The 71,540-nt window shown below is 33.2% G+C and overlaps 8 protein-coding genes and 3 long non-coding RNA genes across 12 annotated transcripts in view; 1 reads left to right on the forward strand and 10 right to left on the reverse strand.

The window, feature by feature from the left end:
- Positions 1–6,738: 6,738 nt before the first annotated feature.
- Positions 6,739–8,993, reverse strand: LOC112798046 (F-box protein CPR1-like). Its single transcript, XM_025841201.3, has 3 exons — positions 8,729–8,993; positions 7,288–8,587; positions 6,739–7,045 (listed from the first exon to the last, which is right to left on the reverse strand). Exon 2 carries the CDS (start codon positions 8,528–8,530, stop codon positions 7,538–7,540), a length of 993 nt encoding a protein of 330 aa, XP_025696986.1. The 5' UTR covers positions 8,531–8,587; positions 8,729–8,993; the 3' UTR covers positions 6,739–7,045; positions 7,288–7,537.
- Positions 8,994–18,455: 9,462 nt separating this feature from the next.
- On the reverse strand, positions 18,456–20,390 carry LOC112798047 (F-box/kelch-repeat protein At3g23880-like). Its single transcript, XM_025841203.3, has 2 exons — positions 19,075–20,390; positions 18,456–18,816 (listed from the first exon to the last, which is right to left on the reverse strand). The coding sequence occupies exons 1-2, from the start codon at positions 20,231–20,233 to the stop codon at positions 18,779–18,781; spliced, it is 1,197 nt and encodes a 398-aa protein (XP_025696988.1). The 5' UTR covers positions 20,234–20,390; the 3' UTR covers positions 18,456–18,778.
- Positions 20,391–22,766: 2,376 nt separating this feature from the next.
- On the reverse strand, positions 22,767–25,223 carry LOC112798051 (F-box protein CPR1-like). The gene is made up of 3 exons (XM_025841206.3): positions 24,996–25,223; positions 23,464–24,765; positions 22,767–23,192 (listed from the first exon to the last, which is right to left on the reverse strand). The coding sequence occupies exons 2-3, from the start codon at positions 24,410–24,412 to the stop codon at positions 23,140–23,142; spliced, it is 1,002 nt and encodes a 333-aa protein (XP_025696991.1). The 5' UTR covers positions 24,413–24,765; positions 24,996–25,223; the 3' UTR covers positions 22,767–23,139.
- Positions 25,224–26,090: 867 nt separating this feature from the next.
- LOC140178789 (probable disease resistance RPP8-like protein 2) lies at positions 26,091–26,924 on the forward strand. The gene has a single exon (XM_072216050.1). The coding sequence runs from the start codon at positions 26,091–26,093 to the stop codon at positions 26,922–26,924; it is 834 nt and encodes a 277-aa protein (XP_072072151.1).
- Positions 26,925–27,376: 452 nt separating this feature from the next.
- LOC112798050 (F-box/kelch-repeat protein At3g06240-like) lies at positions 27,377–29,244 on the reverse strand. Its single transcript, XM_025841205.3, has 2 exons — positions 27,936–29,244; positions 27,377–27,672 (listed from the first exon to the last, which is right to left on the reverse strand). The coding sequence occupies exons 1-2, from the start codon at positions 29,089–29,091 to the stop codon at positions 27,632–27,634; spliced, it is 1,197 nt and encodes a 398-aa protein (XP_025696990.1). The 5' UTR covers positions 29,092–29,244; the 3' UTR covers positions 27,377–27,631.
- Positions 29,245–31,830: 2,586 nt separating this feature from the next.
- Positions 31,831–33,523, reverse strand: LOC112795450 (F-box/kelch-repeat protein At3g06240-like). The gene is made up of 2 exons (XM_025837379.3): positions 32,374–33,523; positions 31,831–32,136 (listed from the first exon to the last, which is right to left on the reverse strand). The coding sequence occupies exons 1-2, from the start codon at positions 33,521–33,523 to the stop codon at positions 32,114–32,116; spliced, it is 1,173 nt and encodes a 390-aa protein (XP_025693164.1). The 3' UTR covers positions 31,831–32,113.
- Positions 33,524–34,986: 1,463 nt separating this feature from the next.
- Positions 34,987–37,072, reverse strand: LOC140178391 (uncharacterized). Its single transcript, XR_011871574.1, has 2 exons — positions 36,622–37,072; positions 34,987–35,147 (listed from the first exon to the last, which is right to left on the reverse strand). It is a non-coding gene; the product is annotated as an uncharacterized lncRNA (long non-coding RNA).
- Positions 37,073–40,115: 3,043 nt separating this feature from the next.
- Positions 40,116–41,998, reverse strand: LOC112798049 (F-box protein CPR1-like). The gene is made up of 2 exons (XM_025841204.3): positions 40,757–41,998; positions 40,116–40,514 (listed from the first exon to the last, which is right to left on the reverse strand). The coding sequence occupies exons 1-2, from the start codon at positions 41,955–41,957 to the stop codon at positions 40,492–40,494; spliced, it is 1,224 nt and encodes a 407-aa protein (XP_025696989.3). The 5' UTR covers positions 41,958–41,998; the 3' UTR covers positions 40,116–40,491.
- A 12,267-nt stretch (positions 41,999–54,265) lies between these two features.
- LOC112798054 (uncharacterized) lies at positions 54,266–58,564 on the reverse strand. The gene is made up of 4 exons (XR_003199915.2): positions 58,120–58,564; positions 57,934–58,017; positions 55,353–56,877; positions 54,266–55,275 (listed from the first exon to the last, which is right to left on the reverse strand). It is a non-coding gene; the product is annotated as an uncharacterized lncRNA (long non-coding RNA).
- A 4,486-nt stretch (positions 58,565–63,050) lies between these two features.
- The window catches only part of LOC112798052 (F-box protein CPR1-like), a 13,477-nt gene continuing 4,987 nt past the window's right edge, over positions 63,051–71,540 (reverse strand). Inside the window, exons 1-3 of one of the 2 annotated variants that reach the window (XM_029298067.2) lie at positions 66,380–66,621; positions 63,647–64,993; positions 63,051–63,438 (exon numbers count right to left, since the gene is read on the reverse strand). In XM_029298067.2, coding sequence (XP_029153900.1) covers positions 63,680–64,936 — 1,257 coding nt within the window. In that variant the 5' untranslated portion in view covers positions 64,937–64,993; positions 66,380–66,621 and the 3' untranslated portion in view covers positions 63,051–63,438; positions 63,647–63,679. Of the gene's footprint in view, positions 63,439–63,646; positions 64,994–66,379; positions 66,622–71,540 lie in introns of those variants that run through there. The other variant, XM_072215297.1, reaches the window with a different exon arrangement.
- LOC140172960 (uncharacterized) overlaps positions 69,891–71,540 on the reverse strand; it is a 2,279-nt gene continuing 629 nt past the window's right edge. The window contains exons 2-3 of the long non-coding RNA XR_011871575.1: positions 70,425–71,540; positions 69,891–70,183 (exon numbers count right to left, since the gene is read on the reverse strand). The exon at positions 70,425–71,540 is cut by the window's right edge and continues 186 nt beyond it. This is a non-coding gene — a long non-coding RNA (uncharacterized lncRNA). The remainder of the gene's footprint in view (positions 70,184–70,424) is intronic.

Here is a 71,540-nt window from a genome sequence, read left to right on the forward strand (position 1 = left end):
CAATATCATTCAACAATCAGACTTTAAAATCAATCCTCATTATTCTTCATTCCTTAATGTCGCACCTCCCATTACGTTCATCAATAATTCATATCAAAATATAATTCATTCTTTTTTAAATAAAACAAACTCAAAACATATTTATTTTCTTAATAACTCAAAATCAAATCATGTAATCCTTAAAATCCAAATTTTTCTAAATAACCACTTAAAACGAAACTTTCAATTTTTTTAAAAATTTCGGCAACATCTTTAAAATTCGGACTTTGCCACCCTTCAAGGATCCCATCCAAAACATTTCTCAAACTCTTTTCAAATCATTTCCAAAATTAGACCAATTCCATTATCTCAAGCCATTTCAATTCTAAAAAAATAATTTCCGATAAATCAACAAAACCAATTCAAATGCCGATTCATTTTCAATATCAAATTAACTCCAAAACCAAAAAAACCGCTTTTCATAATAATCAATCAAATCAACTTTCCAAATTCATTTTTATTAGCAACCACACACCACTCAAGCAATAAATAATTCAATCCAGTAAACAACCACATCCATAAGACTCACATAATTACATTAATATATTTTTCATATTAATATCTATTTATAACAATTCTGTAATATAAAATAAATTTAAAAAAAATCCCTACCTCGACCGGTCGAAACCCAACAGCTATACAGCGGGTCAAAAATCCTTTTCCTTGGCCCGCAACTGCAGCAGCTGCAACCACCACAACTTCATTCCACTCCCACGACAACCACAGCAACTCTAATCGTTACATGCAACTTCGAAAACTCAACCCTATCGAAAATATGCCGCAAATTTCTCAACCGCAAATTCCAATGACGGCGGAACCACCTGGCGACCCCTTATCTCTCCATGTGCATTCTGTTTCACTCCCGACGACGGCGTGCAGGCGACGGTGACAGATCTGGCGGTGACGAGAGTCACAGCGATGCGAAACAGAGGCACGAACAGCGGCGATGGTGGCTGGGCTTGACGGCGACACAGGGTAACGGCAACGATCCTTCGCGCAGCGGCTTTGGGCAGAACGCACGTCTTCTTCCTCTCTCACTGGCTTAGTTCACTGTTTTCATTTAATTGCAAATTTCATTTCGCCACATTGGGTTAATCAAAGCATTTTCTCTCATTTTATTGTTTAGGACAGACTTTGCTCTTTGTTTCAAAAGGTTACTTTATTTGTATCTATTATCTAATTACTAGAGAAAATATTATCAGTGCCCTATATCAACAAGAATCTTGATTTTGATTTTGATTTAACAAGAAAAGCCTCCCTATATTGCTGTTTCTAAAACAAGTAAATTCACCCAAGTTATGATTAATGTCATGTCCTATACCACCAAATAAGAAACTACCGTTAACTTGCTTCATCCATCGTATAAAAAATAAGAATAAAGTATCGTTTTTGTCCTTAACGTTTGGGGTAAGTCTCAAAGTTGTTCATAATATTTGAATCGTCCTATTTAAATCCCTAACGTTTCAAAATTGACTCAATGTTGTCCTGCCGTTAAGAATCTGTTAACGGAATTGACGGCGGGACAAAATTGAGACGATTTTGAAACGTTAGGGACTTAAATAGGACGAAAACGTTGGGGACAAAAACGATACAAAGAAATAAATTTTAATTTATCCTTCATTAATATCAATATTTTACCGTACATAGTTATTCAATTATTTTTTAATCACATTTAAGTAAATTACACTTAATCACATTACTTTGATTCTAAATAAATTTATTTTTTTTATAATTTTACTTTTAAAGATTTTTACTCATCATGAAATATTTGTAAAATGACTAGAATCACATTACTTTATTGTATATGTATCATTTTTTTCCCAACAAGTTTATGTACTAGTCATTCTACAAATATTTTATAATGAGAAAAAAATTTTAAGAGTAAAATTATAAAAAAATAAATTTATTTGGAATAAAATTAATGTGATTAAGTGTAATTTACTTAGATGTGATTAAAAAATAATTGAATAACTATGTACCGTAAAAAATTGATATTATTGAAGGATAAAATTAAAATTTATTTCTATGTATCGTTTTTGTTCCCAACGTGTTCCTCCTATTTTAGTTCCTAACGTTTTAAAATCGTCTCAATTTTGTCCCGCCGTCAATTCCTGTTAAGAGATTCCTAACAGCAGGACAACATCGAGTCAATTTTGAAACGTTAGGGACTTAAATAGGACGATTCAAACGTTAGGGACAACTTTGAGATTTACTCAAACGTTAGGGACAAAAATGATACTTTACTCAAAAAATAATTAGCATACAGCATACCTACGGCTTCTTTATCACATTTTGATGTGATTTAGTAAACATAATTTGTTTTTTAATTTGGTAAAATGTTGCATTTTAGTATTTTTATTACAATCACCAATATAGTCATTAAGACCAAGTGAAATTTTTTAATTAGTTGTTGTATATCATTCTTTAGTAGCGATTTATTGTTGCTTTACTCCTATTCAGTTCTGTTTTGAGTTTGCATTATGCATATTCTGAAATATTGCTAGTTACTCTAGTCTGATCTATCTGTCTTGGATTGGTAGTTTCTTTTACATATTAGTTTAAGGCCCAGTTTGGGTAACCAACTTAATTAAGTTCCTTTTGATAAAATAACTTAAACAATAAATGACTCTGTTAAAAGTAACTTATAAATAAATTATTTTGTGTTTGGATTTTTAACTTTAAAAGTGTTTATTTTATAGAAATATGATGAAAAGTAGAAGTATTATGAGAGAAGTCATTTTTTTTAACTTCTCTGTAAGCTCCTAAATAGCTTCTTAGAAAGTTGCAATTTGGTTTTGAAAATTGCACCCGACATTAATACTACTACTTTTCATAAGTCAAAAGTTAAAAAAAATTACTTCTAAAGTTTCCCAAACGGACCATAAGTGTAGCAGGTTGATGTAAGAATGTAAAATACAAATCCTTAGTAATTGACTTATAGCAATCTGATCAAGAACAACTTTTTGGTTTTAAAGATATTGTTATTATGATGATGAAGAAAATAGATAGAAAGCTCATAAAAAACAATTTTGTGGTTTCAAAGAAGCAGACAGGGCAAGTGCACATAGTGGATTCGCCACCAAAATAGTGTTGTCGCTTACAAGCCCAAGATGTTACAGATGTGAAGGATTGAAGAGAGATATTCTTAGATGGGATATTGCAGAGTAAACCGGAGAGCTGATCTATTTGGATGTTGTGAGGTTGGGTCTTGGATATAATGTTGTTTGTTTGGTTTTATGTGTGATGTATTTTTCAAAGCACTTACCCAAATGAAGATGTTAAAAATATCTTTTTATAAAGATATTTGTGTTAAGAGTGTGATTTGTTTGTTTAGTCACACTTTAAATAAAGATAACACTTTTATAACATATCAAAATCAAATTCTGCAATTCATCGTCTAATGTTAAAAAATAAGTATATTTACATGAAGAGAATTATAAAATTTTTATTGTAGTATTCACTATTTTTTTAATCGCCTTAGTTCATATAAAAGGAATATTCTTTTTTCTCTGTTTGTTTCTTAGAGGTTTTTTATCGAGGTTCCTCTTATATGTGTATTCTATTGGTGAGTGGCATGATAATTTAATATTGTTTTGAGATTTCGTTAATAGTTACCTGTTTAAGCTTGTATAGCTTCGTAGTTTTAGAGTAAAGCTTTACTAAACTATCAAATTTAAAAAAGAAAAAAAAAAAAGAAAAGAAAAGTGAAGGTAAAAATGCAATCTTTTTATCAACAAGCTAAATGCACTATAGGCTATAGCATTTACTCTGCCATTTGCTGAGAATTGATTTTTAACAATCTACTTTTGCTTGACTTATAATTAAAATGATTATATGCTTATATTTATGTACTTACATGCAGAAAAATGAAACTTAATGAGCCAATACAGTTCACTTTTAAAGCAAAAAAACTGAATTAGCAAATTGATAAATCTCAATGTGGAATTCACATGTTAAATCTCATAATAAAGTGTGATATTGTGTGAATACATTGCATGACCTATTACATTCTTTCTACCGACCACCAACGCATGAAGAAAAGGCAATTAGCAATATAAGCTTTCTAGAATCATTTAAACAGAGGAGTAAGTATTTAAAGAACCGAATCTAATGATAGATCAATGAAAGATAATGCAACAAAGAAAATATTGTACAGCTATAAAACATAAAGAAGTAAATGTAAAACTTCAACTGCATTCATAATCTAAGAAATATTATTTTACTATTATATATAATTAAAAGACATATTGAATTTAACAAGAGGAAACTCAATTGCATTTTCAAATGTTTGAGTTTTTCCCAAACATAGTTGGAAAGAAATCATACTTTAAAGCAAAAGAAAAATAGAACAGGAGTTTTGAGATGCTTCTTTCCAGCTCAACTTGCAAACCTACACTTCATTTACAACACAATCAAGTGTCCAAGTTGTTAGGGTTTTTGGCAAGGAAGAAGATTCATATGCCTACTCCATCAATTCGGTTAAAAAGACGAGCATTTTCCCGCGTTTTTTTGTTCTCTTTTCAGTTCCTAGAAATAATGCAACTTTGGAATCAGCTATTTGGAATCAATTTACAGCGACCATAAATTTTTTTTTTTTTTTGAATTACTGCTGATTTTGGTCAAAGGTTTCAACCAATGAACAACAAATCTTAATTCAAGATTAATGTGATTTTTTAATAAGCATTTGCTGAATTCAAGTTCACCATCAAAGCTCATTAGTAGTTATAAGATAGTAATTTTAATTCTCATTGGACGAAGATTCACGGATCTTTTCATCATGCATCACAATGCAAGTAAAAGTTAATAAAAAGAAAAGCTTAGCTTGTTTCTTTTGTCTTAAGACTTCAAGTGTTAACAATAGTAAAAACCAGTTTAGTCAAGGAAAAAAAATTTTGATTATATTTTTAGCGGTTCAACTAGGTTAGAATAATTTAAAAAAAATTAAAATAAACACGTCCAAATAAATTTGGTGTCTTTTTAAATTTAAATACACATCCAAAATACAAACTAAATAAAACTGAAATTTAAAATCTAAATTTTAAAATTTCCATTTTGATTTTAAGATTTTTAATTACTAACCGATTATAATTTAAATACACATCCAAAAATAAAATTTTAGATTTATGATTTTGGATGTATTTTAAAAATATTTTGTATATAACTTAATAATTTTAGATGTATTATAATTAAAAAAGACAATTATTTTAGATTTATGATTTTGGATGTGTTACAAATATATTTTGTATATAACTTAATAATGTGTTATAATTTAAAAAAAAAAAACAAATTTTTATGAACATTTCACCTACTTCTTCTTATGATGAGCACAATTATTTACAATTGACTTACGAATGTGTCAATTAATTATTTATTGTGCAATTTTATAAATTTGGATGGGTAAACAAATTATTTTAACATGAATTTTGGATGTGTTAATAAAATAATTAGTGTTCAATCTTATAATTTGAAAGTGTATTTTTGAATTTTAAATTTTACTTGTATAATTTTGAATGCACAAATATCTCCAAGTTGCTCTTTTTCTTCAAATCAAATTAAAGTAGTTGCAGCATTCCACTTAACAATGGAGGTAAACTGGTAATTCAACTCATTCGACTAACATTTTGCATGGATCATAATCAAAAGTAAGAGTAATGCAAGCTCAGATTGGTTCATAACTATAACATGTTAAGTTATTATGCGCTACCATAGATAGATGGAACCTTAAATACTAGGTAATAAATCCAAGATTGCTTAATCTTAACGCATAAAATCACTTAGAAAATGACATATTCACAAACTATTTCTGAATTAAGCCACCACATTTACAAATCAAACCTAAGATAATACATCAAGATTAAATGACATAATCAAATTGGACTCCTAGTAACTAGTGGAGTTCATCACAATGCTAAATCTCAACCCAAAAAAACGGAAGGTTCTTCATTCTTCTTCATGCTCACCTTCCCAACCCAGCATTTCAATCGCAATGGAAATCACGCGTCCCTTCTGAATCTCTTTCCTAGTTTGAAGCTTAGTTATGACAGCTAGCCTCATCGAGTAAAACCATGTTTTCTATACTTTGGGATGTATCCCGAAGACTATGCAATTCCTGTGAAACGATTGATAAAATTATGGGTTGCTAAAGGGTTAATACAACCACCAAATACAGGAATATTAAATGCACCGGAAGTAGAAGATATTGCTGAAGAGTACTTGAATGAGTTGGTCATGGTGGCAAAAAGGAGTGATGGAGGGGTCAAAAGCTGTGAGATTCATGACCTTCTCCTTGATATTTGCATATCAGAGAGTAAAGCTGACAAAAATTTAGAGTTTGAATTAAGCAAATTCTAAAATATTGCGACTTGCTCTAGTCTGATCTATCTGTTTTAATTTTTAAATTGGACATTTCTTTTGCATATTAGTTTAAGGAATTTAGATCCTCAAATTTTGAATTTTCACTTTAGAGGATAAAATGTGATCTCTCACCCTTGGATAGTTTATCTCTCATATTTTCTTTTGATCTCACCTATGAAATAAATGGTAAAAAAATCACACTTTATCCTCTAAAATGAAACATCATATGAATTAAGGAATCTCATTGCTCGATAAAACAGAGATAAACAGAAATTTTACAAGAGATTCATTTGACAAATTCACTAGACTCCACACCTAGCATCTCAAGTTTGCAGGAGAAACGTATTATCCCCAAAAGAATCTACAATTAAAACTTCTAGGATTGGATTCATAAGGTTTTGACATGATAAAAGAAAAGTACATTATGCAATCTTCAAAATAAAGCATCTAAAGTTTTACATAACCAACTAAGAAATAAAACATCTAAAGTTTTGCATAACCAACTAAACTTCATTTGCACTTTTCAAATGTTCTTCTTCCCCATGTGTCAAGCTATTCACTTGTATGTTGGCTCCTAATTCTCTTTCTTTCTTTGATGCTAACCTTTAGCAACATCAGGTTGTTCAAAAATATTTATGGTGAACTTGATGGCCTGCAACAAAAAAAGCTCAGGTAAAAGACAAAGTTTTAGACATGAAAATAATCTAAACTTCAAAACTGCACCACAAGCCCGGACTACAGGAAGGAAGACAGCGATCAATGATTTCTAAGCATTGATAAATTCAAATTTCAGCATCCAGAAACAAAAGTCACATTTGATTGGAACTTGATGCAAAATGCAATGAAAACTAACGGGAATAGCTTGGTACAAAGCATAGGAGAATGGTTACATACCGATTTCCTTCTTCATCTTCTTCTTGTTATCATTATCCTTAATGTCACTAGGGAGTGGCAAGAGACTCTCTGTATACACAGTAGCGGTTTCGCAGAAGGGAAAGGGACGTTGATAACACAGATTTAGATTTTTAAAATGCTTGAGCAGGTCTCCTCTGACATTATATATGAAGTACTCTTTTTCACCACACGAAGTATAACCTCTTCCAATAATATCCCTATTACTAGATAAGCACAGAGGCCGGAAGTCCTAGCAAGGAATCTGATAGAGAGTCCAAGATGAGTGCACTTTATATTCTTTCATCACCCATACGTCAGTATTTAGGCAATCATCACTGGGAGTAGACAAGGCTAGGCAGCCTCCAAGTAGGGCAAGACTTGGATAGGAACATAACAGTTGTTTCGGCGCAGATATAGTTGAAAAAGTCATTTCCTTGAGATCAAATATAACAATAGCATCGCTGGAATCATTAAAATGGTAAGGCACCCAATGAAAAGCGCCATTAAAGAACAACCCACAAAAATGATAGTAATCAAAACCCACAAGTTTGGGGACTGCAGCATCAAGATTAATCCATGAATTGGTTCTCAAGGAAAAGCAATCCAAACGAGATTGTCCTTCACAATCTCTCCAAGCTACAAGAAGTAAGTAATCATCCTGTGATGAATCATAACCAAATCCATGCAGATGCACGCCATAGGGAATCCTATAGCCATGGCGCTTACTATGATGAACAATATGAGAGTAGGATATTCTTTTGCTGGATCCAGTGAGTGGGTTCCATACCACAAGAAAATATGGGTCTCGATGGAAGAGAATAAAGCCTCTGCAGGATCCCACGACCAAAAACTTAGAAGGTGGTTTCTTCTTGAAAGGCGGACACACCTCTTTTTGTAATGCATCATTGCCGTCTAAGTAAATCAAGTCAGCTATAGTCTCGTTTTTCATGATGAAGTATGCGTTGGTGGCGGCTGGAGAGTGGTGAAAATGCAATTCTGCAAAGTCAGGATCAGAAATGAGAGAGCACCAGAGCTTGGAAACGCACCTAAGGCGAGCGAGATGTCTGATCGGCACCCGCAGTAGGATTCTGTGAATCAGCTCAAGAGGGAGGATCTCGAGAATGCTCTTGCTCCTTTGATTATTCTTCTTATCCATGCTCGCTTCCTCTTTTACTTTGTTCCCTGTTTGCTTCAGCTTCTTCTTCTTATCCATGCTTGGATTGCTGAGCTTTTCGCAATTCATATACCAATTCACTCAACTCCGGTTTCCGGGACTTGAAATTGCCTTGAAAACCTAAAACTAAAAGGGGAAGGGTTAATTTTGGATTGGCTTCTGAATTAAAAAATGTTACGTATTCTTTAAAAATTAGATTTTAGCTAATCCACATTACATTTATTTTTTAAAATCCCCAATTATACATAATTGTGCAAGCAGAATTACTTTAGACAAAGAAGGATTGTGACGACCCAGGACGAAAGAGGCGTGCGGGGGAGCTGCGGGTCGCCAATGGGTCGCCAATGGAGCTGCGCGTCGCGGATGGAGAAGATCTTCGCAGGGGGAGGGGGAGCTCGTTGCGGAGGGACGTGCACAGTGCGGGAGAAGACGATAGCGGCGAAGAGGGAAGGCGCTGCAGTTCTGGATTTTTAGTTTTTACGAAGGAAAGATTTTTTTTAATTACCACAAAAGAGGTAATTAATTGAAATATGTGTATAAAAGAATATTTAGGGTTTTATTTATGATGTATTAGTATTAAGAAGATTTAAAATTTAAAATTTTAATTTGTTTATTCTGTTTTTTTAGATTTGTTTTTACTTTTTAAATTAAAAAAAGACAATAAATATATTTAAATGTGGTTGTTTTAGTTTTCTAAATTAATATTAAAAAGAGTTAAATAAATAATAATATATAATTGAACTGTTTTGAATTTTATAAAAATAAAACATATAAATCTTATTTTTTAAGAATTTATTTTAAAAAGTGTATAAAATAATAAAGTTAGATTTATTTAGTATTTCTATTTAGTTCATTAACAAATTTCTCTAAATTAAACTTTTTTATTCAATATATTTTTCACTTTCACATTCTAATTATTTATTCAATATTTTCTACTTTTATCTTTTACAAAATTTTGTGTAATTAACATCAAAATATTTATACTATAATAAATTAATCAAATAAAAAAATTCGAATAAACAACTTTTTTTAATCAGTTCCTAAACAACAATAGTTTTATTTTCTCTCTCTTTTTTTTGTTTTTTTAAAAGTCTTTTATTTTGGTATACTTTGCATGCAAAAAAATTACCTTAAGAAACTATGTTACCTACTTCATTTTAAACTTTTGTGATTTGACATACAAAGTGATTAAGCATTAATTTATTTTTGTCTGGTCTGCCATAATTTGCTAGAGAATTACTTAAAACCAACCGTGTTAACAGCATGATAAAAAAAATGTATATTTTGTGTATGTAATTAATTGATAAAATAAAACATCTTTAAGTGTTTGTTTTGGTGCTATTAAATTGATAAAAAAATGATTTTTTTAATAAAAAAAGATCTTTTTTATTTTTTAGTGTGTTTGGTAAATTTCTAATAATAAAAGTAAAAGTATTAGAAAAATAAAAAATTATCTTTTTTGAGAATAAACAAAAAAATCTTTTTACATAAGATATCCAAATATAAAATCACTTTTACTTTTATAAAAAATTTTTTAAAAAATATCATTTAAAAATAGATATTTTTTTAGAATGACGTCCAAACAAACCTTAAGTTTTATATAACTAATTTTATTTGTACATTCATTATCTCATCTTTAATCATTAAACAGCTAAATAAAAAAAATATAAAAGCAAGTAAATTAAGTAGTCTTTTCTATTATGATATTTAGATAGAAGCCTCCTGAAAAAACATGGGAAACAATAAGAGACACAAGATTAGTATTAGAGCATCTCCAACGGGCAAATAAATGCCCTTTTACTGTGATGTCAGAGAGAAAAGAGAGATTGGGCGTTGGAGAGGAACTCATTTGAGTTTCTTTGCTAAATTCAAAGCAAAGGAGCTCCTCTGAATGGGGACTCCCATTAACCAATATAAATTTGCCAAATGACAAATAAAATAAAAAATAAAAAATTATATAAAATAATAATTAATTGAATAATTATATTAAATATTGATATTTTTATTTAATTAATAATTTATATTAATTAATTAACTAATAATTAAGTAAGTAATTAAATTATAATTAATTTATTAATAATTATAATAATTAAATAATTAAAATTTTATTTAATTAATAATTTATATTAATGATTTATATCATAATTAATATTAAATATTGTTTATATTTATATTGTTATATTAATTTAGCCGTTGCAAAAATAGACGTTGTAGAAATAGCTGTTAGAAACTAGCCGTTACTATGTTACCGTTATTATTAATAAATTAATATTTTTGTACTCTATATATACCACTTAGATACACTTCTATTCTCACACTCTCTACTACTCTTCTTCATCTTCTTCCAAGTTTACACAAAATCAAAATTCTGCTACTATTATTTTTTGTTCGAAAAATGGATCCAAACCAACTCAACTCTTTCTTCAATTACTTACAAAACTTTCCTCAAATTTCAAATACCCAACAATCTCAAACCTCAAACTCTCAAGTTCCAAATCAAAACTTCACACTACCAAATACATTTCAAAATCCAAATCCACAAAATCTTTCTAATTTCAATTTTCAAGCTCCTTATAATAATCAATTTCCTATAATCCAACCGCAAAATCAAAATTCACAAACACCCCATTTTTCATTTTCATCCATATTTAACCCCTCTATCGGAAATGTTACTCCAAATGACGTACAACGCCTACTACAAATGGCAGAGGGTCGTGGCTTCCCTGGCATGTTGGGTAGCATTGACTGCATGCATTGGCAATGGAAAAATTGTCCAAAGGCGTGGAAAGGTATGTACATGAGTGGTTATCGTGGGGTTGCAACCATAGTACTTGAGGTTGTAGCATCTTCAGACCTTTGGATATGGCATGCGTTCTTTGGAGTTTCTGGTTCAAATAACGATATCAACGTGTTAGATCGTTCTCCAGTGTTTGATGACATTCTAAATGATTGTGCTCCGGAGGTAAATTATACTATTAATGGTAATAATTATACAATGGGATACTACTTAGTAGATGGCATTTATCCTGAATGGGCCACATTTGTCAAATCAATCTCAAAGCCACAAGGGGAGAAACACAAGTTATTTGCACAATACCAAGAAGGGCAAAGAAAAGATGTGGAACGAGCATTCGGAGTGTTGCAAGCACGCTTTACAATTATACGTGGTCCAGCTCGTTTTTGGGAAAAGAAGAAGCTTGCCAACATAATGAGAGCTTGTATTATATTGCATAATATGATTGTTGAGGATGAAAGAGACACTTATGCAGGAAATTTTGCTCAAGGCTTAGAGTATGATGATGTTGAAAATGGCTTATCACAACCTCAGCTGAGAGAAGAAGATTTTGCACCATACCATCAATTTCTCCAAAGAAATGCCCAACTTCAAAATAGGCAGCAGCATAGACAATTGAAAGAGGACTTGATTGAACACATATGATAATTTCACAATGCTTGTCGTCAACTATAGAATTTAATTATATTTTCTTTTTGTATTAAGTAATTTTACAAATTATTGTAATCCCGAATTATATATTGTGTATTATTATTATATATAAATTTATTTAATATTAATATCTTTTAATAGTGAATTATTTTTAAATTTAAATATTTAAATTACATTATTAAAAAAATATAATTACATTAATTTTAAGTATTTTAATTAATTAATTAAGTGGGACTACAACAGGAACTAAAGTTAGTTCCTTCTAATGGAGAAGAGAGAGATGCTTTGAGTTCCTATTTACTGTTTATGACGCAAAAGCTGATGTAGAGTTACTTTTTATGACAGATGGGCCATAAACAGGAATTGGGATAAATTCCTTACTAAAGATGGTCTTCGTGTCCACAACATAGTTTACAATACAGAATTTATTACAATTCTAAAAGTTGTAAAAGCCTATATTAAGACAGTTAAATTTTTATAATTTATGTGCATATATTTGAACCCTAAATACACAATACTAAGTGTGTATTTGAACTCTCATTGCACACTCCTAACACATCAAAAAATCAATTAGAAAATTGAAATGAAAACCTCCATCATAAAGAAATTTATTACATTTAAAAATCAATATTGTAGAGAATATATAAAAATTGACAATTTCATTTAAATATTCTGTCATTATTGTAACGTCTTACTATTAGAATGTCACGCTTTTGGCTACCCCACTTAATGACGTCTTATTATAATGACGACTTCTGTATACATAATAATAAAATAGGAGTCTTTGACTTCCGTATACATAATAATCACGACTCCTATCCCTCTTACAAGAATTTAAAAGTAAAGTATCGTTTTTGTCTCTAACGTTTGGGGTAAATCATATTTGTGTCCCTAACGTTTAAATCGTCCTATTTGTATCCTTAACGTTTAAATTGTCCCTAATGACGGCAAGATAACATTGAATCACTTTTACAAACGTTAGGGATACAAATAGGACGATTTAAACGTTAGGGACACAAATAGGATTTATCCCAAACATTGGGACAAAAACAATACTTTACTCAGAATTTAATAATAAAGACGAGGAAAATCAATTACATATGAATAGAAACAGAAACAACACTTAACAAACACTCCGCAAACTTATTCGCCCGTCCTGAAATGATAAAGTTGTAGAGGGTGAGAACCTAACCACATGGTCTCACCACGGATTTTCAGAATTGTAATAAGAAGATATTTAGAAAGAAAACTGTTTTTAAGCACAGTGCTCATTGCTTGTCTTATGAAACTTTTGAAAACCAACTATTAACTTGCAAAAATCCAAAACCTTTTTAAAGAAATCAGTTAATTATCCAAAATCCAAAGCCTTTTTTTTCTTATAAGAAGATCTTAAAAGTTTCTTAGACTGTATGAATGACCAGCCTGTTCCAAGTATAGGTTCATTAAGTCTATGCTGAACCAGCTTGATTTTTCATACTTAACTAAACCTCAATCAGAAACCAATTACGCAATCAATCAACACTATCATCAATTCAGCACCAATCTCAATCTCAAAAGTACCACACCAGAACAAACACAGGTATAAATAGCAATTACAGCAAGTAGCTCAGATAGCAGTTAATAACAGCTAAACAGTTAGGCAAAACAAAACAAATTCAAACCCAAACAAAGCATGCAAATGCATATGATGCATATCTACCCTGTGACCGATGAGTCTCATCTGTCGGCTATACAACCAACCCGACATGTCCGGTAGCTAACCCGGACATCGTCCTGTTAAAAATGGGTGAGCGATACAAAACCACGATCCCCACCTGTTGAGCGGTACACCACCACGATCCCCACCATCTATGAGTGGTACACTAACATGATCCCCACAGACGTTTTCAATTGGAAAACAACAAACTCGTGGGCGGTAAACCACCGCGATCCCCACGCACATCAATCTTTACCTAGAGCAAGTGGACAATGCCACTGCTTTTTACCCTGTTACACATATCTCAATCAAATACAAATTCATTTTCAAATACATTCTCAATATCATTCAATTTATTCAACAATCAGACTTTAAAATCAACCCTCATTATCCTTCATTCCTTAATATCACATCTCCCATTACGTTCATTAATAATTCATACTCAAAACATAATTCATTCTTTTTTAAATAAAACAAACTTAAAACGTAATCCTTTTCTTAATAACTCAAAATCAAATCATATAATCCTTAAAATCCAAATCTTTCTAAATAACCACTTCAAACGAAACTTTCAATTTTTATAAAATTTGGATAGCATTTTCTCTAAAATTCAGACTTTGCCACCCTTCAAGGATCCCAACCAAATCATTTCTCAAACTCTTTTAAAATCATTTCCAAAATCAGACCAATTCCATTATCTCAAACCATTTTCTATTCTAAAAAAAATCATTTCTGATAAATCAACAAAACCAATTCTAAAGCCGATTCATTTTCAATATCAAATTAACTCCAAAACCAAGAAAACCACTTTTCATAATAATCAATCAAATCAAATTTTTAAATTCATTTTTATCAGCAACAACACACCACTCAAGCAATGAATAATTCAATCCAGTAAACAACTACATCTATAAGACTCACATAATCACAGAAATATATTTTTTACATCAATATCTATTTATAACAATTCTGTAATATAAAATAAATCTTAACAAAATCCCTACCTCAACTAATCAAAACCCAACAGCTATATAGCGTGTCAAAAATCCATTTTTCTCGGCCCACAATAGTGGCAGCCACAACCACCACAGCTCCATTCTACTTCTGCGACAACCGCAACAACTGTAATCGTTATATGCAACCTCGAAAACTCAACCCTATCGCAAAAACGCTGCAAATTTCTCAGTAACATATAACAGAAAAGCGACTAAACTACTTTTTGGAGCAAAACGACTTATTGTACCAAGAATGAACCAAGAATAGAGCAACCGCAACTCCAACAATCGACTCTAGCAGCGTTTTCCGGCGACAGAGGCATGGAGGCCATGACAGCAGTAGTAGCGGAGCTCCAACGGCTGCGGAACCACCCCGCGACCCCTTATCTCTCCACGCGCGTTCTGTTTCTTTCCCGGTGACGGAGTGCATGGCGACGGCGATGGTGGCTGGGCTTGACGGTGACACAGGATGACGGCTCCAGGGATGGCAACGACGACGATCCTTCCCACGACGGCTCTAGGCAGAACGACGCGTCTTCTTCCTCTCTCACTGGCTTGTGCGTCTCTCTCTCTCTCTCTCTCTCTCTCTCTCTCTCTCTCTCTCTCTCTCTCTCTCGCTCTCTCTCTCCAACGACGACGGCTCAGTAGCAGCTCCTCACGCACAACAATTTGGCGGCAGCTCCACGGGACGGCGGTGACGATTGGACAGCGGCAACAATATGGTCCCCCCTTCTCTTCTTCCTCATTCCCCTCTGCTCTCCCCGTTCTCTCTTCTCCCTTTCTTTCTTTCTTTCTTTCTTCCATCTGTTCCCCCTCCCCTATAACTGTGTATGTGTTGAGTTATGTGACAGTGTGAGTGGAAACAACTCCGCTACAGAGACAATGAGAAATCTTGACAATGTGAACAATGGACTCGTTATTTGGCCCAATAGGGGTAAAAAGTGAACACCACTTCACAAATTACCCTAAATCCAAAAACCCTCATTCAATTATTTTACAAAAACAACTATCCAAATCCTAATTACAAATAGTTTTCACCCCCAAATCCTTCTTTCTTCCCAAACGGCAGCCACCCCTGACGTTTGTCTTCGTCGTTGGCAGCCAACAGGTCAGACGGACGTCTCCTTCCCGTCTGTGTCATCCGCCGGCAACCCGCGTCGAGGCAGGCCTTGCTCGTTCCGGTTGCGCGTCCCTGGTGCCTGGCTCGCCGCTCTCTCCCGCGCTGGTGCGCAGCCTGTGGGTCACGTCCTGCCACCGTCGTCCTAGCTTCGCAGTCCGTCGCACTTGTGACAAATAACAACCATCTACGTAACTAATAATAATAACCATTCGGCTACGTATAGAGATGAACATCCGACTTTTACGAACAAAAAATAATTATCCAATTACTCACTAAAACAACCATCTGTCCTTGTATGTCGTGGATGAAGACACTGGGACGGTGAAACATGCCGGCTAGGGGGCTGCGTGAATGACGCAACATGCGCGAAGGGGGTGCTTGGACGTTCGCGGTGGGCAGGGCGGCGTCGGCTGGTGCTCTGGGTGGCGGCTGGTGCTCTGGACGGCGGCTGGTGTTCCTAGCGGCAACGGACCAGCGAGATGGGAAGAGAATGGGGGAGAGGAAGACTCCAAAACACTGACCTCACATGTGAGAAGAGGGAGATACGTAACTAGCCCTATTTGAAATCCTTATGTTTTTTGAATTCAAAATGGGAAATTATTAAAAATTAATTAAATTAATTATCATGTGATTTTAATTTTCTTTTTCACTCTATTATTCACATTGTTCACTAAACTCATTATCTCTCTATACTTTCTCGAGTGAAAATTGAGGGTTAAGGTTAGGGTTTAATTTGAAAAAAAAAAGTAAAAATTAGAGATTTTATGGCTAATGTAGGTATTTTTGTAAAATTGGAGAGTAGAGTAGTAAATTAAAACCTAATTTAATCAAACAATAATTATATATGAAAATACCGTTTATTCATCAACTTACAAATTATTTTTAAATAGGTATTCTAATTTAAAATATAAGATAATGTAATTAATTTTTTTTCATAAAAATAGAATTATTAAACTCCAAATCTTAATTATTTAAATCAATTCATATAAAATCTTCATTATTTTATAACCACTAAATTTTATAATTTAATTATAAAAAATTATTCAATAATTATAAAATTAGATAAAAATTTTAATTTATTTCAAAAATCAATTTATCACAACTTGGTTCAATCACCTCTAATAAAATAATTTTTGAAAATCGAACCTTGATCTATTAAAATATATCAAAACTAATTCTTAACCTAACTTCAAAAAATTTGGGCCTTAAAATTATCAAACAATAAGCATAAGCAAGGTTAAACAGATATGCATGAGGTGTGTTGATTTGGTTTGTGGAAACAAGAGAATTTTAAGAGAATTCAATATATCTGTAACACCTAGTTCAGGTAAGCACCTCTACCTCTACATCAATCCTTTGGTTACTGATTAGTTGCATGACATTAAGATAAATTTTGAGTCTTATTTCATTGTGATATACCTAACACATCAGCTAAAAATTATTTATTGTGTTACCAAAGCTAACATCTTAACTGAAAGTATACACAATGAAAAAATGTATATATATGTATAGCAAGCTCATCAAGAATAATTTTGTGGTTTCAAAGAAGCAGACTGGGCAAGTGCACATAGTGGATTTGCCACCAAAATAGTGTTGTCGTTTACAAGCCCAAGATGTTACGGATGTGAAGGATTGAAGAGAGATATTCTTTCTATATGCCTCTTATAAGCTGCATCCGGGTTCGAATCCCAGCTGAGACTGGTTGTTGTTGAAGAACCCATAATACCCATGTAGTGTGTTGTGTGGGTGTGTAAAGCATGGGTGTAATGCCTAGAATTGAGGGCTTTGTCCAATTCACTTAACCAAAAAAAAAAAAAAAAAGAGAGATATTCTTAGATGGGATATGCGAGGAGTAAACGGGGGAGAGCTGTTCTATTTTGGATGTTGTGAGGTTGGATCTTGGATATAATGGTGTTTGTTTGGTTTGATGTGTTATGTAATTTTTAAGACACTTATTCAGATGAAAATGTTAAAAATATCTTTCTATAAAGATACTTGTATTAAAAGTGTAATTTGTTTGTTTAACTATACTTTAAATAAAGGTAACACTTTTATAAAATATCAAAATCAAATCCTATCATTCATCGTTTGATGGTTAAAAAAAAAGTATATTAATTATAAAATTTTCATTGTAGTATTTACTATTTTTTATCACCTTAGTTCATATAAAAAGAATACTCTTTTTCCTCTGTTTGTTTCTTAGAGGTTTTTTAACGAGGTTCCTCTTATATGTGTGTTCTATTGGCGAGTGGCATAATAATGGTGAGTTGCATTTTGTTTTGAGATTTCGTTAATAGTTCCCTCTTTTAAGCTTGTATAGCTTCGTCAGAGTAAAGCTTTACTAAACTATCAAATTTAAAAAAGAAAAGAAAAGTGAAGGTAAAAATGCAATCTTTTCTCAACAAGCTAAGCGCACTCTAGGCTATAGCATTTACTCTACCATTTGCTGAGAATTGATTTTTAACAATCCACTTTTACTTGACTTGTTATCAAGATGATTATGTGCTTATATTCATGTACTTACATGCAGAAAATGGAACTTAATGAGCAAATTGATAAATCTCAAGGTGGAATTCACATGTTAAATCTCATAGTAGAGTGTGATAATTCTGTGTATACATTGCACGACCTATTACACTGTTTCTACCGACCACCAACGAATAGAAGAAAAGGCAATTAGCAATATAAGCTTTTTATAATTATTTTAACAGAGAAATTAGTATTGAAAGAAACAAATCTAATGATAGATCAATCATAGATAATGCAACAAAGGAAATATTGTACAATGATAAAACATAAAGAAGCAAATGTAAAACTTCAACTGCATACATAGGAGAAAAAAAATAAAGCATATAATCTACGAAATATTATTTTACTATTATATATAATTAAAAGACATATTGAATTTAACAAAAGGAAACTCAATTGCATTTTCAAATGTTCGAGTTTTCCCCAAACATAGTTGGAAGGAAATCATACTTTAAAGCAAAAGAAAAATAGAATAAGAGTTCTGAGAAGCTTCTTTCCAGCTCAACTTGAAAATCCCACGATAGCTCCTAATTCACTTCCCTTGTTTGACCTCTTTGTGATTCTGACAGCCTGCAGAAAAGATCAACCAGTAAAATTCACCGCAGAAAAGACCAACCAGTAAAATTCACAGCATAAAAGATAAAAAAAAGAAATAATCCTAATCCCAAAGAACATCAATGGGAGACGTGACAATGAGAAGCAAGACATGGGTTAATGGACTTCAAATTCACTATCAATGATGAAAACTCACATTTGGTTGCAACTTACTGCATAATCCATACAGCTTATTTGTTTTAAATGAATAATATGCAAGCAAAATTAACATACCCTTTTTTCTTTTCTTCTGCTTGATGTTGCTAGGGATTGCCATGAGACAGTCCACATGCACAACGGACCTTATGTGGTTGGAAGGCTCACCATAAAGATATTGAACATGTTTGAGCAGCTCTCCTCTGACATTATATATATAGAACCTTACTTCACCATATGAAGGATAACCTCTTCCAATAATATTCCCATTAGCAGATAAGCACAGAGGCTTAAAGAATTTAAGAGGAATCTCATAGACAGTCCAAGACGACTCCACTTTATATTCTTTCATCACCCATATCTCAGTTGTATCCTCTTCATACACATACAAGGCTAAGCACCCTCCTAGTAGGACGAGACGGGGTTTATATAGGTCTCTTTCTATTGGCACAGATATCTTGGAGAAACTTCTTTCTTTCAGATCAAAAAAAAGAATGTCAAAACAGTACTCATAAGTAGACCAATGAATAGCCCCGTTACAGAACAACCCCTTAGGTTTCCAATAATCCCAGTACAATGATTTGGGAAGTGCAGCATCAAGATTAATCCATGAGTTGCTTCTCAAACAACACAGATCAAAATGGTTTTCGCCGTCTTTATCCTTATATGCTACAACTACTATATAATCATCTTGTGACGCATCATAACCAAAGCCACATAGAAGCGCATCATGGAGAAAGCAGAAGACCTTAACAAGACGATCAAAAACACTACAGTTTGTTAGTGCATTAACAATATGAGAGTATGAGATTCTTTTGCTGGAATCAGTGAGTGGATTCCATAAGATAAGAAACTGTGGTTCGCGGTGTAAGAGTACGAACCCTCTGCAGGAACCAAGAAGATGGAAATCAGAAGGTGGCTTCTTCATGAAAGGGAGAGAGAGGGCTATTGCATCAACGCCATCATTATCATCTTGAAGCAATGCGTCGAGGTCAACTGAGTAAGCGTGAGAATTGTCTTGGAGGAAGAGGCATGTATGAGAGGGTGCCAGAGAGAGGTCAAGGTGTGATTTTGCGAAATTGGGATCGGAAATGAGAGTATTCCATAGTTTGGAAACGCACCTGACGCACGCAAGGTGTTTGACGGGAACTCTCAGTAAGATTGCTCGTATCAGCTCCAAAGGAAGGAGATCGTTGAAGCTCTTGAGCTTCTTCTTCTCCATGCTCGACTGCTTCATTGCTATTGGTCCAATGTTAGGGTTTTTGGCGAGGAAGAAGATTCATATGCCCATTCCATCAATCCGTTTAAAAAGAGGAGAATTTTCCCGTTATTTTTTTTTTTCTCTTCAGTTCCTAGAAATAATGCAACTTTGGAAATAGTTATTTTAGAAAAATGGGGAAGCAATTCAATTTGGAAATAGTTATTTGAATCAATGTTGATTTTGGTCAAAGATTTCAACCAATGAACAACAAATCTTAATCCAAGGATTAATGTGATTTCATAATAAACATTTTGCTGAATTCAAGTTTATCATCAAAGTTCATTAGTAACCAATTGAGTTAATCGAGTGAAAAGTTCATTTGTTTACTTAAACAAGTATCGGAATTTGATAGCCTGTCGAGTAGGAAGATATCGTGAGCAACAAAAAAAAAAAAGGAGTGCTAGGGGGTCAGTAATTTTTGTATTTTGTAACCATCAATTGGCCATGAAATTACATCAATTGGCCATCCAATGGTAAGAGATCACTCACTTTTCTTTTAATGGTTAAGTGCTGGCCGCAAAATACAAAAGTTACTGCCCCTAACTTTCTCAAATAAAAAAGCTCATTAGTAGTTACAACATACAAGATAGTAATTTTAATTCCTATTGTATGCGAACTCGAATAAATCATAAATTTAACCAAATTTTAACGTTAGTTTGACAGAATGCATTAAAAAAAATTAATTTCTCATTGTGAAGTGAAAGTAGGTATTAGGTAACCAAGCAAGCTCTGAACTAGTTGCAAAACATGAGTCAATGTTACAATTTTTTTTCATCTTCTTATCAGATTCATCAATTGTCAAACTAGAAAAAAAAATGTGGATAATATTGCAGCCTCCCCTGTTTCATGACCCATATCTTTAGTTTCGGCATTATCACTGCTAAACTTCACTTGTCCAAGCACAAATATCTCCGAGAGGCTCCTTTTCTTCAAATCAAATTAAAGTAGTTGCACCATTCCACTTAACAATGGAGGTAAACTGGTAATTCAACTCATTTGACTAACATTTTGCATGGATAATAAGCAAAAGTAATTGTAATGCAAGCTCAGATTGGTTCATAACTATAACATGTTAAGTTATTATACGCTACCATAGATAGATGGAACCTTAAATACTAGGTCATGAATCCAAGATTGCTTAATCTTAACGCATAAAATCAGTTAGAAAATGACATATTCACAAACTATTGTCTGAATTAAGCCATCACATTTACAAATCAAATATAAGATAATCCAAGATTGATTGATATCATCAAATTGGACTATAGTAACTAGTAGAGTTCATCACAATGCTAAATCTCAACGCAAAAAACGGAAGGTTCTTCATTCTTCTTCATGCTCACCTTCCCAACCCAGCATTTCAATCGCAATTGAAATCACGCGTCCCTTTTGAATCTCTTTCCTGGTTTGAAGCTTAGTTATGGCAGCTTGCCTCAACGATTAAAACCATGTTTTCTATACTTTGGGATGTATCCGAAGACTTTGCTTTGCAATTCCAGTGAAACAATTGATAAAATTATGGGTTGCTGAAGGGTTAATACAGGAATATTAAATGCACCAGAAGTAGAAGATATTGCTAAAGAGTACTTGAATGAGTTGGTCATGGTGGCAAAAAGGAGTGATGGAGGGGTCAAAAGCTGTCGGATTCATGACCTTCTCCTTGATATTTGCATATCAGAGAGTAAAGCTGATAAAGATTTAGAGTTTGAATTAAGCAAATTCTGAAATATTGCTAGTTTGATCTACCTGTTTTAATTTTTAAATTGGACATTTCTTTTACATATTAGTTTAAGTAGCAGGTTGATGTAAGGATATAAAATAAAATCCCTTAGTAACGGACTAAATAGCAATCTGATCGAGAACATTTTTGTGGTTTAGAAGGAAGAACAACAACAATAAAAAATTAGATAGCAAGCTAATCAAGAACGGTTTTGTGGTTTTAAGGAAGCAGACAAGCCAAGAAGTGTACATTAAGTACATATTATTGGACTTACCACCAAAATAATATTTTGACTAACAAGCCCAAGATGTTACAGTTGTGAAGGATTGAAGGTAGATATGTTTTGGTGGGACATGTGAGGGCTAACCGGAGAGTTGTTTTATTTTGGGTGTTGTGAGGTTAGGTCTTGGATACATTGGTGTTTCTTTGATTTTATTTATGTACTTACATGCATAAAATGGAACTTAATGAGCCAATACAGCTCACTCTTGGCAAATAAAAAATCATTTAGAAAACTGAATTGACAAATCGATAAATTCACAATTTTCAAGTTGGAATTCACATGTTATATATCTCACAACAAAGCAAAATAGAATAAGAATTTTGAGGAGCTTCTTTCCAACTCAACTTGCCAATCCCACACTCTATTTACAACACAATCAAGTGTCCAAGTTGTTCCTGTATTTACTCCTAATTCCCTTCCCTTGTTTGACCACTTTGTGCTTCTCCTCAAAAGCTATTCACCATGTATTTTACTCCCAATAGTTTAAAACTAAATTATATACAAGATTAATAAAATAAGCATATATTGCTCGATAAAACAGAGATAAGCAGAAATTTTCCAAGAGATTCATTTGACAAATTCACTAGACTCCACACCTAGGATCTCAAGTTTGCAGGAGAAACATATTATCCCCAAACGAATCTACAATTAAAACTTCTAGGATTGGATTCATAAGGTTTTGACATGATAAAAGAAAAGTACATTATGCAATCTGCAAAATAAAGCATCTAAAGTTTTACATAACCAACTAAGAAATAAAACATCTAAAGTTTTGCATAACCAACTAAACTTCATTTGCACTTTTCAAATCTTATTTTTCCCCATGTGTCAAGCTCTTCACTTGTATGTTGGCTCCTAATTCTCTTTCTTTGTTTGATGCTAACCTTTAGCAACATCAGGTTGTTCAAAATATTCATGGTCAACTTGATGGCCTGCAAAAAAAAAAGCTCAGGTAAAAGACAGTTTTTTTTTTCGATTATTCAGTTAAAAGACAGTTTTAGACATGAAAATGATCTAAACTTCAAAACTGCACCACAAGCCCAGACTACAGGAAGCAAGACCGTGATCAATGATTCCTAAGCATTGATAAATTCAAATTTCAGCATCCAGAAACAAAAGTCACATCTGATTGGAACTTGCGCAAAATGCAATGAAAACTACCAGGAATAGCTTCGTGCAAAGCATAGGAGAATGGTTACATACCGATTTCCTTCATCTTCTTCTTGTTATCCTTATCCTTAATGTCACTCGGGAGTGGCAAGAGACTTTCTGTATACACATTATTGCGTTCACGGCAGGGAAGCTGACAACACAGACTATTAAAATGCTTAAGCAGGTCTCCTCGGACATTATATATGAAGTACCCTGTTTTACCACACGAAGTATAACCTCTTCCAATAATATCCCTATTACTAGATAAGCACAGAGGCCGGAAGTCCTTGCAAGGAATCTGATAGAGAGTCCAAGATGAGTGCACTTTATATTCTTTCATCACCCATATGTCAGTGTTACGGCAATCATCATTGCGAGAATACAAGGCTAGGCAGCCTCCGAGTTGGGCAAGACTTGGAGAGGAGCATGACAGTTGTTCCGGCGCAGAAATAGTTGAAAAAGTCATTTCCATGAGATCAAAGATGATAATAGCATCCCTATAATCTTTAAGATCCCAAGGCACCCAATGAACAGCGCCATTAAAGAATAACCCACCAGAATGCCAGTAACGAAAACCCAAGAGTTGAATACCCAGGTGTTTGGGGACAGCAGCATCAAGATTAACCCATGAATTGGTTCTCAAGGAAAAGCAATCCAAATGATATTGTCCTTCGCAATCGCACCAAGCTACAAGAAGTAAGTAATCATCCTGTGATGCATCATAACCAAATCCATGCAGATACACATCGTAGCCAATCCTAGGGCCAGGGGGCTTACTACGATGAACAATATGAGAGTAGGATATTCTTTTGCTGGATCCAGTGAGTGGGTTCCATACCACAAGAAAATGTGGGCGTCGATGGAAGAGAATAAAGCCTCTGCAGAATCCCAAGACCACAAAATTAGAAGGTGCTTTCTTCTGGAAAGGGGGACAAACTACTTTTTCTGATGCATCATTGTCGTCTAAATAAACTAAATAAGCCATAGTCTCGTTTTTCATGAAGAAGCATGCGTTGGTGGCAGCAGGAGAGTGGTGAAAATGCAATTCCGCAAAGTCAGGATTTGAAATGAGAGAGCACCAGAGCTTGGAAACGCACCTGAGGCGAGCGAGATATCTGATCGCACCCGCAGAAGGATTATATGAATCAGGTCAAGAGGGAGGATGTCGTGAATGCTCTTGCTCTTGTCATTCTGATTCTTCTTCTCCATACTGGATTGCTCTTTTGCTTTGTTCACTTTGTGCTTCAGCTTCTTCTTCTTATGCATGCTTGGATTGCTGAGCTTTTCGCAATTCATATACCAATTCACTCAATTCCAGTTCCCAGGAATTGAAATTGATTTGAAAACCTAAAACTAAAAGGGGAAGGGTTAGTTTTGGATTGTCTACTGAAAAAAAAAGGTTATCTTCTAAATAGGTCCATAAAAAATATGGTATTGGATATTTTTGTTCCAACAAAATTTTATTAGGTAGGTTTCTGAATTCAAAAATGCTACTTATTCTTTAAAAATTTGAGTTTAGCACATCCACATTATATTTATTTTACAAAATACTCAATCATACATAGTTGTGCAATCAGAATTACCTTAGACGAAGAAGGATCGCGACGGTGGAGGAGACTTAGGATAAAAGAGGCGTGCGGGGGATCTCCAGGTCGGCAATGGAGCTGCGCGTCGCGCATGGAGAAGTTCTTCGCAAGGGGAGGGGGAGCTCGTCACGAGGGGAGGTGCGTGGTGCGGGAGAAGACGAACGCAGCGAGGAGGGGAGGCATTGCAGTTCTGGGTTTTTAGAAAGTTTTCTTTAGTTACGACATAGGAGGGGTGATTAGTTAAAATTTGTGTTTAAAAGAATATTTAAGGTTTTATTTATAATGTGGTAGTGTTTAAAAAATTTAAATTTTAAATTTTAAATTTTAATTTGACTATTTTGTTTTTTTATATTTGTTTTTAAATTAAAAAATAATAAATGTATTTGGATGCGTTTGGTTTAATTTTTTTAAATTAATGTTAAAAAATTGAATAAATAACAATATTTAAAGAATATCTAGTCGTTATGAATTTTACAAAAATAAAACATATAAATTATTTTGAAAAATGTATAAAATAGTAAAATTAGATTTATTTAGTATTCCTATTTAGTTCAGTAACAAATCACTTTAAATTAAGCTTTTTTATTCAATTTATTTTTTACTCTCACATTCTAATTATTTATTTAATATTCTCTATTTTTATCTTTCACAAAATACTATGCAATTAACATCAAAATATTTATACTATAATAAATTAATCAAATAAAAATATTGAATAAATTACCATTTGTACCTATAAAAGATATAGATGCTGACAAATGTTCCCATATAAGAATAAAACGACAATTATAACCACGGAAAATGGCTTCTGTATGCCAAGAGTACCCGGCGTTGGTTACACAATTGGTCCGTTCTTCTTCCGTGAGTACAATTGTCGTTTTATTCTATTCTTATATGTATACGTCTTTGTATCTTTCATAGACACAAATGATAATTTATTCAAAAATATTCGAATAAACAATTTTTTTAGTTTTATTTTCTCTCTCTTTTTTTGTTTTTTTTTTTTTTTAAAGTCTTTTGGTTTGGTATATTTTCTATGCAAAAAATTATCTTAACAAACTATGTTACATTTTTCATTTTAAATTTTTGGTGATGGTGGTAGAAAGAAGGAGTGAGGGAGGGGTCAAAATCTGCTGGATTCATGACCTTCTCCTTGATCTTTGCATATCAGAGAGTAGAGCTGATAAAGAAATAGAGATCTGCACGAAGAAGAACATTAGTTCCTTGGGCAATGCTAAATCTTGTAGATTGTCCCTTCGAGGCAATTATATGGTTTCACTTAAGCAGTCCGATCACTTCAGAATCCATTCTTTAATCTGCATCTGGGACGACATCAACTTTGGATGGATACGTCTATCGAGTTTCCCTTTAGCTCGCATTGTGGACCTTGGATATGGTACTCTTCATTCATCAATGGCCCGGGATTTGGAGATGTTTATCTATTTAAGATACTTGAGACTAAGGAAGAGTTACTACCAATCAGACGGGGTTGTTCCAATCTGCGCCCTTCCAAATCTAGAAACTCTAATTATTGAAAATATTGCTCTATATGGTCATAAAGATGACTATAGGAATACTTATACTCTCCCACATGAAATATGGAGGCTCAAGAAACTGAGACATCTTGAAGGGAGGCTATGCATGACGAGTAACACGATTCCAACGGACACCCCCGGAGAAGACTGTTTGCCGAATCTCCAAACCCTCCAAGTTGTCACTCTTGAAGAAGGATTGACAGTATCCTCCATTGTTAATGAGAGATTCCCCAAGCTTAGAAAATTGGGTTTGCGGTGGAATATCAAAAGTAAATATACAGAGCATCAATTATTACAAGGCTTGCATCACTGGGAAAATCTAGAAAAACTAAAACTGGTGGACTTGGAGGAATTACCATTAAAATCTGTCTATCTATCTATTAACATCTAAATAATTTATGCAGAAGCTTAACTAAACGAAGCTATCAAGTCCCACCATCAAGCCCAGAAACTCCCACATCCAACTGAAGTTGAAGTAAATAGGTAGAAGCTTTTCAATCTTCTCACATTTTTATTCATTATTTTCTCTCGATGTCTCTGAATTTATATTACTCAGTAGATATATCCATGAACTAGGCAGAGCTATCAAGTCTAATCACAAGCATATGCCAGGTTTTAACTTCATATTTCAAACATATATGTGGAGAATGGTCCTGCAACACTATTACATTGTTTGCACCAACCATCAATGCATTGAAGAAAAGGCAATTAGCTATGATGTAAGCTTTTTGGAATCATTTAAACAGAGGAATCAGTATTGAAAGAACCGAATCTAATGTTCGATCAGTCAAAGATAACGCAACAAAGTAAATATTGCACGGTGATAAAACATAAAGAAGCAAATGTAAAACTTCAACTGCATATATAGGGCTATTATATATAATTCAAATTCAAAAGACATTGAATTTAACAAGAGCAAACTCAATTGCATTTTCAAATTTTTTAGTTTTCCCCAATCATGGTTGGAAGGGAAATCATACTTTAAAGTTTAAAGCAAAAGCAGAATAGAACAAGAGTCTTGAGAAGCTTTTTTCCAGCTCAACTTCCTAATCCTACACTTCATTTACAACAGAATCAAGTGTCCAAGTTGTTCCCATGTTAGCTCCTAATTCCCTCCCTTGTTTGACCTCTTTGTGATTCTGACGAAGTGCGTAAAAGACCAACCAGTAAAAGTCACCGCATCAGACATGAAAAAAGAAAAAATCTTAATCTTAAAGAACCTCAATGGGAGACGTGACAATAAGAAGCTAGACACGGTTTAATGGACTTCAAGGTCACCATCAGTGGTCAAAACTCACGTTTAGTTGCAACTTAATAATCCATCAAGCTCATTTTGTTTCAATCAATCATAACACAAGCACAAATAACAGCAACAAAATGGCTCAAAGCACATATTACATACCCTTTTTTCTCTTCTTCTTCTTGATGTTGCTAGGGACTGCCATGAGACAGTCCACATGCACAACGGACCTTATGTGATTGGAAGGCTCACCATAAAGATATTGAACATGTTTGAGCAGCTCTCCTCTGACATTATATATATAGAACCCTCCTTCACCCTCCCAAGGATAACATCTTCCAATAATATCCCCATTAGCAGATAAGCACAGAGGCTTAAAGGATCCAAGAGGAATCTCATAGACGGTCCACGACGACTGCACTTTATATTCTTTCATCACCCATATCTCAGTTATATTCTCTTTCACTCCATACAAATAGAAGGCTAGGCATCCTCCTAGCAGGACGAGACGGGGTTTAAATAGGTGCTGCCCGGGTATCGTGGAGAAACTTCTTTCCTTCAGATCAAAGATAAGAATGTCAACACAGTACTCATGAGTAGACCAATGAATAGCCCCGTTACAGAACAACCCCTTAGGTTTCCAATCATCCCAGTACAATGATTTGGGAAGTGCAGCATCAAGACTAATCCATGAATTGCTTCTCAAATAACACAGATCAAAATGGAATTCATCGTCTTTACCCTTATATGCTACAACTACTACGTAATCATCTTGTGACGCATCATACCCAAAGCCATATAGAAGCGCATCATGGAGAAAGCAGAAGACCTTAACAAGACGATTATAAACTATATCCCTTGTTGCGGCATAAACCATATGAGAGTATGAGATTCTTTTGCTGGAATCAGTGAATGGATTCCATAAGATAAGAAACTGTGGTTCGCGGTGTAAGAGTACGAACCCTCTGCAGGAACCAAGAAGATGGAAATCAGAAGATGGCTTCTTCATGAAAGGGAGAGAGAGGGCTATTGCATCAACGCCATCATTATCATCTTGAAGCAGTGCATCAAGGTCAACTGAGTAAGCGTGAGAATTGTCTTGGAGGAAGAGGCATGTATGAGAGGGTGAGAGAGAGAGGTCAAGATGGGATTTTGCAAAATTGGGATCGGAAATGAGAGTATTCCATAGCTTGGAAACGCACCTGACGCACGCAAGGTGTTTGATGGGAACCCTCAGTAAGATTGCTCGTATCAGCTCCGGAGGAAGGAGATCGTTGAAGCTCTTGAGCTTCTTCTTCTCCATGCTCGACTGCTTCATTGCTATTGGTCCAATGTTAGGGTTTTTGGCGAGGAAGAAGATTCATATGCCCATTCCATCAATCCGTTTAAAAAGACGAGCATTTTCCCGCGTTTTTTTCCCCCTCTTTTCGGTTCCTAGAAATAAAACAACTTTGGAAACAATTATTTTAGAAAAATGGGGAAGCAATTCAATTTTAAAGCAACTATAATTTTTTTTCTTTTTTGAGTTATTGTTGATTTTGGTCAAAGGTTTCAACCAATGAACAACAAATCTTAATACAAGGATTAATGTGATTTCATAATAAGCATTTGCTAAATTCAAGTTTACCATCAAAACTTAATAGTAATCACCTTGGGTTGGTTGAGTGATCAACTCACTCGTTCACTTAAGCAAGCACTAGTGGTTCGAATCCTGCTTTGTGCATACAGGAACCCATTGACCAGTAGCAGACCCTTAAATAGAGCTCCAATTCGCGACGTATTAGTCATTAGCCTGTCGTATTGAGGGATACCGTAAAAATGAAAACGATCAAAGCTCATTAGTAGTTACAACATACAAGATAGCAATTTTAATTCCTATTGTATGCAAACTCAAATAAATCATAAATTTAACCAAATTTTGATGTTAGTTTGACAGAGTGCATTAAAAAAATTAATTTCTCATTGTGAAGTGAAAGTAGGCAACCAAGCAAGCTCTGAACTAATTGCAAAACATGAAACAATGTTACATTTTCTTTTTCATCTTCTTATCAGATTAATTAATAAACAAACTAGAAAAAAATGTGGATAATGTTGCAGCCTCCTCTGTTTCATGACCCATATCTTTAGTTTGGGCATCATCATTATAAAAGAAGCTCATTTTCTTCAAATCAAATTAAAGTAGTCACTAAGAAGGGGCAACATATTTTCGACACATATAGCGTGCGTAGTGTACCTAAACAAACCAGTCATTTGAAAAAGTACATAAATCAAAGGGGTGAAATATTGGTAAGGTTGTAAGTTAGGACATTCAATCATATGATTCAATTTGATGTGATGCTCTTTCTACTTGAGACTTGTGTACAGTATAAGACTAGACCAGCTTTTCTTATATGGCACTAAGTAATGTTCCAAGCTGGAATAACCTAATAAGCTATATGAATATTACATCAAAGTAAGTAATTTGGGATTTGTAATGCAAGCTATCATAACATTTAAGAGAAATAGCAGAAAATGGGAGGTATAAGATTAAGAACTTACTTCCATTGTAACGGTGAACTCCAACCTTTGGCCAACATAGCATAGTATTCAATCTCTGACTTCTTCAATGGCAGGCAGTTGTTGCCAATGATGATCAATTTTCCTACAAACAATAAAATTTTCACAGATTATTTCAAAATTCACAATCATATTTTAACTATTTTAAGCGAAACTCATTCTTGTTCATGATGGTAAATGGAAATGGGCTTCAATTCAAGTTAAATTTGACATAGAATTATTCCATACATATATAGCTAGGATTTTGGCCTCATAAATTCCCGGATGCCCAAACATTAACCATGCACCTTTATGCATTTAGCTTTGGAATAAAGTTGGAATGGTTTAATGGTTAGCTCACTAGTTCGTTTAAGCAAATGGCCAAGAATCGAATTCCGTTTGTATATGTAACAACCTGTTAGCTAGCGGCAAATTCTTAAATAGAGTTCACTAATCCTCAATTTTGCCTTCTATGGGTAGCAACTAGCAATTCATTGGCCATCAACAGATTTTATCAGTCATATGTTGATTATTTGTATGACAGTCAGATAAATCTTATGAGTTATTTCATTGTGATGTACCTAATAATATTACAAAGGATACACATTAACCAAAAATTATTTAAGGTATTGCCAAAGCTAATATCTTAACTGAAAGTATACAATCAATAAGAAAAAGTATATTTATGTATAGCACTCAGCACAATAACGAAGCATACCTCACCACAATACTAGATTGTAGGAAGCAAGACAGCTATTAATGATTACCCTAGCATTTGATACTTCAAGTTTCGCCATGAATAGTCAAAACTCACATCTGAATGCAACTTGATGCACAATGCATCTTGCTCAGTACTTTTACATTGATCACAACGTAATAAAACCAATGAGGAATAATGTAGTGCAAAGAATAGCAGAATAGGACCTATCCTTTTAAAACGTGTTTAAGTAGTTTCAGTAACACCTCTACTATATATCCTTAATTAAGCAGTAAGTTTAATGTAAGAATTTTCATAACAATAAGATTTAATAATCTATGGTTTTAAACAAATCAAATTGAATGTTAGATAACTTAAATTTTTCATGAGCAGTGGATTGATTTTCATGTTGTTAAGTTTTCCTGAGAAAATGATTGGATACTTAAGAAACATCATATGGATTAAGGAATGTGGTAGAGTAGAGTCCAAGATGAATTCACTTTTCCATATCTGAGTTCTATTATCACCAAAACTGTAGTTTATGAAATACAAGGCTAGGCACCCTCCTAGTATCACGATTCATGAGATTGGTCCATATTCTTCTCCTTCTTGTTCTTCATTGGGACAATGAAATCAAGAAAGGTCAATTTCATCATAGTATCGTCATGAAATATTTCGTTTAGATCAGAGCAGTAGCAAGCTTCTGCAGGGTCCTTGATGAAGACGAATGAAGGGGTGAGTGCTGAGGAGAAATTTTACAAGAGATTCATTTGACAAATTCACTAGACTCCACACCTAGCATCTCAAGTTTGCAGGAGAAACGTATTATCCCCAAAAGAATCTACAATTAAAACTTCTAGGATTGGATTCATAAGGTTTTGACATGATAAAAGAAAAGTACATTATGCAATCTGCAAAATAAAGCATCTAAAGTTTTACATAACCAACTAAGAAATAAAACATCTAAATTTTTGCATAACCAACTAAACTTCATTTGCACTTTTCAAATGTTCTTCTTCCCCATGTGTCAAGCTCTTCACTTGTATGTTGGCTCCTAATTCTCTTTCTTTGTCTGATGCTAACCTTTAGCAACACCAGGTTGTTCAAATTATTCATGGTGAACTTGATGGCCTGCAAAAAAAAAAAAGCTCAGGTAAAAGACAAAGTTTTAGACATGAAAATAATCTAAACTTCAAAACTGCACCACAAGCCCGGACTACAGGAAGCAAGACAGTGATCAATGATTCCCAAGCATTGATAAATTCAAATTTCAGCATCCAGAAACAAAAGTCACATTTGATTGGAACTTGATGCAAAATGCAATGAAAACTAACAGGTCGTGCAAAGCATAGGAAAATGGTTACATACGGATTTCCTTCTTCATCTTGTTCTTGTTATCCTTATCCTTAATGACACTAGGGAGTGGCAAGAGACTCTCTGTATACACAATAATGGGTTTACGTCTGGGATGCTGACAACACAGATCTTTAAAATGCTTGAGCAGGTCTCCTCTCACATTATATATGAAGTACCCTGTTTTACCACATGAAGTATAACCTCTTCCAATAATATCCTTATTACTAGATAAGCACAGAGGCCGGAAGTACTTGCAAGGAATCTGATAGAGAGTCCAAGATGAGTGCACTTTATATTCTTTCATCACCCATATGTCAGTGTTATAGCAATCATCCTTGCAAGAATACAAGGATAGGCAGCCTCCGAGTAGGGCAAGACTTGTATAGGAGCTTGACAGTTGTTCCGGCGCAGATATAGTTGAAAAAGTCATTTCCATGAGATCAAAGATAATAATAGCATCCCTGTAATCTCTAAGATCGAAAGGCACCCAATGAACAGCGCCATTAAAGAACAACCCACCAGAATGCCAGCAAAGAAAACCCAAGCGATTGGGGACTGCAGCATCAATATTAATCCATGAATTGGTTCTCAAGGAAAAGCAATACAAATGATATTGTCCTTTGCAATCGCTCCAAGCTACAAGAAGTAAGTAATCATCCTGTGATGCATCATAACCAAATCCATGCAGATACACACGGTAGGCAATCCTGCCATAGCCAGGGGGTTTACTACGATGAACAATATGAGAGTAGGATATTCTTTTGCTGGATCCAGTGAGTGGGTTCCATACCACAAGAAAATGTGGGTGTCGATGTAAGAGAATAAAGCCTCTGCAGGATCCCACGACCACAAAATAAGAAGGTGGTTTCTTCTGGAAAGGGGGACACACCTCTTTTTGTGATGCATCATTGTCGTCTATGTAAACCAAGTCAGCCACAATGTCGGTTTTCATGAAAAAGCATGCGTTGGTGGCAGCCGGAGAGTGGTGAAAATGCAATTCCACAAAGTCAGGATCAGAAATGAGAGAGCACCAGAGCTTGGAAACACACCTGAGGCGAGCGAGATGTCTGATCGGCACCCGCAAAAGGATTATGTGAATCAGGTCAAGAGGGAGGATGTCGTGAATACTCTTGCTCTTGTCATTCTGATTCTTCTTTTCCATGCTCGATTCCTCGTTTGCTTTGTTCACCGTGTGCTTTAGTATCTTTGGTGGAAGAAAGGTTTTCTTTTGTTATCACATAAGTGGCGTAACTAGTTGAAATCTGTGTTTAAAAGAATATTTAGGATTTTATTTATGATGTGTTAGGTTAAGAAGATTTAAATTTTAAATTTTTATTTATTTATTTTGTTTTTTATATTTTTTTAAATTTAAAAATAATAAATATATTTAACTGTCTTTATTTTAGTTTTTTAAATTAATGTTCAAAAAAATTGAATAAATAATAATATTTAAAGAATATTTAGTTATATTGTTCTGAATTTTACAAAAGTAAATTATATAAGTCCTATTTTTAAGAATTTATTTTAAAAAGGGTATAAAATAGTAAAGTTAAATTTATTTAGTATTTTTATTTAGTTCATTAACAAATCACTCTAAATTAAACTTTTTAATTCAATATATTTTTTACTCTCACATTCTAATTATTTATTCAATATTTTCTACTTTTATCTTTTACAAAAAAATACTGTGCAATTAACATCAAAATATTTATACTATAATAAATTAATCAAATAAAAATATTCAAATAAACAATTTTTTTTAACCAATTCCTGAACAATCATAGTTTATTTTCTCTCTTTTTTTTTGTTTTTTTAAAAGTCTTTTGTTTTAGTATATTTTGTAATAAAAAACTATGTTACATTTTTCATTTTAAATTTTTGTGGTTTGATATACAAGGTGATTAAGTATTAATTTATTTTTGTCTAAGTCAGCCATAATTTACTAGAGAACAAATTAAAACCAACCGAGTTAACAACATGATTAAAAAGAAAAGTGTATATTTTGTGTATGTAATTGATAAAATAAAATATCTTTAAATTTTACATAAATAATTTTACTTGGACATTCACTATCTCATCTTTAGTCATTAACAGCCAAATAAAAAAATATAAAAGCAAGCAAATTAAATAATTTTCTCTATTATGATACTTAGATAGAGGTATAGAAAAAACAGAAAAAATAATAAGAGACACAACAAGACTGATATTAGTATCCACAACATAGTTTACAATATAAAATTTGTAACAATTTTAAAAGTTCTAAAAATATATACTCAAGATAGTTAAATTTTTATATTTTATGTGCACATATTTGAGCCCTAAATACACATTTGAAAACCTACATCATAAAAAAATTTATTACATTTAAAAACTAATATCATAGAGAATATATAAAAATTAACAATTTCATCTAAATATTTTGTCATTATTGTAACATCCTTACTATCAGAATGTCACGCTTCCGGTTGCGTCACTCTGATATCGAAAAGTATTACGACGACTTCCGTATACATAATAATAAAATAGGAGCATTTGACTCGAAACCGTATCACTGTTTTCTTTAAAAATACGAAAATACTTTTTCATGAAAACAAACAAGCATATACATATATACAAAACTTCTTACTCAAGCAACTTATTATATATATATGTCATTACAGTCACGAATCATATTCCTCTTACAAGAATTTAATAATAAAGGCGAGGAAAATCTATTACATATAAATACAAACAGAAACAACATATCTAAGTACTTAACAAAAATTCCGCAAGCTTATTCACCCGTCCTGAAAAGATAAAATTGTAGGGAGTGACAACCTAATCACATGGTCTTACACTCTTACCACGAATTTTCAGAATTGTCAAAAGAAGATATTTAGAAAGAAAACTGTTTTTAAGTACAGTGCTCATTGCTTGTCATATGAAACTTTTGAAAATCAACTATTAACTTGCAAAAATCTAAAACTTTTTTAAAGAAATCAGTTAATTATCCAAAATCCAAAGCCTTTCTTTTCTTAGAAGAAGATCTTAAAAGTTTCTTAAACTGTATGAATGACGACCAGCCTGTTTCAAGTATAGGTTCATTAAGTTTATGTTAAACAGCTTGATTTTTCATACTTAACTAAACCTCAATCAGAAACCAATCACGTAATTAATTAACACTATCATTAATTTTGCACCAATACTCAATCTCAAAAGTACCACACCAGAACAAACACAGGCAAAACAGATAAGGAAAATACAGGTATAGATAGCAGATACAGCAAGTAGCTTAGATAGCAGTTAATAATAGTTAAGCAGTTAGGCAAACCAAGACAAATTCAAACCCAAATAAAGCATGCAAATGCATATGATGAATGTTTGTCCTACAGCCAACCCGTCATGTCCGGTAGCTAACTCGGACGTTGTCCTCTTGAAAACAGGTGAGTGGTACACCACCACGATTCCCACTGACATTTTCAATTGGAAAACAACAAACTCGTGGGCGGTAAACCACCACGATCCCCACGCACAACAATCTTTACCCGGAGCAAGTGGACAATACCACCGCGTCTTAACCGGTCACATATATCTCAATCAAATTCAAATTCATGTTCAAATCCATTTTCAATATCATTCAACAATCAGACTTTAAAATCAATCCTCATCATCCTTCATTCCTTAATATCACACCTCCCATTACATTTATCAATAATTCATATCAAAATATAATTCATTCTTTTCTAAATAAAACAAACTCAAAACGTAATTATTTTCTTAATAACTCAAAATCAAATCATGTAATCCTTAAAATCCAAATCTTTCTAAATAACCACTTCAAACGAAACTTTCAATTTTTTAAAAAAATTTCGACAACATCTTTAAAATTCGGACTTTGCCACCCTTCAAGGATCCCATCCAAAACATTTCTCAAACTCTTTTAAAATCATTTTCAAAATTAGACCAATTCCATTATCTCAAACCATTTTCAATTCTAAAAAAATCATTTTCGATAAATCAACAAAATCAATTCCAATGTCGATTCATTTTCAATATCAAATTAACTCCAAAACCAAGAAAACCGCTTTTCATAATAATCAATCAAATCAACTTTCCAAATTCATTTTTACCAGCAACCACACACCACTCAAACAATAAATAATTCAATCCAATAAACAACCACATCCATAAGACTCACATAATCACATTAATATATTTTTCATATTAATATCTATTTATAACAATTCTGTAATATAAAATAAATTTTAAAAAAATCCCTACCGTCCCAACAGCTATACAGCTGGTCAAAAATCCTTTTCCTTGGCCCCAACTGCGGCAGCTGCAACCACCACAGCTTCATTCCACTCCCACGACAACCACAGCAACTCTAATCGTTGCATGCAACCTGGAAAACTCAACCCTATCGCAAAAATGCCGCAAATTTCTCAACCGCAAATTCTGCAAATTCCAATGATGGCGGAACCACCTAGCGACCCCTTATCTCTCCACGCGCATTCTGTTTCACTCCCGGCGACGGCGTGCAGGCGACGGCGACAGATCTGACGGCGACGAGAGTCACAGCGATGCAAAACAGAGGCACGAACAGTGGCGATGGTGGCTGGGCTTGACGGCGACACAGAGTGACGGCGACGATCCTTCGCGCGGCGGCTCTGGGCAGAACGGCACGTCTTCTTCCTCTCCCACTAGCTTAGTTCACTGTTTTCATTTAATTGCAAATTTCATTTCGCCACATTGGGTTAATCAAAGCATTTTCTCTCATTTTATTGTTTAGGACAGACTTTGCTCTTTGTATCAAAAGGTTACTTTATTTGTATCTATTATCTAATTACTCGAGAAAATATTATCAGTGCCCTATATCAACAAGAATCTTGATATTTATTGCCTCCCTATATTGCTGTTTCTAAAACAAGTAAATTCATCCAAGTTATGATTACTGTCATGTCCTATACCACCAAATAAGAAACTACCGTTAACTTGCTTCATCCATCATCTAAAAAATAATTAGCATCCAGCATGGCTAATTTTTTTATATTAATTAAATATATGTGTAATACATTATTATTGAAAGATTAGGTGTTTTTTTTATATGGTGTTTTATTCAAATCGGACAGTCCGATTTGTTTAAAAAAAAAAATAAACTACAAATCAGAGGGTCCAATTTGTATTTTTTTTTTTTTTTTAAATAAAAATCGGACGGTCCGATTTCAAACATTAAAATTTTTTTATTTTCGAAATCACAAATCGGACCATCCGATTTGTGATTGTTTGTTTAAAAAAAAAAAATAATACAAACAAATGGGTGCCTCCCATTTGTATATCCCATAGTAGTGTGAAACACACCTCCCTTCATAGCTTCTTGTTATACACCTCTCTCTCTCTCTCATACATGAAAAATAATAAACGCATACAGCATAGTCATAACTATAACATGTTATTATACACTATAGCTAGATGCCTAGATGGAACCTTAAATACTAACTAGGTAATGAATCCAAGATTGCTTAATCTTGGCGCATAAAATCAGTTAGAAAATGACATATTCACAAAATTATTGTCTGAATTAAGCCATCACAATCACAAAACTTCATGGCCTGCATAGAACACAAAGAAGATCATCCATCATATCATAATGTGATCAAAATTAACATAAATAAAATGTTACTAGTAAAGCATAAGAGAATACAATGCTCATATCCTTTTCCCTCTGCCCCTTAAGAGTCATTAGGAAGGGGCAACAGATTTTCAACCTAAACAAACCAGCCATATGACAAAGAACATAAATCAAAGGGGTGAAATATTGGTAAGGTTGTATGTTAGGACATTCAATCATAGGATTCAATTTGATGCGATACTCTTTCTACTTGAGACTTGTGTATAGTATAAGACTAGACCAGCTTTTTTTACATGGCACTAAGTAATGTTTCAAGCTGGAATAACCTAATAAGCTATATGAACTTTTCCTTACATCAAAGTAAGTAAGTTGGGACTTGTAATGCAAGCTATCATAACATTTAAGAGAAACAGCAGAAGATGGGAGGTATAAGATTAAGAACTTACTTCCATAGTTCCATTGTTTTGGCCAACATAGTATAGTATTCAATCTCTTGACTTCTTCAATAGTAGGAGTGAACGCGGATCAGATCGGATTGGATATAACCAAAATCTCGATCCGATCCGCACTAGAACCATAGGATCGGATCGAATCTAATATTCGCAATTTTTTAAACTTGGATCCGATCCGCACATTTACGGATCGGATATTGGATATCGAATATATCCGCAAAACACAAAAATATTTTAAAAAGCTTATTTTTATTAAAAAAATAGTAATAAAATTCATATTTTCTACTTTTTTAAATATGTTTACTCTTAAAATAATATTAAACATACTTTTCTTAAATAATAAAATTAAAATAATATAACATATATGATAATTATTAGTTGAAATAAAACATAAGAATTTTAATTATTTATTTATTTATTTTTGTGGATCCGCGGATATGCTAATCAGATAGGCGGATACCTACATAAAATCCGCAATTCAATCCTATACATGTGCTGATCCGATCCGATAGCCTTGCGGATCAAATCCATATCCACAATTTTCAGATTGGATTCGAATAACCGCAGATATGCACATCGGATCCGATCCATAAACACCTCTACTCAATGCGCGGGCAGTTGTTGCCAATGATGATCAATTTCTCTACAAACAATAAAATTTTCACAATCATATTTTAACTATTTTAAACAAAACTCATTCTTGTTCATGATGGTAAATGGAAATGGGCTTCAATTCAAGTTAAATTTGACATAGAATTATTCCATACATATATAGCCAGGTTTTTGGCCTCATCAATTCCCGGACTCTCAAACATTAACCATGCACTTTCATGAATTTAGCTTTTGAATAAAGTTAGAGTAGTTTGGTGGTTAGCTCACTAGTCCGTTGAAATAAATGGCCAAGATTCGAATCCCGCCTTATACATGTAACAACCTGATAGCTAGCGACAAATTCACTAGTCCTCAATTTTGCTTTGTATGGGTAGCAATTAATTGGCCAGTAACAAATTTTTTCAGACACATATTGATTACTTGTATGACATTAAGATAAATCTTATGAGTCTTATTTCATTGTGATATACCTAATAATATTACAAAGGATACACATCAATTAAAAATTATTTAAGGTGTTGCCAAAGCTAACATCTTAACTGAAAGTATACAATCAATAAGAAAAAATATATTTATGTATAGCACTCAGCACAATAACGAAGCATACCTCACCACAATATTAGATTGTAGGAAGCAAGACTGCTATGAATGATTCCCCTAGCATTTGATACATCAAGTTTCACCATGAATAGTCAAAACTCAAATCTGAATCCAACTTGATGCACAATGCATCTTGCTCAGTACTTTTACATTGATCACAAAGTAATAAAACCAATGAGGAATAATGTAGTGCAAAGAATAGCAGAATAGGACCTATCCTTTTAAAACGTGTTTAAGTTGTTTCAGTAACACCTCTACTATATATTCCTTAATTAAGCAGTAAGTTTAATATAAGAATTTTCATAACAATAAGAATTAATAATCTATGGTTTTAAACCAATCAAATTTAATGTTAGATGACTTGAATTTTTCATGAGTAGTGGATTGATTTTCATGTTGTTAAGTTTTCCGGAGAATATGATTGGATACTTGCAACAAACATCATATGGATTAAGGAATGTCATTGCTCGATAAAACAGCCATAAACAGAAATTTTATAAGAGATTCATTTGACAAATTCACTAGACTCCACACCTAACATCTCAAGTTTGCAGGAGAAACGTATTATCTCCAAAAGAATCTACAATTAAAACTTCTAGGATTGGATTCATAAGGTTTTGACATGATAAAAGAAAAGTACATTATGTAATATGCAAAATAAAGCATCTAAAGTTTTACTGTTTTACATAACCAACTAAGAAATAAAACATCTAAAGTTTTGCATAACCAACTAAACTTCATTTGCACTTTCAAATGTTCTTCTTCCCCATGTGTCAAGCTCTTCACTTGTATGTTGGCTCCTAATTCTCTTTTTTTGTTTGATGCTAACCTTTAGCAACATCAGGTTGTTCAAAACTATTCATGGTGAACTTGATGGCCTGCAAAAAAAAAGGCCTCAGGTAAAAGAGTTTTAGACATGAAAATAATATAAACTTCAAAAATGCACCACAAGCCCGGACTACAGAAAGGAAGCAAGACGGTGATCAATGATTCCAAAGCATTGATAAATTCAAATTTCATCATCCAGAAACAAAAGTCACATTTGATTGGAACTTATGCAAAATGCAATGAAAACTAACAGGAATAGCTTCGTTCAAAGCATAGGAGAATGGTTACATACCAATTTCCTTCTTCATCTTCTTCTTGTTATCCTTATCCTTAATGTCACCAGGGAGTGGTAAGAGACTCTCTGTATACACTGTATTGCGTTCACGGCAGGGAAGCTGGCAATACAGACTTTTAAAATGGTTGAGCAGGTCTCCTCTGACATTATATATGAAGTACCCTGTTTTACCATAGCAAGTATAACCTCCTCCAATAATATCCCTATTACTAGATAAGCACAGAGGCCGGAAGTCCATGCAAGGAATCTGATAGAAAGTCCAGGATGAGTGCACTTTATATTCTTTCATCACCCATATATCAGTGTTACAGCTACCATGATTGTGATAATACAAGGCTAGGCAGCCTCCGAGTAGGGCAAGACTTGGATAGGAGTATGACAGTTGTTCGGGTGCAGATATTCTTGAAAAAGTCATTTCCTTGAGATCAAAGATAACAATAGCATCTCTATAATCTTTAAGATCGCAAGGCACCCAATGAAAAGCGTCATTAAAGAACAACCCACGAGAATGATAGCAATAAAAACCCACAAGTTTGGGGACTGCAGCATCAAGATTAATCCATGAATTGGTTCTCAAGGAAAAGCAATCCAAATGATATTGTCCTTCACAATCGCACCAAGCTACAAGAAGTAAGTAATCATTCTGCGATGAATCATAACCAAATCCATGCAGTTGCACACCGTAGGGAATCCTAGGGCCAGGGGGCTTACTACGATGAACAATATGAGAGTAGGATATTCTTTTACTGGATCCAGTGAGTGGGTTCCATACCACAAGAAAATGTGGGTGTCGATGCAAGAGAATAAAGCCTCTGCAGGATCCCAAGACCACAAAACCAGAACGTGCTTTCTTCTTGAAAGGGGGACACACCTCTTTTTGTGATGCACCATTTTCGTCTAAATAAACCAAGTAAGCCATAGTGTCGTTTTTCATGAAGAAGCATGCGTTGGTGGCCGTAGGAGAGTGGTGAAAATGCAATTCCGCAAAGTCAGGATCAGAAATCAGTGAGCACCACACCTTGGAAACGCACCTGAGGCGAGCGAGATGTCTAATCGGCACCAGCAGTAGGATTCTGTGAATGAGGTCAAGAGGGAGGATGTCGTGAATACTCTTGCTCTTGTGATTCATCTTGTTCACAGCGTGCTTCAGCCTCTTCTTTTTATCCACACTTGAATTGTTGAGCTTTTTGCAATTCATATACCAATTCACTCAACTCCGGTTCCTGGGACTTGAAATTACCCTGAGAACCTAAACTAAAAGGGGAAGGGTTAGTTTTGGATTGGCTATTGAAAAAAAAAATAGGATTAATCTCTACTTACAAGTGTTTTAAGCTTACAAGCTTTATAAGTATGAAGAAAAACGAAATCCACTTTTAAATCAATTCAAATCAATTAACACGCAAATATATAACTTCAATTTTTTAAAAAATATATAACGCAATTGATTACAGAAATACACCAAACGATTACAGAAAAGATTATAGAAATACACCCAAACGATTTAAGAAATACACCCAAAACATAGGGGAGACAGTATATTTTTTTTTTAAATCTTTTAATATTTTGCTGGTTAAGGATGAGGCACATGGCAGAGACAATCTAGAAAACAAAAAACTAGAAGAACAATAAAACAGTACCTTGAATAATGTTTCTTGGTTTTTTCTGGTGATTTTTTATGGAGATTTGTATCGTTTCTTCTTGATTTCTTCTACTTTTCGCGAAGAGTTGGAACGTGTCTTTTATTTCGAATGTCCCTTGAATCTTGACGGTTTGCGTTTTGACTGAGGAAGAAGAGGAAGAGTGCGGCATAATGAACGCGTGCGTTGGACGCTCGATTTTAAAGAAGTGCTGCGCGTGTTTTTTTTTTAACTTGGACCAACTTGTATAACTTGTAAGCCAAAAAGGCTTATATGTGTAAAAAGACCATGTGCTCGTGCTTGCAGCTTTCAAAAGATTTGGGTACTTTTAAAAGTACGAAAGAGCTTTTCAAAATTTAAAAGTCTAATATAACCTCATATGTTAACTAATTTTCAAGTTTAATACTTATATTTACGTCTATTATAGTATTTTTAAATTTTAAAAGCTATTAATTGATGTTACTTGTGTTTATTAAAAGCTATCTTTTAAAAGTTAACTTTTATAAATTACTTTTGAAAAGTAAAAACTTTACCAAACTAAGCCTAAATATGTCCATAAAATATCGGATATTTTTATTCCAAAAAAATTTTAATAGGTAGGTTTCTAAATTTAAAAGTACTACTTATTTTTTAATATTTAATATTTGGTCGACTTTTAAATTTAATAATATATTATTTTAACTTTTTAATTAATTATGTCTTCTATTTTTAAAGATTTATTATTATTTAATTAATTTAAATATCTATTTTTATAATAATAGTTGTTTAAAAAATTAAAAAAATTATTTATTTGTTATTTTCTCTCTTTTTTAATACACCATCATCACACCATAAGTACAGGTACTGAATCTCTTTCTCTTTTAACACATCTAAAATTTATAACAATATATAATGCCAATACATGAGTTTGGTGTACAAAATTTTTTTCAGTATTATCCTTTTTAATTAACTTCTTCACTTACCCTTCTCCATTTACCCTCAGTTATTCAGCTCTAAAAAATTTTCACTAATTTTTCCGTTTCTCTCTTCTCATCTCATCTCTTACTAGTATTGTTGAATACAGATAAATTTTTTTTATTTTATTTGTTTTTAATACATTTTATCTTTTCTTAAAGATATCACAAACAAAAATAGACACATACCCAGGATTACTTACCTTCAATATTTTACTTGAGGTACCATATCTAAATTAATTCTTATAAATTATAAATAATAATATTTTCGTTTAGATCTATGTTTTGGTTATTACTATTATATTTTTTTATTTTTAATAACTATGATTTATATAAGAAATTATTTCATTTTTGGTAGAATTTAAAAATACATTAATCTCATACCAATAATATATTTGCTTTTTAAACATTTAGATACTCATGATAACAGTGTAATTAGTCCAAATTCAAGTAATAGATGAAACGGTTATAACATTAGTCGGTATAAAATTATCATTTTTTAAAAGCTTTAACTCATACTTAGTAAACTTTCAATTATTTATAATATAATATGTTACATATATCTATAATACAGTGTATTCTGATTGATAATTGTTCACTTAAAAAATTTACGCTATTAATTTAATATTTGAATTTTTTTTATTATGGTACTATTGTAATGTACTCTAAATTTTTATTATGTATTTATAAATTTAATGAAAATCATTCTTAGAAGAAATATTAATCTTATTTCTTAATTTTTTTTTGTCCAGATAATATTAAATTATTTATATTAAAAGATTTAGATAATTCAAAAAATATTATTTATATATTAATAATCTGTTTGTTAGATACTTAAGTATTAGAATTAGTCCAAATAATATACCAAATGATGATAATATTGCTTAGTTATATATATATATATATCATTAGTTTGTTAATTTTATATTTTGAATTATTTTTCATATTGTACTAGGTTAATGTATTCTAATTTTTTATTGTATATTTATAATTTTAAAAATAAGCATTCTTAGAAGAAATATTAATTTTATTTCTTAATTTTTTTTACTCTGACAAAATTAAATAATTTATATTAAAATATTTAGATAACTCCAAAATTATTATTCATATTATAACAAAATAACAATATACAAAGGGATATGAGAATTTGATGTTTAATTTTTTTTACTATTCAGTGAGTTCTGTATGGTAGTTGTATAAAATATTTATTTTTTTTTGGTGACTGTATAAAATATTTATTTAAAAATATTAATAATTTTTACTTAATTTATATGGTAAATAATAATGTTTTATGTAATTTTATTTTATTTAATATATGATAAATTTATATTCGAATTTTCTTTTATTTTTTTCGACATTGTGGAATGAAATAGTCTCATTGTATCATTGACAACTTTGATTTCTATCGTAATAACTATTTTTTCTACTAATTTTTATTTACTATTTTTTATTTCTGTCATAATAACTATTTTTTATTTTAATAATAATTGTTCCATGGAGAGGAGTGTATCTAAATTAATAGAGTAAAAAATTAAAGAAAGGTTACACATGATTTTTTTTTTTTTAGAACTATTACCGAAATACAAATGAAAATGAGATAGAGAATATGAGTTGTCGTTCACAATGGAAGTGGTTTCTTTATGAACGCATGTACGGGAGAAGTTCTATCATAAAAGATAATATTAAAATTTAAATTTAGATACTAAAACTTTGAAGTGAATCATACTCAGTAAATTATGTGCAATTATTCTCATGTACAATAGTAGCTATTTTATAAAATATTTATTTATTTATTTTTAAAAATAAATTTTTTTCATTCTAAAAGTATTGGTATTTTTTATTTAATTTATAGTGCAAATAATATTTTATTTTATCTTATTTAATACCTAATAAATCTAGATTCAAATTTTCTTTTTTTTTGGTTGAATTGAAATAATGCTATTATATGATTGATAATTTTAATTTTTGTCATAATAACTTTTTTTTTCCTATTATAATGTTACGGATTAAATATTTTTTAATTTAATTTATACTGTAAATAATAATATTTTATTTCATTAGTTACCTGATAAATTAAAAGAGGTATACGAGCTTGATGTCCAATTATTTTTTTTTATTTTCTCCCATCACTATAACCCAAAACAAGAGATGCACTTATTATTATTTCTATTGTAGAGTTATTGTTATTTTTACTATCTCATATATATTGCTTCGTACTCTTTTATTATATTATTATTGTTATCTTTTTTTTCATTTTTATTCTCACTCTTTCTTGTATTTTTTTTTCATTTATATAGACATAGATATTTATTATAAAAATAAAATTTTTACAATCAATAAAAGGTAAAGGTATATCTTAGTTGGGATGTATCATTATTTAATGCTAAAATAATATACAAAATACTATTGAAATATATTGTGATATATATATACTATAAATGATAAGAAGAAAGATTCCAACCGTAACAAAATATATGAAAAGATGATCAATTAATTATATCAATGAGACTAATATATAATAAATTAAGTATTACTATATTAATGACGTGACAATGGCATGATACCTATAATAAAGAATCAATTATTCAATCTAATTGAATAATCTTGAATTGTTTATATAATTATTTTTATGGTCAATAACTGACAATTTTTCAAGATTCAAAAAATTATTGATAATAAGATGTGTGATGAATTACGAAAAAAAAATTTTAGATACACAATTTTTATATTTTCCTATTTTATTTATTAATTATTTTTATAGTTTGATATTTAAAAACGAAAAAAATAAGCATTCTCATTTCTTTTGTTTTTTCACTGGAAAAATGAAGGCTTCTTTAGATTCAAATCCATATTTTGGCCTACCACTTAAAAAAATTAAGACAAATATAAATATCCATGACATTTAAGCAAAATTATATTTTGTAAATAACTAACATCCATCTTGGTTTATATATACTCTTTTTGAAGTAGACTAATATTATTATCATTATTTTTTGAACTATGTTTTTTCTGATAATATATATATATATATATATATATATATATATATATATATATATATATATATAGATATCTTTATTGTGTGTTTTTATAATTTAACATTTTAAAAATATTTTATAATAATTTTAAAGTAAAAAATGATATAAATAAGATATCATTAATATTAAAATAATAAAAAATACTTATCTAATAAATTTGAAGAGTGAATAATATACTAAAAAAAAATTATTTAAAAAACAATAAAAAAGCGGCTGAATAAGCACCATAATACCTGTTGAAAATGCCCGCAATACATCGAAATTTATATCATATGATTTGTTTACAATTCTAAATTTATAAGATTACACATCCAAAATTATAAGATTACACAACTAAAATCACAAGATTACATACCAAATAATTGATAGACAACAAAAATCATCAATAAGAACGAATAAATTCTCAACACTTACAAGAACAATAATACTTTCATATCTAATTTTTGAAAAATTAGAAATGGCACAGCAAAAACACAACTACATCCAATATTAACATGAATAACATGAACACATCTAAAATTAGATCATTACACATCCAAATTACACTAATATTTTAAATCTGAAATCAACAAAGAAGTAAAAATTAGAGTTTAAAACATCCACATTACATGTAGTGCATGTTTGGGCGCCATTATTTTGTTAAAAAAAGATTTTTTTCAATAAAAAAGATCTTTTTTTATTTTTTAACGTGTTTGACAAATTTCTAGTAGTAAAAGTAAAAACACTAGTAAAATAAAATAAAAAAATCTTTTTTGAGAAGCTGTAATTTACATCTTTTTTTAAAAGATCTTTTTTTCTTAAAAAAAGATGTTTTTCGTGCATGTTTGGGCGCCATTATTTTGTTAAAAAAAGATCTTTTTTCAATGAAAAAATATCTTTTTTTTATTTTTTAACGTGTTTGGCAAATTTCTAGTAGTAAAAGTAAAAGCACTAGTAAAAAAAAAAAATCTTTTTTGAGAAGCTGTAATTTACATCTTTTTTTAAAAGATCTTTTTTTCTTTAAAAAAAGATGTTTTTTATGTAATAAATAAACAAAAAAGTACTTTTATATTGTTATACCCAAACATAATTGATTGATAAAAAAATCTTTTTACATGAGATATCCAAACATAAAATTACTTTTACTTTTCTATAAGATCTTTTAAAAAAAGATAATTCGAAAAAAGATCTTTTTTTTAAAAGCTCACTCAAACAAGTCCTTATTTTACAAAACCTCCAATCATACATAGTTGTGCAAGCAGACTTACTTTAGACGGAGAAGAATCTCGACGGTGAAAGAGACCCAAAACGAAAGAGGCGTGCGGGGGAGCTGGGTCGCCAATGTAGCTGTGCATCGCAGATGGAGAAGTTCTTCGCAGGGGAGGGGGAGCTCGTCGCGGGAGGAGGTTCGCGGTGTAGGGGAAGACGAACGCGGCGAAGAGAGGAGCTCTGGGTTTTTTAGTTTTTACAGAGAAAAGGTTTTTTTTTAGTTACCACAGAGAAAAGGTGACTAGTTGAAATATGTATTTAAAAGAATATTTAGGATTTTATTTATGATGTGTTAGTATTAAGAATGTTTAAATTTAAAATTTCAAGTTGATGGAAGAGGATTGAATCTTGTTAGTTGGAAGGTACTGGTTACTCCAAAAAAATATGGAGGTTTAGGGATTAGAGATCCTTATTGTGTAAATATTGCTCTTCTTGGGAAGCTAGTTTGGACTTTCTTCCAGCAGCCAAACAAGCTATGGGTCCAATTGTTGGATGCCAAATACCGATCATCTCTATATGACTGTTTTAGTTATCCTAAGAACAAGGACTCTCCCATTTGGAGGTGTCTTTGCAAGGCTTGGGAAGTGTTGAAGGATGGGTTTGCTTGGAGTATTGGAGATTTGAACCAGAATTTTTGGTTTTCTAGCTGGAGGAAAGAAGGACGGTTATCTAATGAGATCGATTATGTTCACATTTCTGATTCGAATCTCCGGATACAGGATATTTGGTCGGTTGGTAGGTGGCATTTGGATACTCTTTATTCTCCTTTATCTCAAAATCTGAAAGATAATATTCTTTCTTACAATCCAGATGAACAAGCAGGTCCGGAAGTGGGTTGGTATTGGAGTGGGTATGCTGCCAAAGTCTATAACTCTCGCAATGGTTACTTGTGGTTGTGTAAGCAGCTGTTTGGTTGGGAGGAGCGGGAGAATTGGCTTTGGCTTTGGCGCCAGCTTGTTCCGGAAAAGCATAAATTTTTGGCTTGGTTGTGTCTTAAGGAGGCTCTTCCTACTGCAAGTTTTCGCTTTAGAAGAGGGATGTCGTCGTCGGATAAGTGTCCAAGATGTCTTTCTAGCCAGGAATCGGTTTTACATTGTATTCGGGATTGTCCCAAAGCTCAGCTTGTCTGGCATAGGTTGGATATTTCTTGTCATCCTTTGGATTTGAAGAACTGGTTCTTGTATCATAGCAGAGAGCATCCGTTCAAGTTCTTTTCGGGACTTTGGTGGATATGGCGAGCAAGGAATAATGACATCTTTAATCCCGATTAAACTTGGCCTCCGGAAAAAGTGATTTGTCTGGCATTAACTTCAGAAAAAGAGCTTAGGAATATCTTTGAATTACAACGTATGTCCCTTACCTCTACACTAAATGGTTTTTGGAATCCCCCATCCATTGGTACTTTTAAGATTAATTGTGATGCTAGTTATTTTGGTTCGGTGATAGTGTTGGTTTTGCTTGTGTTATTAGAGATTGTAATGGGAGCTGGCAAAGGGGGTGTTTGGGAATGATTGAGAGTAATAGTATTCTTCAAGGAGAATTGTTTGCTATTTGGAGAGGATATCTCTTAGCTTGGGATGTGGGTCAACGAGATGTTATTTGTGAGACGGATTGTGTGGAAGCATTTAATCTTGTTACTCAAGATGGTTTTGGGTTTATTGATCCACTGGTGCTCAAAATAAGAGATATCATGCATTGAAATTGGCGGGTTGACTTTCGTTTGATTATGAGAGATGCAAACACGGTGGCAGATACTATGGCAAAGATGGCGATGAAGTTACAACTTTCGCATGTGGAGCTTCTTTCACCTTGGGAGGAGTTTAAGAGTAGTCTTAAACGGGACTGTCCCTCTATTTAGGCAGTTCCTTGTTTTGTTTGTTTTGTTTTTCTTTGTTTAATTTATTTCAGTCACCAAAAAAATTTAAAATTTTAATTTTAATTTGGTTATTCTGTTTTTTTATATTTGTTTTTAAATTAAAAAAAGACAATAAATGTATTTTTTTGGTGACTACAATAAATGAATTTGGATGTGTTTGTTTTAATTTTTTTAAATTAATGTTAAAAAAATTGAATAAATAACAATATTTAAAGAATACTTATTTACATTGTTATGAATTTTACAAAAATAAAACATATAAGTCCTATTTTTAAGAATTTATTTTGAAAAGTGTATAAATTAATAAAGTTAGATTTATTTAGTATTCCTATTTAGTTCAATAATAAATCTCTCTAAATTAAACTATTTTATTCAATATATTTTTTACTCTCACATTCTAATTATTTATTCAATATTTTCTACTTTTATCTTTTACAAAATATTGTGCAATTAACATCAAAATATTTATACTATAAAAAATTAATCAAATAAAAATATTCGAATAAACAATTTTTTTAATCAATTCCTAAACGGCCATAGTTTTATTTTCTTTCTTGTTTTTGTTTTTTTTTAAATCTTTTGTTTTGGTATATTTTATATGCAAAAAATTACCTTAAAAAACTATGGAGTAAAAGACAAATAGGTCCCTAACCTTTTAAAACGCGGACATTTTCGTCCCTTAAGATTGGAAAATACATTTTGATCCCCCACGTTTTAAAACGGCCGACAATTATACCCCTCCGTCCGTTTTGGGCCAAAAACGGCAACGGAACCAGTTGACATGGAGGGGGTAGAGAATGACGTGTCCATTACGCTTGCTGAAGTGGATTTGGATGAATTATTAGTGGACAAATTCGTCCCTTAAGTGCAAAACGACGCCGTTTCCACCATCCCCCATATTTGAAGCTTCGCAATCCCCATAACACCCAAGAGTGACTCCACATATTACAGAAAACCCTATCAGAACACGAACGCCCTTCTCTCTCCAAAAAAAGAACGACTTCCTACAGTTGAAAGGGGTGGTGTGGTCAGTCGACGTGGTTGTTGTTGAAGGTTATGGCAAGCTTTGCGTGGAGAGGAAGCTACCATCATCTACAGAGGTAAGGGTGACAATGAAGAGTATGTATGTTGTTTAACTGAGAATGCATGGGGTTAGGATATGGGGTGACTGCATGTTTTTTTTTTTTTTTTTGGTAAAAGAATGAGGAAAAGCTATGTGAAGTTAACTGATTTCGAAATTCTGATTAGGTAGGGTTTAATCTCTGATTTATGTACTTGTGGATAATGTAGATGGATGATATGTATGTGGTACCTGTTTTTCACCACGGAGGCCGTTTTGGTAGAAAACCCTGTGGAACTCTTGAGTATATTGGTGGAAAAGTTAAAAAATTTTCGAAGATGGACTTAGACTTCGTGAATTTTGGAGATTTGGTGACATTGTTCAAGGGTTTAGGGTATGCATCATATAGGGCAGTGTATTGGTTTGACCCAACTAGCAGTGATCTTGAGGCTGGACTGCACATTCTGAGAGGAGATGCAGGCATCAATGAACTTCGAGAGAATAAGATGAAGAATTTAACCACGGATGAATTCTACATATACTTCGACCATCCCGTTGATGAGCCACAGATAGTGGAAGAAGGGGCTGCGGCAGAAGCAGGGGTGGAAGAGTTTGATGACCCTATTGATGTGGACAGCATCATGAGAAAGCTCCAATCATCACCATCCATAGAAGCTGATGGGCAAGAAAGTGAAGAGGATGAAATGTATAAACCTCCTCAAACTGACTCGGAGACTGTTTCAGATGAGGGCTGTTCTAGTGTTGATGAGGAAGATGATAGGATGAGGAAAAAAAGAAGTCTGAAAGGAAAAGACAAGGTTCTGCCAAAGAAAAATATCAGTGTGAAAGAAGGGACAGGGGCAGAGTCAAGTGGAGTTAAAAACAGAGGTGGAGTAAGGAGTGCAAGTGGTAGTGCTGCCAAAGGTGATGGGCCTACTGTGAAGACCAGAGGAACTGCCAAGTCCAAAGAAACTAGGCCAAGAGAAAAGCCCAAAAAGACCAGGCCTGCTGCGAAGCCCAAAAGGAATGGGCCTAATGCAAATCAACAAAGAAGTAGGCCTGCTGTACATGCTGAAGAAGCTGTGCCTACTGTGCAATCCAGGGATATGCCTCCAATTGGACTCTATGTGAGTGAGGAGGTTTCAGATGATGATGATATGATTTATGAGTATGCATCAGAGGGACTTCACACACCAGTGTCTTCAGAGGATGAGGGAGAGAAGCATGAGTTTCCAGTTTTTAATGAAGAGTATGGGTTCGGGGAGGGTAGGTTCGAGATTGGAACCAAGTTTGCAACAATTGATGGGTTCAAAGAAGTGGTAAAAGATATGTTCATTTCTGAAGGGAGGGAACTCGTGTGGATAAAAAATGATAAAGAAAGGGTGAGGGTTGGCTGCAGGGGTGAAAACTATCCATGGCTAGCACATCTATCCTACAACAAAAAATTGTTATGTTATTAGGTAAAGACTTACAAGGCAGAGCATACATGTGCTAGAGACCTGGGCAGTAATGTTGCTGATCAACACTAGGTCAGCAAGAAAGTGGAGAAGAGGATGGCATGTCAACCTCATATGACAACTAATGAGGCAATTGAATTTCTTAGAGAAGAGTTTAATCTAGTGTTGCATCCGAAGATGGTTTACAGGGCAGTGAAAGAGGCCAAAGAGAGAATTATGGGAAATGAAAAGGAACAGTATGGGAAGCTTAGGGACTATGGCATGGAGATCATTAAGAGTAATTTGGGCTCGACTGCAAGAGTTGATGTGATACCAATCTCTCAATCCCTACCTGTCTTTGACAAAATATATATCTGCTTTGAGGGTTGTAAGCAAGGCTTTAAAACTGGGTGTAGGCCTTTCATACATCTAGATGGAGAATTTTTGAAGACATACCATGGAGGCCAACTACTGTCAGCAGTGGCACAGGATGCGAATAACCAATTCTATGTAGTGGCATATGGAGTTGCAAGATCGGAGACGAAGGAATCATGGAAATGGTTCCTCACACTGCTTTAAGAAGATCTGGGTGATGCACATCAATTTGGTTGGACTTTATGTCCCACCAACAAAAGGTTAGACTTCTAAATTATTGCATATTAGTGTAGCATGTTAAATTACTGCATATTAGTGTAGGATATTAATTTACTGCATGTATGTGTTAGAAATTAAATTTCTGCATATTAGTGTAGCATATTAAATTACTGCATGTATGTGTTTGAAATGGAATTTACTGCATATATGTGTTTGCAATGGATATTACTGCATATTAGTCTATGAAATTTTGAATACTGCATATATGTGTTTGCAATTGAAGTTACTGCATATTAGTGTATGAAATTTAAACTGCTGCATATATGTGTTTGCAATATTATGTGTTGGCAGGGTCTGCTACCAGCCTTAAAGGAGGTAATGCCGAGAGCACATCATCGGAACTGTGTCATGCATATGTAGAAGAACTTCATAAATAGGTTCAAAGATATGCACATTAGAGACATAGTATGGGACTGTGCTAGGTGCACAACTGAACTAGAGTTCAAAGAGACCATGGAGAAGCTGAAGGGGGTGAATAAGGTGGCATGGGAGTATCTGATGAGATTTGAACCAGCCACTTGGGTTAAGGCTTTCTTCAGTCATGGCCCCAAGGTGGATAACCTAACTAACAACATGTGCGAAGTATTTAATGCAAAAGTGGTTAAGTACAAAATGAAGCCAGTTTTAAATATGTGTGAGGAAATTAGGTGCTACCTAATGCGGAGAATGACTAAGCATATTAGGCTGTTAGAGCGCCATAGTGGAAAGCTTGCACCCGTCTAGGAGAAAAGGTTGCAGAGGCGGATAAAACCCAGCAGTAGGTGGATTGCCGAGTGGGTGGGAGATAACGAACGAAAAAGATTTCAAGTTAGCAGAAAGCAGACCAAAGTAGATGTGGATTTGATCAAACACACTTGTTCATGCAATGTTTGGCAATTGACCGGTACATAGTTTATTTTGAATGATTTTCTTTAAGGCTGATCTTATATAATGCTAGGTAATATGTTATGTGATTTTGATTCAGGAATGCCATGCATTCACGGTATTACTGCAATTAGAAAGAGGCATGACCAGGTAGATGATTATGTGCATCCCTGGTTATGTATGGAATCTATTCACAAGACATATGCACATTGCATAAAACCAGTTTCAAGTGAGAAATTTTGGATAACCACTGACCAGCTGAGGCCTGCTCCACCACACATCAAGCGACCTATTAGGAGGCCAAAGGTACACAATCGCAACAAGGATCCTGCTGAGTCTCATATTCAGGGTGACAAGCTTAAGAGAAGCTTTCAAGTGACATGCAACAAGTGCAATGAGAAAGACCATAACTATAAGACCTGTAAGGGAGCACCAAGCAACCCAAATTGGAAACCAAAAAAGAAAAAAGCTAAGAAGACTGCTGACAACACACAACCCTTGGTGCTGCTTCCCCTTTCACAATCAGCCCCTCAACCAGAGATATCCCTGCTATGCTTTAGGATAAATCTGTACATTTTAAATTTTGTCAGTGGTTACGATGTCATTATAATTTTTTTTAAGGATTAATTTGTCCATGTTGTTTCCTTGTTGGATCTATGTTGCATAGGATGAAAACCAGACACAGACTGAAAGTTTTGCTGAGAATAATGCTGCGCAAGAAAAGTCTCCAGTAAGCCCCCCTAAATAATACACTCATAATGCCAATCACTTTATTCTTGTCCATGCATTTGAACAACTGAATAATTCGGTTACTTTTGCAGAATGATGTCATCAGCCAGAATGCTGCAGCAACAACACCATCTGCTCCAGTCCAACCTCTATTCAGGCCTCCATCCCAGCTGCCAAGAATGGGTCAACCCAAAACCCCTGCTGCTGCCTCTAAATTCAGACCCAAGCAGACAATCAGAAGGCCCCGAACAAGTGCAAATCCACCTTCAAATCCACTACCAACTCCACCCCCAGATACAACCCAGACTCAAAGCATCAGTGCCAGTGTCGCTACATTAGAAGAGACCTTGAAAGTTGCTGGTAGTGAGGCCATAGGAATGAATTTCATCCCAACTCCTGGATCCAACAATCAGAAGAACTGAACACTACTGAATGAATTTCTATTTTTTTGTCCTAGTCTTTAGTATGAATTAAACAACACTGTCTACTTATTGTAGTTTGGCAAACTTGTTTACATGCCAACCAGATGTTTTGTTATTTTGTGGCAAACTTATGCTGTTATGTTTTGGATTAAGACAGATACATTGTTGTTTATATTTTGGTCATAATCTATGCAGAAGTACTACCTTATATAATAGCTGATTCACAGTATTTTTTACTTGTTCAACAATGGCAATTTTCATTACATCATCAACATTGTACATCAATTCATTCTCACCACTTTAAGAAACATACAACAACAAGAAAAACAACTACACTAATCAAAGCAATATGCCACATACTTATTTTTTTCCTTCTCCATACATAATAGTTTCCTCTCCAACTCTTCCATTTTTTTCTCCAGTTCCTGACTTCGCACCAGTTGAATTTTTGTTTCCAATTCCTGACTTCGCACCACTTGATCTTCAACGTCTACCCCTCCAACATCATCCACAGCACCCAATGCTTCAGACTCCATGGCCCTAATTTTTTTCAGGTGTTCATCAAGCCAGACAAAGTACCGGCAATACCGTTCTTTAACCTAGAGCAATTTTTCAGATAACGCCGTAATTAGACACAGAACAGTCTCATCCAACTACTATCAAAATAATCACTCACCTTGAAGAATGGACACCCGAGAAACATCCTATTGGGATTAGATGCTGTTCTTGACTTGTAAAGAATGGCATAAATGCCGCAGAAGCACTTCGCGGCAACCCCATCTCGATCACATCCTCCTGCAACAGCGCATGAAGATCCCCGTCCAGGTCTTGTGCATGAAGAGCCCCCCTCACTCATCATGGACGATCGCACCAGCAGCGGCCATGGCTTCCACCTTGCATTTTGATGAAATAGGGCTCACTGGTGGAAACGGCGTCGTTTTGCACTTAAGGGATAGATTTGTCCACTAATAATTCGTCCCAATCCACTTCAGTAAGTGTAACGGACACGTCATTCTCTACCCCTCCATGTCAGTTGGCTCCGTTGCCGTTTTTGGCCCAAAACGGACGGAGGGGTATAATTGTCGGCCGTTTTAAAACGTGGAGGATTGAAATGTATTTTCCAATCTTGAGGGACAAAAATGTCCGCATTTTAAAAGGTTAGAGACCTATTTGTCTTTTACTCAAAACTATGTTATATTCTTCATTTTAAACTTTTGTAGTTTGACATACAAGGTGATTAAGCATTAATTTATTTTTGTTTGAATCTGCCATAATTTGCTAGAGAACTATTTAAAACCAATCGCGTTAAGAGCAAGATTAAAAAGAAAAGTGTATATTTTGTGTATGTAATTGATAAAATAAAACATCTTTAAGTTTTACATAGCCAATTTTACTTGTACATTCATTATCTCATCTTTAGTCATTAAACAACCAAATAAAAAAATATAGAAGCAAGCAAATTAAGTAGTCTTTTCTATTATGATACTTTGATAGAGGCCTAGAAAAAACAGGAGAAATAATAAGTGACACAAGACTGGTATTAGTGTCCACAATATAGTTTACAATACGAAATTTGTAACAATTCTAAAAGTTGTAAAAGCCTATACTCAAGACAGTTAAATTTTTGTAATTATGTGTACATGTTTGAGCCCTAAATACACAATACTAAGTGTATATTTAAACCCTCATTGCACACTCATAATCATAATTCATAACACATCAAAAAGCCAATTAGAAAACTGAATTAAAAACCTACATCATAAAGAAATTTATTACATTTAAAAATTAATATTGTAGAGAATATATAAAAATTGACAATTTCATCCAAATATTCTATCATTATTGTATCACCTTTACTATCAGAATGCTATGCTTCCGGTTATGTTACTCTAATAACAAAACTATTATGACGATTTTCATATACATAATAATAAAATAGGAGCCTTTAACTCAAAATCGTATTGCTGTTTTCTTTGAAAATACAAAAATATTTTTTCATGAAAACAAACAAGCATATACATATATATAAAACTTCTTAATCAAACAACTTATAAATGTGAGTGTTCCATAGCTTGGAAACGCACCTGACACACACAAGGTGTTTGATGGGAACCCTCAGTAAGATTGTCGTTTCAGCTCTGGAGGAAGGAGATTGTTGGTGCTCTTGAGCTTCTTCTGCTCCATGCTCGATTGCTTCATTACTGTTATCCAATAATGTTAGGACTTTTAGCAAGTAAGAAGATTCATATGCCTATTCCATCAATCCAGTTAAAAAGACGATCATTTTCCTGCGTTTTTTTGTTCTCTTTTCAGTTTCTAGAAATAATGCAACTTTGGAAACGGTTATTTGGAAGCAATTTACAGCAACCATAATTTTTTTTTTGAGTTACTGTTGATTTTGGTCAAAGGTTTCAACCAATGAACAACAAATCCTAATTCAAGGATTAATGTGATTTCATAATAAGCATTTGCTGAATTCAAGTTTACCATCAAAATTCATTAGTAGTTACAACATACAAGATAACAATTTTAATTCCTATTGTATGAAGACTTACTGATCTTTTTAAGGTTAACAAAAAGCTTTAACATTGGAAAAGGGGTTTATTATCCACTAGTGGTAGAGAGACTCTTATTAAAGCAGTCGTATCGGTGGTTCCTATCTACACTCTAAGCTGTTTTAAACTTCTAGAATTATTCTTGGAAGAACTACAAAAGGCTATGCTACAGTTCTGGTGGGGTCAAAAAGCCTCTGAAAAGCGGATGCATTGGGTTGGTTGGCAGATTTCATGTAGGCCAAGGAGTCAGGGAGGGCTAAATTTCAAGGACCTCAAAGCCTTCAACCTTGCTATGCTAGCCAAGCAAGGTTGGAGACTTTTGACTTGTCCAAACTCTCTGATTGCCAAAGTTTATAAGGCTAAATATCACAGATTCTCAACATTCCTAGAAGTGCAGGCAGGCCATAACTCATCCTGGGGTTGGAGAAGTGTGTTGGATGGCAGGAAAGTACTGGAAAAAGGTATTCTCTGGAGAGTAAGAGGGGGTCAACTGATCCGGATAAAAGAAGATTCATGGGTTAAGGACTTTCTAGCAATTTCTCCAATTATTGATACAGATTCAAGTTATACACCAGTTCGAGTCTCAGAGTTAATCCTACCAACTAGATAGTGGAACCAAACAAAAATCAGACAGTTCTTCACCACAGACACCACAGAATCAATTCTCAACACCACAATCCATGAAGGAGAGGATTCAGTTACCTGGATGAAGGAGAAAATGGTGGATATTCAGCGGATTCTGGATACCGGTTAGCCTTCCAATTTTTTCATCCTCCAATTGACTTTCTGAAATTTACAGAAACAAATCTCTTTGGTCAAGTATATGGAAGCTTAAAAATCAGCCAAAAGTTAAAAACTTCATATGAAAATTCATACATGAAGGGTTACCTGTTCGGAGCAAGCTTCACTCCAGGATTCCGAACATAAATTCAAAATGCCCAAGGTGTGAGGAAGAAGAGGAATCAGTTACCCACTGTCTACTAACTTGTCCCGATTCCCTGGAAGCCTGGCAGAAAGTCCAAATTCAAGTTCCAGAAGAAATGAATTGGTGGCCAATTTACTCTGGCAACTTTGGAAAGCAAGAAATGAATTGGTTTTTGGAGGAGTTCGACGATCACCATCTCTCAGTGTGAAGCTAGCACAGACAATGATAACTGAGAGAAAGAGGACGACCTAATTTTCCCAATTGACTTTTTCCCAAATTGTAATAGCCATTATTCTTAGTTAGACACTGGTGGAACCATTCCAATTTCTTTTTGCCTGTTGTTCGAATTTAGACCTTTCATCATTTTAATAAAACTACCTATCTTAGCCAAAAAAAAGACTCACTGATCTTTTCATCATGCATCACAATGCAAGTTAATAGAAATAAATGCTTAGCTTGTTTCTTTTGTCTTAAGACTTCTAGTGTTGACAGTAGTAAAAACCACTTTAGCCAAGGGAAAAAATTGTTCATTATATTTTAGTATTTTTTGTTTTATTTTTCCTTTTTTCATGAAATCTTATAAATAGAAAATACTAAAACTTTAAACAAAATATTTTCACAAACCAAATAAATCATAAATTTAACCAATTTTTAATGTTAGTTTGACAAGGTGCATTAAAAAAATTAATTTCTCATTGTGAAGTGAAAGTAGGTAACCAAGCAAGCTCTGAACTAGTTGCAAAACATGAGACAATGTTACATTTTTTTTTTCATCTTCTTATCAGATTCATCAATAGTCAAACTAGAAAAAAAATGTGGACAATATTGCAGCCTCCCCTGTTTCATGACCCATATCTTGAGTTTCGACATCATCATTATAAAAATACACTGCTAAACTTCACTTGTCCAAGCACAAATATCTCCGAGAAGCTTCTTTTCTTCAAATCAAATTAAAGTAGTTGCACCATTCCACTTAACAATGGAGGTAAACTGGTAACTCAACTCATTTGACTAACATTTTGCATGGATCATAAGCAAAAGTAATTGTAATGCAAGCTCAGATTGGTTCATAACTATAACATGTTAAGTTATTATGCGCTACCATAGAGGAAACTCAATTGCATTTTCAAATGTTTGAGTTCTCCCCAATTATAGTTGGAAGGGAAATCATACTTTAAGGCAAAAGCAAAATAGAATAAGAATATTGAGGAGCTTCATTCCAGCTCAACTTGCCAATATCACACTATATTTACAACACAATCAAGTGTCCAAGTTGTTCCCATATTTACTCCTAATTCCCTTCCCTTGTTTGACCTCTTTGTGATTCTGAGAGCCTGCAAAAAAGATCAACCAGTAAAATTCACCGCATTAGACATGAAAAAAAGAAATAATTTTAATCTCAAAGAACTTCAATGGGAGACGTGACAATAAGAAGCAAGACATGGGTTAACGGACTTCAAATTCACTATCAATGATGAAAACTCACATTTGGTTGTAACTTACTGCATAATCCGTCAAGCTTATTTGTTTTTAATGAATAATATGCAAGCAAAATTAACAGCAAGAAAACTGTGCAAAGCACACTTACATGCACAACGGACCTTATGTGGTTGGAAGGCTCACCATAAAGAACATATTGAACATGTTTGAGCGGCTCTCCTCTGACATTATATATATAGAACTCTATTTCACCATCTGAAGGATAACATCTTCCAATAATATCCCCATTAGCAGATAAGCACAGAGGCTTAAAGGATCCAAGCGGAATCTCATAGAGGGTCCAAGACCACTGCACTTTATATTCTTTCATCACCCATATCTCAGTTGTAATCTCTTCATAAAAATACAAGGCTAGGCACCCTCCTAGCAGGACAAGACAGGGTTTACATAGGTCTCTTTCTATTGGCACAGATATCTTGGAGAAACTTCTTTCCTTCAGATCAAAGATAAGAATGTCAATGCAGTACTCATAAGTAGACCAATGAATGAATAACACTGTTGGAAAAATCTAGGAGACCAACAACTTTGTTAAATTCTGGCCAGTATGTAACCAGCAAAAAAAAGTGAGCCATTGGATAAAATCTCACACCATTAAAACCATAATTGATAGCTATTTGATGGCTATAAATCACAAAAGTTGCTGCCCCCTAGCATTCCTCTAACCCTGTTACAGAACAACCCCTTAGCATGGGTTTCCAATCATCCCAGTACAATGATTTGGGAAGTGCAGCATCAAGATTAATCCATGAATTGCTTCTCAAACAACACAGATCAAAATGGTTTTCGCCGTCTTTACCCTTATATGCTACAACTACTACATAATCATCTTGTGACGCATCATACCCAAAGCCAAATAATTAATGACATTATATTATTTTTAAATTTAATTTTATTTGTTAGATTTTAATAATTGTAAGGGCGGGACGAATAACTGCAAAATAGGTTAGGGTTCAATTTTTTAATTATCCACATATAAAAATGAGACAAATTTTATGCAGGTTATTACAGGGAAGACCGGATCAAGTAGGACAAAAATTCTCCCTTATTTACCCTATTGCCACCCCTTAAATACAAGGAAAAGTTAATAAAAATAAATGCTTAGCTTTTTTTGTTTCAGATTTTTAAGTGTGGACAGTAATAAAGATGAGTTTAACTAAAGAAATTTTTTATTATATTTTTTTATTATATTTTTTAGTATTTTTATTTTCTTTTCTCATGAAATCCTATAAATAGAATACTAAAACTTTAAATAGAAAATATTTTTACCACATAAATCATAAATTTAACCAAATTTTAACGTTGCTCTAAAAGAAAGTGCATTTAAAAAATAATTTTATTTCTCATTGTGAAGTGAAAGTAAGTAACCAAGCACGCTCTGAAGTAGTTGCAAAACATGAGACATTGTTACATATCTTTTTTCATCTTCTTATCAGATTTATTAATACTCAAACTAGAAAAAAGAACGTCGATAATGTTGTAGCCTCCCCTGTTTAAATACACCCATATGACCATATCATAGTTTCGCCACCATCGATATAAAAATACACTGCTACACTTCGCTTGTCCCAGCACAAATATCTCCGAGAAGTTCCTTTTCTTCAAATCAAATTAAAGTAGTTGCACCATTCCACTCAACAATGGAGGTAAACTGGTAATGCAGCTCATTTGACTAACATATTTTGCATTAAGTTCTTATGCCTAAGCATGGATCATAAGCAAAAGTAATAGTAATGCAAGCTCAGATTGGTTCATAACTATAACATGTTATTATACACTATAGCTAGATGGAACCTTAAATTCTAGGTAATGAATCCAAGATTGCTTAATCTTGACACATAAAATCAGTTAGAAAATGACATATTCACAAAACTATTGTCTGAATTAAGCCATCACAGTCATAAAACTTCATGGCCTGCATAGAACACAAAGAAGATGATCCATCATATCATAATGTGATCAAAATTAACACAAATAAAATGTTACTAGGAAGGGGCAACAGATTTTCGACACATATAGCGTGAGTAGTGTACCTAAACAAGCCAGCCATATCAAAAAGAACATAAATCAAAGGGGTGAAATATTAGTAAGGTTGTAAGTTAGGACACTCAATCTTATGATTCAATTTGATGTGATGCTCTTTCTACTTGAGACTTGTGTATAGTATAAGACTAGACCAGCTTTTTTTTTATATGGCACTAAGTAATGTTCCAAGCTGGAATAACCTAATAAGCTATATGAATATTACATCAAAGTAAGTAATTTGAGACTTGCAATGCAAGCAGTGGCGGAGCCACGTTATGAGCAAGGGGGGCAATGGCCCCCCCAAACTAATAAGGTGTATGTATAAGTTTTTGATTTTTTAGTTTAACCTCTTTTTAATTTTTAATTTTTCTTTCTTTTTAACTTATATTTTTCATGTTAGCCCCTCCCAAAATAATTTCTAGCTCCGCCCCTGAATGCAAGCTATCATAACATTTAAGAGAAACAGCAAAAAATGGGAGCTGAGGTATAAGATTAAGTTTTTTGCCTCATAAACTCCAGAACGCCTAAACATTAACCATGCACTTTCGTGCATTTAGCTTTTGAATAAAGTTGGAGTGGTTTGGTGGTTAGCCCACTAGTCCGTTTAAGCAAATGGCGAAGATTTGAATCCAGCCTTGTACAAGTAACAACCTGTTAACTAGCGGCAAATTCTTAAATAGAGTTCAATAGTCCTCAATTTTGTCTTATATGGGTAGAAATTCATACAACAAATTTTATCAGTCACATATTGATTACTTGTATGACATTAAGATAAATCTTATTTCATTGTGAAGTACCTAATAATATTACAAAGGATACACATCAACTAAAAATTATTTAAGGTGTTGCCAAAGCTAACATCTTAACTGAAAGTATACAATCAATAAGAAAAAGTATATTTATGTATAGCACTCAGCACAATAACGAAGCATACCTCACCACAATACTAGATTGTAGGAAGCAAGACAGCTATTAATAATTCCCCTAGCATTTGATACATCAAGTTTCACCATGAATAGTCAAAACTCACATCTGAATGCAACTTGATGCACAATGCATCTTGCTCAGTACTTTTATTGATCACAAAGTAATAAAACAAATCAGGAATAATGTAGGACCTATCCTTTTAAAACGTGTTTAAGTAGTTTCAGTAACACTTCTACTATACATTCCTTAATTAAGCAGTAAGTTTAATATAGGAATTTTCATAACAACAAGAATTAATAACAATCAAATTTAATGTTAGGTGATTTAAATTTTTCATGCTTAGTGGATTGATTTTCATGTTGTTAAGTTTTCCTGAGAATATGATTGGATACTTGCAAGAAACTTCATATGGATTAAGGAATGCCATTGCTCGATAAAACAGAGATAAACAGAAATTTTACAAGAGATTCATTTGACAAATTCACTAGACTCCACACCTAGCATCTCAAGTTTGCAGGAGAAACGTATTATCCCCAAAAGAATCTACAATTAAAACTTCTAGGATTGAATTCATAAGGTTTTGGCATGATAAAAGAAAAGTACATTATGCAATCTGCAAAATAAAGCATCTAAAGTTTTACATAACCAACTAAGAAATAAAACATCTAAAGTTTTGCATAACCAACTAAACTTCATTTGCACTTTTCAAATGTTCTTCTTCCCCATGTGTCAAGCTGTTCACTTGTATGTTGGCTCCTAATTCTCTTTCTTTGTTTGATGCTAACCTTTAGCAACATCAGGTTGTTCAAAATATTCATGGTGAACTTGATGGCCTGCCAAAAAAAAAAAAAAAAGCTAAGGTAAAAGACAAAGTTTTAGACATAAAAATAATCTAAACTTCAAAACTGCACCACAAGCCTGGACTACAGGAAGTAACACAGTGATCAATGATTCCTAAGCATTGATAAATTCAAATTTCAACATCCAGAAACAAAAGTCACATTTGATTGGAACTTGATGCAAAATGCAATGAAAACAAACCGGAATAGCTTCGTGCAAAGCATAGGAGATTGGTTACATGCCGATCTCCTTCTTCATCTTCTTGTTATCCTTATCCTTAATGTCACTAGGGAGTGGTAAGAGACTCTCTGTGTAAACAATATTGAGTTCACGGCAGTGAAGCTGACAACGCAAATTTTTAAAATGCTTGAGCAGGTCTCCTCTGACATTATATATGAAGTACCCTATTTTACCACACGAAGTATAACCTCTTCCAATAATATCCCTATTACTAGATAAGCACAGAGGCCGGAAGTACTTGCAAGGAATCTGATAAAGAGTCCAAGATGAGTGCACTTTATATTCTTTCATCACCCATATGTCAGTGTTACAGCTATCATTATTGCAAGAATACAAGGCTAGGCAGCCTCTGAGTAGGGCAAGACTTGTATAGGAGCCTGACATTTGTTCTGGCGCAGATATAGTTGAAAAAGTCATTTCCATGAGATCAAAGATGATAATAGCATCCCTGTAATCTTTAAGATCCCAAGGCACCCAATGAACAGCGCCATTAAAGAACAACCCACCAGAATGCCAGGAACGAAAACCCAAGATTTGAATACCCAAGTGTTTGGGGACAGCAGCATCATGATTAATCCATGAATTGGTTCTCAAGGAAAAGCAATCCAAATGATATTGTAATTCGCAATCGCACCAAGCTACAAGAAGTAAGTAATCATCCTGTGATGCATCATAACCAAATCCATGCAGATACGCATTGTAGGCAATCCTGCCATAGTCATGGGGCTTACTACGATGAACAATATGAGAGTAGGATATTCTTTTGCTGGATCCAGTGAGTGGGTTCCATACCACAAGAAAATGCGGGTGTCGATGGAAGAGAATAAAGCCTCTGCAGGATCCTACGACGAAAAACTTAGAAGGTGGTTTCTTTTGGAAAGGGGGACACACCTCTTTTTGTGATGCATCATTGTCGTCTAAGTAAACCAACTCCGCAGTAGTGTCGTTTTTCATGAAGAAGCATGCATTGGTGGCAGCGGGAGAGTGGTGAAAATGCAATTCCGCAAAGTCAGGATCAGAAATGAGAGAGCGCCACAGCTTGGAAACGCACCTGAGGCGAGCGAGATGTCTGATCGGCACCCGCAGAAAGATTATGTGAATCAGGTCAAGAGGGAGGATGTCGTGAATGCTCTTGTTCTTGTCATTCTTCTTCTTATTCTCCATGCTAGATTGCTCTTTTGCTTTGTTCACCGTGTGCTTCAGTTTCTTCTTCTTATCCATGCTTGGATTGCTGAGCTTTTCGCAATTCATATGCCAATTCACACAACTCCGGTTCCCGGGACTTGAAATTGCCTTGAAAACCTAAAACTAAAAAGGGAAGGGTTAGTTTTGGATTGGTAATTGAAAAGAAAAAGTTATCTTCTAAATGGTAATAGATCTTCTCTAATTTTTTTAACACTTGAAAGAATAAAGAATGATTTTTTATCTTTAATTTTATAAGTGAGACTAAAATTAAATTTGAGAGAGAGAACAATAAAGGATTAGATTTAACATTGAACACCATCCAATTTATTTTTTACTGGAGAGGATGATCCACTCCCTCTTCTAAATAGGTCCATAAAAAATAGGAAAAGTATAGGGTACCAACATATTATCTGCCAACTTCTGCCAACTCTTATTTATAATTGTGTTTCATGGAAGTGTGTTCGTGGATGTATCTAATAATTAATATATTTTAAATACATATATAAAGAGACACATCTAGAAAATATATCTATAAAGACACTTCTATTAAATAATGGGATATTTTTGTTCAAAAATAATTTTATTAGGTAGGTTTTTGAATTCAAAAATACTACTTAGTCCCAATTTGGATAAACAACTTAATTAAGCTATATTTGAAAAAATAGCTTAAACAATAAATAATTATATTAAAAGTAGCTTATAAATAAGTTATTTTGTGTTTGGATTTTTAGTTCTAAAAATACTTATTTTATATAAATATGATAAAAAGTAGTAGCATTATGAGAGAAGTCATTTTTTTTAACTTTTCTATAAGTTTTTAAATAGCTTCTTAGAAAGCTGCAATTTAATTTTAAAAATTCTACTGAACATTAATACTACTACTTTTTATAAATAAAAAAATCAAAAAAATTACTTTTAAAGTTTTTCAAACGGCCCTTATTCTTTAAAGTTTAACTTTTGCTCCGTCTTTAATTTAATAACATATTATTTTAATTTTTTAATTAATTATGCCTTCTAATTTTAAGAATTTATTATTTAATTAATTTAAATATTTATTTTTATGATATTAGTTGTTCAAAAAATTAGAAAAATTATTTTTTTTATTTTGCTTATATCATATGATTTGTTTACAATTTAAAATTTACAAAATTATTCCAACATTATAAAATTACACAACTAAAATCACAAAATTACACACCAAATAATTGATAGACAACAAAAATCATCAATAAAATTATAAAAACGAACAAATCATTCACAGTTACTAGAACAATAATACTCTCGTATCTAATTTTTGAAAAATTAAAAATAGTACAGTAAAAACACGAACACATTTAATATTAACATGAATAACATGAAAACATAAAAAATTATATCATTATACATTCAGATTACACTAATATTTCAAATTCGAAATCAACAAAATAATAAAAATTAGAGTTTAGCACATCCACATTACATTTATTTTACAAAATTCCCAATCATACATAATTGTGTAAATAGAATTACCTTAGACAAAAAAAATTGATATGATGGAGGAGACCCAGGACAAAAGAGGCGCAAGGGAGCTGCGGGTCGCCAATGGAGCTGCGTGTTGCGGATGGAGAAGTTCTACGCAGGGGGAGGGGGAGGGGGAGCTCGTCGCGAGGGGAGGTACGCGGTGCGGGAGAAGACGAACACAGCGAGGAGGGGAGGGGCTGTAGCTCTGGGTTTTTAGTTTTTACGGAGGAAAAATTTTCTTTAGTTATCACATAATAGAAGTGACTAGTTGAAATCTGTGTTTAAAAGAATATTTAGGATTTTATTTATGATATGTTAGTGTTAAAAAGATTTAAATTTAAAATTTAAAATTTAAATTTGGTTATTCTGTTTTTTTATTTGTTTTTAAATTAAAAAAAGGACAATAAATATAATTAGATGTGTTTGTAGTTTTTTTTAAATTAATGTTTAAAAAAATTAAAAAAATGACAATTTTTAAAAGATATCATATAATTATATAAATACTATATTTTTAAGGATATATTTTGGAAAGTGTATAAAATAGTAAAGTTAGATTTATTTAGTATTCCTATTTAGTTTAGTAATAAATCACTCTAAATTAAAACTTTTTTATTTAATATATTTTTCACTCTCACATTCTAATTATTTATTTAATATTTTTTATTTTTATCTTTCACAAAATATTATGCAATTAACATCAAAATATTTATACTATAATAAATTAATCAAAATAAAAATATTCGAATAAAATTTTTTTTAATCAATTTCCGAACAACCATAGTTTTAATTTCTCTCCCTTTTTTTTTTTGCTTTTTTAAAAGTCTTTTGTTTTGATATATTTGTATGCAAAAAATTACCTTAAGAAATTATGTTACATTTTTCATTTTAAATTTGTGTAGCTTAACATACAAGGTGATTAAGTATTAATTTATTTTTGTTTTGATCTGCTATAATTTGTTAGAGAACTACTTAAAACTAACTGCGTTAACAGCATAATTTAAAAGAAAAGTGTATATTTTGTGTATGTAATTGATAAAATAAAATATCTTTTAAGTTTTACATTGTCAATTTTCTTTGTACATTCATTACCTCATTTTTAATCATTAAACAGCCAAATAAAAAAAGGGGCACTCTACTATACAGATTCAAGTTGTATAAAGAGAGAATTAAATTTTTTTATAGTTATTTTTTATTATTTTATTAATGTTCAAAATGTGGATTCTGGTATTTTCAATCTCTCTTTCATCACATAAAAAGAAAGACCTTTAAACTTACATCTTTACCATATAATTCATCATAAAAAAAATATAGGAGCAAGCAAATTAGGTAGTCTTAGGGAATTTTGCTGACTGTGCGCCGAAAAGGGTAGCAGGGCAACTATGGGTTTCGAAACTGAATGTGAGAGATACTCTTTAGGGAATTTTAAAAGTCAAGGACGATTATGGGTAACTCGCCCAATCTTAAGGATTACTTTGAAGTTTTAGTCTGTCCCAAAAAAAATATCTCCGAAAAGTTCCTTTTCTTCAAATCAAATTAAGACATTAAATCATATGATTCAATTTGATGTGATGCTCTTTCTACATGAGACTTGTGTATAGTATAAGACTAGACCAACTTTTATGATATGGCACTAAGTAATGGTCCAAGGTCGAATAACCTAATAAGCTATATGAATATTACATCAAAGTAAGTAATTTGGGACTTGCAATGCAAGCTATCATAACATTTAAGAGAAACAGCAAAAAATGGGAGGTATAAGATTAAGAACTTACTTCCATTATAACGGTGAACTCCAACCTTTGACCAACATAGCATAGTATTCAATCTCTGACTTTCTCAATGGCGGACAGTTGTTGCCAATGATGATCAATTTTTCTGTAAACAATAAAATTTTCACAAATTATTTTAAAATTCACAATCATATTTTAACTATTTTAAGCAAAATTTATTCTTGTTCATTATGGTTAATGAAAACGGGCTTCAATTCAAGCTAAATTTAATATAGAATTATTGCATATATATATATATAGCCAGGTTTTTGGCCTCATAAACTCCAGGACGTCCAAACATTAACCATGCACTTTCATGCATTTAGCTTTTGAATAAAGTTGGAGAAGTTTGGTGGTTAACTCACTAGTCCGTTTAAGCAAATGGCGAAGATTCGAATCCAGCCTTATACATGTAACAACCTGTTAGCTAGCAGCAAATTCTTAAATAGAGTTCACTAGTCCTCAATTTTGCCTTGTATGAGTAGCAATTCATTGGCCAGCAATAAATTTTATCAGTCACATATTGATTACTTGTATGACATTAAGATAGATCTTATGAGTCTTAATTATTTCATTGTGATGTGCCTAATAATATTACAAAGAATATACATCAACTAAAAATTATTTAAGGTGTTGCCAAAGCTAACATCTTAACTGAAAGTATACAATCAATAAGAAAAAGTATATTTATGTATAGCACTCAGCACAATAACAAAGCATACCTCAACAATACTAGATTGTAGGAAGCAAGACTGCTATGAATGATTCCCTTAGCATTTGATACATCAAGTTTCACCATGAATAGTCAAACTCACATCTGAATGCAACTTGATGCACAATGCATCTTGCTCAGGACTTTTACATTGATCACAAAGTAATAAGGCAGCTACTCCAATGAAGATGTTAAAAACATCTTCTTATGATGATCTTTGTTTAAAAAGTGTGACTTATTTGTTTAGCAACATTTTAAATAAAAGTAACATTTTTACTTTAAATAAAAATCAAGCCCTACAACTTATCATCCAATGGTCAAAATGAAGTATCTTCACATGATGACAATTATGAAATCTTCATTGGAGTAGCCACCAAATAATAAAACCAATCAGAAATAATGTAGTGCAAAGAAGAGAAGAATAGGACCTATCCTTTTAAAACGTGTTGAAGTAGTTTCAGTAACACTTCTACTATATATCCTTAATTAAGCAGTAAGTTTAATATAAGAAATTTCATAACAACAAGAATTAATAATCTATGGTTTTAAACCAATCAAATTTATGTTAGATGACTTAAATTTTTCATGAGTAGTGGATTGATGTCCATGTTGTTAAGTTTTCCTGAGAATATGATTGGATACTTGCAAGAAACATCATATGGATTAAGGAATGTCAGAGTAGAGTCCAAGATGAATTCACTTTTTATTCTTTCAAAACCCATATCTGAGTTCTATTATCACCAAAACTGTAGTTTATGAAATACAAGGCTAGGCACCCACCTTGTATTACGATTCACGAGATTGATCCATATTCTTCTCCTTCTTGTTCTTCATCGGGAAAATGAAATCAAGAAAGGTCACTTTAATCATAGTATCGTCATGAAATATTTCGTTTAGGTCAGAGCAGTAGTGAGCTTCTGCAGGGTCCTTGATGAAGAGGAATGAAGAGGTGAGTGCTGAGGAGAAATTTTACAAGAGATTCATTTGACAAATTCACTAGACTCCACACCTAGCATCTCAAGTTTGCAGGAGAAACGTATTATCCCCAAAAGAATCTACAATTAAAACTTCTAGGATTGGATTCATAAGGTTTTGACATGATAAAAGAAAAGTACATTATGCAATCTGCAAAATAAAGCATCTAAAGTTTTACATAACCAACTAAAATAAACATCTAAAGTTTTGCATAACTCATTTGCACTTTTCAAATGTTCTTCTTCCCCATGTGTCAAGCTGTTCACTTGTATGTTGGCTCCTAATTCTCTTTCTTTGTTTGATGTTAACCTTTAGCAACATCAGGTTGTTCAAATTATTCATGGTGAACTTGATGGCCTGCAAAAAAAAAAAGCTCAGGTAAAAGACAATTTCAGACATGAAAATAATCTAAACTTCAAAACTGCACAGCAATCCCGGACTACAGGAAGCAAGACAGCGATCAATGATTCCCAAGCATTGATAAATTCAAATTTCAGCATCCAGAAACAAAAGTCACATTTGATTGGAACTTGATGCAAAATGCAATGAAAATTAACAGGAACAGCTTCGTGCAAAGCATAGGAAAATGGTTACATACGGATTTCCTTCTTCATATTCATCTTCTCCTTGTTATCCTTGTCCTTAGTGTCACTAGGGAGTGGCAAGAGACTCTCTGTATACACAATAATGGGTTCACGTTTGGGAAGCTGACAATACAGATCTTTAAAATGCTTGAGCAGGTCTCCTCTGACATTATATATGAAGTACCCTGTTTTACCACACGAAGTATAACCTCTTCCAATAATATCCCTATTACTAGTTAAGGACAGAGGCAGGAAGTCCTTGCAAGGAATCTGATAGAGAGTCCAAGATGAGTGCACTTTATATTCTTTCATCACACATATGTCTTACGGCAATCATTATAGCGAGAATACAAGGCTAGGCAGCCTCCGAGTAGGGCAAGACCTGGGTAGGAGCATGACAGTTGTTCCGGCGCAGATATAGTTGAAAAAGTCATTTCCTTGAGATCAAAGATAACAATAGCGTCAGTGTAATCCGTGTAATCTTCAAAATCGAAAGGCACCCAATGAACAACGCCGTTAAAGAACAACCCACCAGAATGCCAGTAACGAAAACCCAAGAGTTTGGGGACAGCAGCATCAAGATTAATCCATGAATTGGTTCTCAAGGAAAAGCAATCCAAATGATATTGTCCTTCGCAATCGCACCAAGCTAAAAGAAGTAAGTAATCATCCTGTGATGCATCATAACCAAATCCATGCAGATACAAATCGTAAGCAATCCTAGGGCCAGGGGGCTTACTACGATGAACAATATGAGAGTAGGATATTCTTTTGCTGGATCCAGTGAGTGGGTTCCATACCACAAGAAAATGTGGGTCTCGATGGAAGAGAATAAAGCCTCTGCAGGATCCTACGACCAAAAACTTAGAAGGTGGTTTCTTTTGGAAAGGGGGACACACCTCTTTTTGTGATGCATCATTGACGTCTAAGTAAACCAAGTCAGCCATAGTGTCGTTTTTCATGAAGAAGCATGCATTGGTGGCAGCGGGAGAGTGGTTAAAATGCAATTCGGCAAAGTCTGGATCAGAAATGAGAGAGCACCAGAGCTTGGAAACGCACCTGAGGCGAGCGAGATGTCTGATCGGCACCCGCAGAAAGATTATGTGAATCAGGTCAAGAGAGAGGATGTC

This window comes from Arachis hypogaea, chromosome 14 (genome assembly GCF_003086295.3).
Source record: "Arachis hypogaea cultivar Tifrunner chromosome 14, arahy.Tifrunner.gnm2.J5K5, whole genome shotgun sequence".
Taxonomy (NCBI): domain Eukaryota; kingdom Viridiplantae; phylum Streptophyta; class Magnoliopsida; order Fabales; family Fabaceae; genus Arachis; species Arachis hypogaea.

Bases quoted from the DNA above. Each gene is read 5' to 3' on its own strand.
- LOC140178789 (XM_072216050.1), top strand. From the start codon at position 26,091: ATGGTGGTAGAAAGAAGGAGTGAGGGAGGGGTCAAAATCTGCTGGATT.
- LOC112798050 (XM_025841205.3), bottom strand. From the start codon at position 29,091: ATGAAGCAGTCGAGCATGGAGAAGAAGAAGCTCAAGAGCTTCAACGAT. The intron at 27,673-27,935 runs GTATGTAATATG...GCACTTCGTCAG, and splicing joins GAAGAAGAAGAGAAAAAAGG to AATCACAAAGAGGTCAAACA.
- LOC112798047 (XM_025841203.3), bottom strand. From the start codon at position 20,233: ATGAAGCAGTCGAGCATGGAGAAGAAGAAGCTCAAGAGCTTCAACGAT. The intron at 18,817-19,074 runs GTATGTTAATTT...TCTTTTCTGCAG, and splicing joins GCAGAAGAAAAGAAAAAAGG to GCTGTCAGAATCACAAAGAG.
- LOC112798046 (XM_025841201.3), bottom strand. From the start codon at position 8,530: ATGAATTGCGAAAAGCTCAGCAATCCAAGCATGGATAAGAAGAAGAAG.
- LOC112798049 (XM_025841204.3), bottom strand. From the start codon at position 41,957: ATGAATTGCAAAAAGCTCAACAATTCAAGTGTGGATAAAAAGAAGAGG. The intron at 40,515-40,756 runs GTATGTAACCAT...TTTTTTTTGCAG, and splicing joins GAAGATGAAGAAGGAAATTG to GCCATCAAGTTCACCATGAA.
- LOC112795450 (XM_025837379.3), bottom strand. From the start codon at position 33,523: ATGGAAAAGAAGAATCAGAATGACAAGAGCAAGAGTATTCACGACATC. The intron at 32,137-32,373 runs GTATGTAACCAT...TTTTTTTTGCAG, and splicing joins CAAGATGAAGAAGGAAATCC to GCCATCAAGTTCACCATGAA.
- LOC112798051 (XM_025841206.3), bottom strand. From the start codon at position 24,412: ATGAAAAACGAGACTATGGCTTATTTAGTTTATTTAGACGACAATGAT. The intron at 23,193-23,463 runs GTATGTAACCAT...TTTTTTTTGCAG, and splicing joins GAAGAAGATGAAGGAAATCG to GCCATCAAGTTGACCATGAA.